Genomic DNA, 72,089 nt, shown 5'->3' with positions numbered 1-72,089 from the left:
AAAGAATCAGAATCTTGAAAACTTTTACTGCATAATCCACATCATATTGATTCTATCTGAAAAGTTTCCAGGTTTGGTATCATATGTTTCATAATTAAATTACTGTGTTGAAACTGAGGGGTCCACAAGCTTTGTATGGAATTTGTATTTTTGTTTCCTGGAGAATGGGCCACACAGCCTACTGTGAGATTTCACCTTGTGCCTACTGTTTTCCCTGGTTTTCTTGGCTTCAGTAGTTTTTTTTGTTAGAATATATAGGTCTATTTGTTAGAATATACTTTTGCATGGTGTGACCATTTAGCTGTGCACTAGAGTCAAGGCTTTTGTGCCCTGCTTCAGTGACATCAGCATGACATGGTTAGTTTTTTATTCTCTCTGGTTCAAATAGCTAACAAAAGGTGGTAATAGATTGCTTTCCTTATTTTAGTACATGGATGTATACCTGTATAACCAGTAGTCTAGCCCAACATAACAGGGAAAACTTCCTGTCGTGGTTTAACCCCAGCCAGCAACTAAGAACCACGCAGCCACTCACTCACTCCCCCCCTGCCCCCCCAGTGGGATGGGAGAGACAATAGGAGAAAAAAAAAAAAAGTAAAATTCATGGGTTGAGATAAGAACAGTTTAATAGAACAGAAAAGAAGAAACTAATAATAATAACACTAATAAAATGACACTAGTAATAATAAAAGGGTCGGAATATAAAAATGATGCACAATACAATTGCTCACCACCCGTTGATCAATGCCCAGTTAGTCCCTGAGTGGCAATCCCCCCCGTCCCCCCACCGCCAGTTTATATACTAGACATGACATCCCATGGTATGGAATACCCCTTTGACCAGTTTGGGTCAGCTGCCCTGGCTGTGTCCCCTCCCGACTTCTTGTGCCCCTCCAGCCTTCTTGCTGGCTGGGCATGAGGAGCTCAAAAATCCTTGACTTTAAACTACACGTTACTTAGCAACAACGGAAACCATCAGTGTTATCAGCATACTTCTCATACGGAACTCAAAAACATAGCACTATACCAGCTACTAGGAAGACAATTAACTCTATTCCAGCTGAAACCAGGACACTTCCCAATATGAGACTGTTAACAGATCTTTACAGTTACATGGTGTTTTGGCTGAGAAAAAGTTAAATTTCTTCATAGTAGCTTGTATGGGGCTATGTTTTGGATTTGTGCTGAAAACAGTGCCTATCATACAGGGATGTTTTCATTATTGCTGAGCAGTGCTTATACAGAGTCGAGGCCTTTTCTGCTTCTCCCACCACCCCACCAGTGAGTAGGCTGGGGGTACACAAGGAGCTGGGAGGGGACACAGCTGGGACAGCTGACCCCAGCTGACCAAAAGGATCATTCAGACCATAGAACATCATGCTCAGTATATAAAGCTGGGGGAAGAAGAAGGAAGGAGGGGACGTTCAGAGTGATGGCGTTTAGTCATCCCAAGACACCATTAGGTGTGATGGAGCCCTGCTTTCCTGGAGATGGCTGAACACCTGCCTGCCCATGAGAAGTGGGGAATGAATCCCTTGTTTTGCTTTGCTTGTTTCTGCGGCTTTTGCTTCACCTATTAAACAGTCTTTATCTCAACCCATGAGTTTTCTCACTTTTACCTTTTCGATTCTCTCCCCCTTCCTGCCGGCAGGGGGTGAGTGAGCTGCCCTGGGGCTCTTAGTTGCTAGCTGGGGTTAAACCACGACATATGTGAAAGAATTTTTATTTTTTTTCAATAGAAAGCTTAGTCTGCATTCCTTTTTAAGATATCTAAGCTCTCCATACCATCTAGATGCAAGTAACCGAAATGGTACAAAATACATGTAGTTGATACAATTCTATAATGTATTTTCACAAACAGACTAATAAAATTATGTTGTTGGGGTAAAGTCTTATTTATGTTTCTCCTTCCTTTCTTGCCCTCCTCTCTCCAAAAAAGAATAAAGAAGAAGTCAGTCTTTATCTTTGATTCCTGATTTTATGAGCAGCATAGGGGACATGCAAATGAAAATCCATTAAAACATCCATGTCTTCAATAAGCCATATACACTGCAGCTATATTTCCAGTGGTCAGCTTTAATTGTTCCTTTTTCATTTCTGCAATATATTTTTACAAGGAAGCTATCATTGTAGTTGAAAATAAAAAAAAAAATCAATACAACATAAATCTACTCTGGGGCCTTATATTCAGGCATTTTTTTCTTGGATTTTTCAGAAGCAGCTTTGCTCTGGTACTCTTCACCTACCTGCATACTCTGGTTAGATATTTTTAAATTCCAGTCATTATACAGTCAGAATTTGCAGGTGGTTCTCAGACAACTTTTTCCCCTCTAGCTAGCTGTGGAAAGGACAATGCAATTAATAACAGATGGTATGGAATGACCACGTCCTTGAGAGAATGCCTTATTGGCACCTCCTGCTAATTGTATCACATATAACGCAAGTAAAAGCATAATAAATCTGAACAGGGGGACATTTTATGCAAGAGCTCTTCTCCCTTTCCAGACGGTAAATTGCTCAGCTCTTGAAATATCTATAACCTTGTGATACCCAACTTGCATTAGCTTAATTGCCTTTTTACTTTTCTTCCTCCCTCCCCTTCCTTGCTCTCCCTCTCTTTTTTTGTTCCCTGGGTCTGTAAGAGCAATTCTGTTTTGTTAGACTACCTGCTTTAGTGGTGTAAGGAAAGGATATATATATTTACTCTCTTGGACAGAATTTTGTTGGGCTTGTTCTGCAGGCTTATTGGTAAATTACCCTTTTTAAAGAGCTTTAAAGCACTTTACTTGATATCAGAACGTGACTAAATGCTGAAGGAATTTAACAATAATCTAGAAGAGCATTCTCATTAAGTGTGAAATGGAGTGAGTTTTAGATGGAGCAACAGATATACCCTATTCTGTTTCTGAATATGACTGCCATGATAAAAAAAAAAGCCCTGATGTACAATGAATTTTTCTTTCACACAGTAATTCAGTAGCAAAGAAGGTCTGTGGAAAAAATAAGAAAAAATTGCTGAAGTCTCAAATCTCCTTGTGCCTTGTCACTACACGGGGATGAAGAAGGGCTGCTTTGGCCGAGTTGCCTCTGATGGCAGTGGGGGAAAGGAAGACTGAGTCTCATGAAAGTTCTGCTGGATTTTTTTGTTTTGTTTTTACTTATATCATTAATTTCAATCCTGGTTTTGGTCCAAGGAGAAAATAGCACATAAGTGAACAGGAACATGTATATAGAACTGCTTGCCTGAGATGCCATTTAAGGCACAGAATCATGCTACAGCTGCACAAAGTGAACAGCATGTACAGTTGCAAGTGCCCTGCCAACATGTAGTTGACTTTTAGAACTAAAATATCTCCCTAGCTCTTCTAGTGCCTGTGTGGAGAAGGCAATTTGACAGAGAATTGGTCTTTGTTGAATATTTCAGTAAGATGGAACTAAGTCTGCAAGTGATTATTTGAATTCCACTTGGGCCTGTATCCAAGGTGGAAAGATATCAAGTCATTATAATCCATTCCCCAAGCACCTATCATGCCCTTTGGGTGTCTTCTGTTGCATGTCATGAGCTGCAGAGCAATCTGGGGAAAGGAGGTCTTTCCTGGACAAGAGTAAGACATAGCACATCAATGCAATGCCCCTCAGGAAGACTGGGAACAAGGACTTCCAAATCTAAGTGCCATTCCTGCTACTGACCTTCTGAATGCTCATAAGCAATTTACTTCACTTTGTGTTTTTGTTCTTGGTCCCTATTCTGATCTGTTTTAAACTGTAAGTTCTTGAATGGTGCCTATCCTGAGGGCTCCTTGGTGCCGTTGGAGTACATAATAACATAATGAACTACTTTGACAAGTACTTTAAAAGCCATGTGTCTGTAACAAGACTGCTTTAGGAAAAACAGAAATGTAAAAGGTATTTTTGGGACGCTGCTGAAATCTGAACTAAAAGTTATTCTTATGTTTTTCATTCTTTGTGCACTGCACCTTGAAATGTGCCCTAATTGAGTTCGTTTTTTTGGCAAGCCTATCTGACACTTTCTTGTTACACAGCTTAGAAGAGTAGTTAACTGATTTCTCTCATATGTCCCTGTGAAGCCATTGTAGTCCTACTCTGCACTCACCTAAGTCAATAACAAGATTCTCATTGGTCTTCTGAGACAAGAAAATGAGCTTGAAAATGCAATTATTTTGGAGTATATGTATGCAAAAAAAAACCCAGAAGAAAAATCATTGTGAATAAAATATATTTTGGTGTCAAGAAAAAGTCCAAGGGTTGAAGTAAAAAAGAGAAAGAGTAGACGGTATGAAAAATAACTAAAGAAATGGACAGAACTAGAATGGCCTAGTTAATAACACTGTAGCATGAATAATAACTGCTTAAGTCACAAACTTTTCCAATGTGACAGGCTTTGGAATTTTCCTATATGCCTTATAGATTTACTATTTTATTTCATCTTGATGGTACTACTACATTCTGCACTAGAACTGTGCAATAAATTGTGATAACCTAGCCATCTTTTCCACATCTGAATATCAACTTTTAAATTCAGAGTCACTCAAGCTTGGAAAAAATACAGGAATTGATGTGTAGCATCAAGGATGCTATTTAGTCCCTTAACCATAAACATGCTAATTCTGTCTTTATATGAAGAGTAAAAATTAAAAGTGACATAATGAACTTTGTAGAAACAGATGGAAAAGTCTTGTGTGTCCAAGTAGGGTAGACCTAGGTAATCACATTACGTTAGTAACCATGACTGTTCACTTGCACATGTAGCATGAAATTGATTTTCAAGTAGTGTTAATTTCCATACAGAGCATCCGACAGATACACGGAGAAGTAAATTCATCCCCTGACTGGCAAAATGTTGATCATAATCAAAGATAATTTTCTAATTAAATCAAAAGACTGAAAACTGTGCTCTCTCTCTCACTGCAAAAGATTCTTCACATGTCACTGTAGAAGGGATTTACTTATCATGCATTGACTTCCCCCTCTCTACTATAAAGTTTATAGTATTTATGTGCTGTTAGACTGGTTTCCTGCAGATCCTAACATGCTTTGTTTTTCTGACTAGAAGACTGTAAGGTTACACATCCATGATTTTACCCGGTCCAATGTTTCACCACTGCTGAAATGAGGAGAACCTGCTCCAGCCTCATGGAAAGAGGTCCTGGCTTCATACTCGAGCCTCTCTTCAGGCTGGCCCTGACAGCTGATAGATCATGATTTCAAACAGTTCAGCTGCTGAACCTGAAGAAAACCAAACTAAAAAAATAAGAACAGCATCTTTTAAGAGTGGGTGTTGGGGATTGAATTTAATAATCTGAGAGAAGACTGGAAGAAAGTCAAAGGCAAATAAGGAAGCAGGAGCATGTAATGAGGAAGGCATGGGTTAGGAGAGAGGAGGGAATCGTACCTCTCTCTTTTGGTCACAACAAGATCCGAGATTGTCTCATCTACAAAGTGTAGTTATCCTAATAGTAGGCATTTGTACACCTGTTAACATGTTGTGTGCTATGTTTGTTGGACAACTACATTTATCATGCCATTGTTTTCCACATATGTTTAAGTTTGAGAGAAATACATACTCATTGTCACAACTAAAAGGCCACCTCTTCCTATACACCAAAGTTATGACATTTCCATAGCTGGAAGTCAGTTTGACCTGTGTAAGAAAGTGTGGAAGAGCATCCTTTGAAGAAGAATACATTCAGTAGGGCTGGATAATCCAACTAGTATTTAGGTATTAAATCTTATATATCAAAGATTAGCATTTCACTCATACTTTAATATTGCTGTAGATATGGCATTATCTTTGACAGTTCTGTCATTTTCTGTCCTTCATGCCTTTATTTTTTCAATTTATGCTCTAGACTTGGAAATGAAAGGTGCTTTCCTTAAAGGTCACATCACTTGCTTTGGTAACTGTATAGTTTGGATAGGTGGATCTGACTGAGATTACTGTGTTCAGATAATGATGGGGGAAAGCTGTCATTTTATTTATTTTGACTGTTAAGAATTTTCTGAGTGGCTTCTCTTTCTTTTTCTCTCAACTGCCATAACCCAAAGATGGGTAAAAAGCAGAAAGAATGCAGGTTTACAGGAGACACTCAACAAACACTGCTTTCTTCTAGAAACTTCCTGTATGTCATTACTCATTATCAACACATAACAGTGCTGTACACTTTCTCTCTACTTTTTTGATTTTTAACTTTTATCTTCATACGTGTACTCAGCCCTTGCAGTAAATACCTATCAAAGTCACGATTTATCTTGGTAGACAGGACTTGTTACCTATTATTGTTCAAATATTCTGAACCTTTCTTCATACCCTCTTTACATTTGCTCATTTTTCAAGGTGAATTCTCTATTTTATGAAAAAGAACAAAGGAAAAGTATTATTTAGACCACATTCACTGTGGGACAATATTTTGTTGCTCTTAAAATCCGTCCAACTACAAGGTAGTGGAATGGAAATGTAAGACATAAATGAGTGCTTCTGTATAGCACAGTGCCCAAAACCTAACATCAAAATAAAACAGGTAACACTTTCTCATTCTTTGATACTGAAAATTATAGTATGGCATAAGAACATAGATGCTATTTCTTTCAGTGAAATTGTGATGGGTTAACCCTGGCTGGACACCAGGTGCACACCAAAGCTGTTCTATCACTCCCCCATCCTCAGCTGGACAGGGGAGAGAAAAATATAACAAGAAGCTTGCGGGTCGAGATAAGGACAGGAGAGATCATTCACCAATTATCGTCACGGGCAAAACAGACTCAGTTTGGGAAAATTAACTCAATTTATTACAAATCAACCAGAGTAAGGTAATGAGAAATAAAACCAAATCTCAGAACACCTTCCCTCCACCCCTCTCTTCTTCCCGGGCACAACTTCACTCCCGGATTCTCTACCAACCCCCTCAGGGGCACAGGGGGATGGGGAATGGGGTTTATGGTCATCACATGATATTTTCTGCCGCTTCATCCTCCTCAGGGTGAGGGCTCATCACACTCTTCCCCTGCTCCAGCGTGGGGTCCCACCCACAGGAGACAGTCCTCCATGAACTTCTCCAACGTGGGTCCTTCCCACGGGCTGCAGTTCTTCACAAACTGCTCCAGCATGGGTCCTTTCCACAGTGTGCAGTCCTTCAGGTACAGACTGCTCCAGCGTGGGTCCCCCACAGGGTCACAAGTCCTGCCAGAAAACCTGCTCCAGCATGGGCTCCTTTCTCCACAGATCCACAGGTCCTGCCAGGAGCCTGCTCCAGCGTAGGGTTCCCATGGGGTCACAGCCTCCTTCAGGCACCCACCTGCTCCAGCGTGGGGTCCTCCTTGGGCTGCAGGTGGAGATCTGCTCCACCGTGGACCTCCCTGGGCTGCAGGGGGACAGCCTGCCTCACCATGGTCTTCCCCACGGGCTGCAGGGGAATCTCTGCTCCAGTGCCTGGAGCATCTCCTCCCCCTCCTTCTGCACTGATGGGGGGTCTGCAGGGTGGTTTCTCTTACATGTTCTCACTCTCTCTCCGGCTGCCATTTCTGTCTGTCCCAGCAACTTTTTTTCCTTCTTAAAAATGTTATCCCAGAGGCGTTACCACTAACACTGATGGGCTTGGCCTTGGCCGGCAGCGGGTCCATCCTAGAGCTGGCTGGTATGGGCTCTCTCGAACACAGGGGAAGCTTCCAGCAGCTTCTTCCAGAAGCCACCCCTGTAATCCCCCCTGCTACCAAAACCTTGCCACACAAAACCAATACAGAAATCTAAGAAGGTGCATAAAAGACCAAGGCAAGGATGAATTCAACACATTGCAAAGTATGCTATTGCAGTAGCAGGCAATCAGTAAATCCTTAGAGGTCTTGGAAGCTACAAGTTGTACTGGCACCATTACATTTGAAGTTCTTTGAAGCACTCTCTTCCATGTATGAATTTGTCTAACCCACTATTTTAATCCAATTTGTATGTCTGCTACCTGAAACATCCTAGGATGACAAGCTCCATGATTTAATCATGAATTTACCCACTTGTTTCTGTTTAATTTAAGCCTCATTGGCACATGCTGCTTCTTGCATTATGAGAAATAGGAAGCAACCATTTCATATTTCTTTTCATTACTTTTAGGTATCTCTATCACATTCTCTGACATGCACCGTTTGAAAGCTGAAGAACACTTGCCTGTTGAATTTCTCCTGTTTAATTCCTCCTCTAATTCAAGCTTTTCCAAATCACCAATCACTCTGTTTACCTGTCTCTGTACCTTTATATTTATATTCTTTCTGAACTAACTGAAAATGCAAGCATGGAGCTGTGCCATGCTGTGGTGACACTAGCCAGAATCACCAAGGGAGACTAATGACAATAGTAAGAATGCACAAAACTATAAAGCTATAGGATCAATGTAGGGGTAGATGTCCAGGGGAAACCCACTGCCACTTTCTGAATTCAACCTCTTGCTAAACACACTGTGTAGTCCAGCTATCTTTCAGGCATGGCAAGTAACCTTACAAAGACTATGAAAAGTTATTCAACTATATAAGTACAAAATATTTACTTGTAAATATGTTATTAATATCAAGAGACAATATTGATAATATCAAACACAATATTAATATCAGTGGGAAGCTGCACATGGGGTAGACTCAAAAAAACATCTGGTAGGATTGTAGCTGAAAATTTGTGTAAAATAGGTTTTATGTGCATTACTCCTGTGACTCTTACTAATTTATGATCACCCTTCTTTCCCTTCCAAGATATTAATCTAGCAAATCAATAACAGTGATACATCTTTGAGCCAAGATTTGTCATGTGTTTAGCAACAATACTTCTCAATAGGATACCTATGAATTGATTTGAAACAGAGAACACATCACAAGATAAGATGACTCTTTATCTGTCTGCAGTTTACCAAGTAAACATGGACAGGAGGAAGAACTAGCATACACCCTGATTCTTTCTGATGCAAAATTAATCAACAGAAAGAAAATGTTAATGAAGAATAAAACCTCTTCTTTCTTATCCCCCTTTCCTTTCTTTGCATTCTGCTGTTTCTGAACAGTTTACTCACGTGATTGAGTGTGTAAGTGCATATTAATTGTAGTTAAAGGTTAGGGATATTTAATCAACAAAAATGGATAGCTATACTGAACGAAAGTTTGATTCACAGAAGGAGGAGAACACAGCTTGTTCCATGTCTAATTACTTTTTTAACCTTGTACCTGTCTTAATAACTTAGCAAAACTTGTCTACCTATCCACAAAACATGATGTGCTCAGAGCTCAAATTTCAGTAACATGGATCTTTGAATATCCAATGTAAAACAATGCATCATTGTAAAAGAGGAAAATTATTTAGGGAACCACTTATTATTTTATTTGCTTTCACTTCTTTTCTTTGTTAGTAATATAATGTCCAACATCCAATTTTGAAATCATCCTATCTGACCCCCTATATCATGCACATTATTTTTGCCTATGCCAAGTATTAAGAACCTTTTTTAGATAACATACATATATAAAACAATTTAAACAAAATAACATCAATATTAAGTCTGAAAGAAGATTTAACCATGAAAAGATAATTCTGAAAAGCTTTATAAATATGAAACATGAGCAATGAATTTACAACAGCATCATATAATGGGCTTAAGTAATACATTACTAACATATCATATGAAGGAAAGTGAAAACAAAGAGCAGAGGAAGTGATCCAGCACTTAGCAACTGTCACGTATGCACCATGATGGAAATGGGTATACCAGGCCTAGTATCGTCAAGCTTTATGGCAGCAGTAAATTTGGATATTTTGCATGAAATGGAAGGAAGAGCTTGGTGCTTATACTGAGTCTTAAATATATTCTGACAGAGCAGTGTGTATGTTTTTGGGGATTTTTCTAATTTAACATCCACTGCATATTCTCCTGGTATGGTAGCACAGGGCATGCATTGATTCTTACTTAATTGTACTGTTAAACATTTGTTGATAAAGCGGAGAAAGAAGTGTGCTGATGGTCCTTCAACATTTCCCAATTAAATAAGAAAGAGGCATAGGAATAAGATGGTGTGTGAAATTACAAAAATGCTCCTTTTTAAATATATGTAGGAGTCCAGGACAGAGTCACAGCTACAATGAGTTCTCTTTCAGTTCATTTCTCGGTACTAGATTTGTCCCATTATATCCAGATAATTTTGGTTTTCTGGAAGTCCTCACAATTATTATTGTCATTTTTGGTGTTATTAATATAGAACTATTTGAAGATATGGATCCATTCAGGATGTTTTTTCATATATATTTGAGGGAGGATTATATCTGAGTTTAATTTTTAATGCTAATCTATGCAACAACAAGTGATCAATGCATTTTATCCTGCAGCATTCAACATCTGTTTTGGAAATGGTGTCAGAGTTGAAACCTATCTGTGCAGTTATAAATAGTGCAAGTAACAGTACAATAGAATGATATTGATAGCTTGTGTTTGCATGTGCAGTAGGAATATTTTCTGACCTATTCCATCAGAAAGCTGAAGCGTGGATAAAAATCTCAATAAATAGGAATAATTCAGGTATACACTTTCTTAATTTTTAGCTTATTGTTTTATATGGGCCTAATCAATAGTCAGTTACTTTGGTTTAATAGATTTTAAATAAATTAAATGACTGGAGTCTTCTGTTGTGATTATTTAAAAAACAAAACCAAACCCAAAACTAAAACCACAAAACGCAACATTCAGAACAAGAAAGAAGCTAAGAGATAAAAGTATGTTCTTCCTATTGAAGGAAAAAGGGAATTTTTGTATTTTTTTCATCACTGTAGTGAAAAAGTTTAACTGAATTCTTCGTTAGTGCCTGCGAGTGAATTTGCTACACGCTGATCCAGTGGCTTTGATCTGTATTGCTTAACGTGTTGCCATCTCATGATGTCTTTGAAACCACTTTTGTAGGAGTAGCACAACCACTAACAGTGAGTCTCACTTAGTTTCCAACTTTATTTGCAAAGTATCGTCTCATCTCTGTTGTTATGGCAATTTGATGTTATACTGTAGATTTCAATAACTGTCTATTAGTGCCAGCATCTTTAGACCTGGAGAATAAAAGTCTGAGGAAGCAATTATTCATGTATGGTTTTCTGCTTTTTACTATGCATCAAGCAGGTATCTTCTGGAATCATACATAGATTGTCAATACAGTATTTCTAAATAAAAATCCCAGGTTATGCTATACTGGTGGGAAAATTCAAACTACTCGAGTTCTTTTAAACTAAAAACCTGTGACTAGTGAGAACACAATTGAAAGTGTGGATTACCATGAAGGAACTGTGTGAAAGTTCAACAAGAAAAGCATTCCCGTTTTATTTAAAAGATTAAAGTCTCTTGTTCCATGATTACTAGATTACATGTGACTCATTGTCACTATATGTATTGTGCATATGAAGGAGTATTTGTCCATGTGGTCTCACATGCTTACTATAAAGATACATATATGTTGTAGTTTGCAATGGTTCTTCACTTACATGTGCTTACATTTGTATCTATAGGAGCCAAATTGTCACAGAAATATTCTATTTGCAGAAAGAAAGATAGAGGAAATTCCTCACATTTGCACTGTTCAAAATTTATGTAAATTCTCTAAAATCCTCCTTTTACTTCCCATGCCCTGCCCATGTCTCACATACCAAGTTCGCAAGGGGAGAAGACCCTCCCTTCCGAAGAAAACCCTGGATCTGAATCCCAGATCAAAGAGAAAGATTCAAAATTCAGGATGCAATGACTCAGGAAAATTTGTGCTGGAAACATGAATCACAGAATCATAAATCATTTAGGTTGGAAAAGACCTTCAAGATCATCGAGTCCAGCCTTCAACTATGTCCACTAAACCATGTTCTGGAGTGCCTGTCTACATGCTTTTTGAATACCTCCAGGGACGGTGACACCACCAATTCCCTGGACAGCCTGTTCCAATGCCTGACAACCCTTTCAGTAAAGAAATTTTTCCTAATATCTAATCTAAACCTCTTCTGGTGCAACTTGGGGCCATTTGCTCTCATCCTACCACCAGCCGCATCACAGAAGGGACCAGCACCCACCTTGTTACAACCTCCTTTCAGGTAGTTGTAGAGACCTTATTGCTGGTACCGGTCTCTTCTATCAAGTAACTAGTAATAGGACGAGAGGAAATGGCTGAATCTGTGTTGTTAACACTCAAATGAGTTAGCCAGTACTGCTGATGTTGTGTCCAATATGCCTCCAAATGATTTAAATGGAAACGTCTTTGATATCTCTGACATTTCTTCTGTCTTTTCTTTGAATGCAGCCCTTTATGCACGACTTGATTTACTGTCCCTACCTATGAATATCTGCCACTGTCATAGAAGTACAGAATCATCTCCACACTTAAAACTCAGCTTAGGCACTACTTCTACTAACCCGAATTGTGTCATTCTACCTTGTTTAAAGGCATTACTACTGCTAATTTTTTGATGTTATGTTAATGTCCAGCTCTATCACATCATAAGATGCGTTGTTGTAAATCTCAAAACAAACATCTTGTAAAAAGTTAATCACCAAAGATTCCTAAGTTCTCTTTCACGTAAGATTTCTAAAATATGCTTTTGCTGGCCTTGCTGTCCCTTGATGTAGAATTCATTTCACAACACCCTGGTCTGTTCTTGGGAGCAGCCATTGCCACATCTGTGTCAGGGCTAGGAGAGCCCTGGGATCCTGCTGGCCTGGCTGGAGAGTGCCCTGCGGGATACAGCACTGAGCTTTCAAGTGTGGAGAGGCTCTGCTGACAGCTCAGGAAGACGCAGTAGGTACTGAGCAAACCAGTAAGTGATGCCATCTGTCTCCTTGTTCATGCACATTCTTTTGCTGAGGCTGATGAATTTATGATGAGAGGCAACATTCTACATTTCAGACTGACTCTGCCTAGAAGGAGACTCAGAGAGAGCTTTTCAAACTTAGGCACTTCGTAAGATCCAAATGAAATAAAAATTAAAGCAGTATGTTGTATATTTATATAAAGGGTCTAAGAATTGAAAAAAAAAAGTGATAAAGCAATCTATAATGTGAAAAGGTGGGCTAGTTCCTTACACTGGCAATTAAATCTCATTTTGACTACAAATCTCAAAATGTACAACCTTTTTACTTTATCTTCTTTTGTAAACTTTTTAAAAAATATATTACGTACTTTACTGTTGACCCTCCCATCAGATTCCCTGTCTTACATATCTCTTGACACTTTTGAGAAGGTAAGCTTACCCAAATGTTTTACTAATGCTATCATGCTTTCTTATTTTTTTTTTCTGTCCTCCTATGCTTGTCTAGCATATATTTGGGTTACTAAATGTCCATGTCTTTCACCATTTTCAGAGATTCACAAGCACAGAAAATATTTAAAGTCAAGAATAGGCCTATTGAAAATGTGGGACTGAACGGTAATGTTCTGTCTTGTTATACATTTTTTTGGCCAAGTGCCTCATTAAGGATGTGTTCTTGTCAGAAGAAAACTCCATTACAAGGGGTAGTACTGTTGATGCTACTAATAGCAATTGAGACCATTTACTGTGTGATGCTCTTGTTCTTGTCAACAGCTCCAAATGCACAACTAAATGCTTCATACCTGCAAAACTTGTTGACAGATGTGCTAAAGAGGCAAAGCCCCAAGGAGACAAGGCAACCACACTTCTTCTGGATTGGTAAGGACTGAGGCATATTGGCATGCCAGAATGGAGGTATGTAATGGGGTGAATGAACTACACCTGCTCTGTGGACAACTAGGAGACTCCATTCTATAGATCCAACCCTCTGCTTAGTCATAAAAACAAGCATTCAGGCCCAATAAACCTGGACACTGATTGGAAATTCACATTTTCACTAAACGTTGTTTCTTCTCCTTCCTGCTCCCTGTTCTAGTAACATTTAAATAGCTTCTTTTAAAACTTTTGTCATGGTTTAAACCCAGCCAGCAACTAAGCACCATGCAGCCGCTCACTCACTTCCCCCCCACCCAGTGGGATGGGGGAGACAATCGGGAAAAAAATGTGGATTGAGATAAGAATGGTTTAATAGGACAGAAAAGAAAAGAAAAAACTAATATTGATAATGATAACACTAATAAAATGACAATAGTAATAGTAAAAGGATTGAAATATAAAAATGATGCACAATACAATTGCTCACCACCCGCCGATTGATGCCCAGTTAGTCCCTGAGCAGCGGTGTGAGTCCCGTCCCGTCCCCCCCACCCCCGTTTATACACTAGAAGTGACATCACATAGTATGGAATATCCTTTTGGCCAGTTTGGGTCAGCTGCCCTGGCTGTGTCCCCTCCTGACTTCTTGTGCCCCTCCAGCCTTCTTGCTGTCTGGGCATGAGGAGCTCAAAAATCCTTGACTTTAAACTACACATTACTTAGCAACAATGGAAAACGTCAGAGTTATCAACATTCTTTTCATACCAAACTCAAAAACATAGCACTATACCAGCTACTAGGAAGACAATTAACTCTATCCCAGCTGAAATCAGGACAACTTTCCATTTTTTCATATTATGAGTGGCTTTTTTTTTTTTTTTTTAACAAGCACAACAGAAGACATTTTTTCATTAAACTGAAAAATGTCAGCTTAAACATCAGCTTTGGATGATGAGAGCTCTACAACTACCCTGCCAGTCTGTTTCAGTACTTCATCATCCTTATGACTGAAGAGTACTTCCTAATGTCATCTTGACTTTTCCTAGTTGTAGTCTGAGCTCATTAGATTATTTGTCCTTGTTTTAGGCATGTTCAAGTTAGTGGAAATTAAAGAATGTGCTCAAAGTTAGTAAAATCTTCCTGGAATCACTATGTTAATGTCATGAATCATACTTTCTTGAAAAAGTACTTTGTGTTGCAGTTAGCAATGGCAACGACATGCTGAATTAATCAAACACATTGCTTTCTAAGCCCATACTGTTATTTCATTGTCTAAAATTTTTGCCTGCTGATGATTTAAAAAAAAAAAAAAAAAAAAAATCTATTTATACTTTGGGACACCCACAAATGTTCTTTTTGCATAGTTGACAAAATACATTTGAATATAATGTCTGAACACAAGCTTTTGCACTGATTTCTTCAAGCTTGCTATAAAACCTCATTCCTTGAATGAGAGGTTTAGGATCAGGACTGGTTTAGAGGAAGTGACCCTATTGGAAGTTTCCTTCATTTCCTGTTCAATTGTAACAAAGCGTTTCCATCTTTTTTGCCTGTCTCCTAAACACGAATTCACCTAGAAAAGATACCACTCTCTTCATCTGTTATAGGGAAAAGTCTTTACTGAACCTATATTCTAGTACAGGCAAAACCCCCTATTTTGGTCCATTTCCACTCCTTCTTTCACACTTACTATTCTGAGTTGAAAACAGACACTTAGAAACAAAAAAAACCAACCAATACTCTCAATTTCCTTTTTTTTAAAGTTTACTTCAGTTCCTGAGATTTATGCCTGCATTTTTATCCATTCATGTTCTTGTACATGATTAAGGCAAGGCAGTTGCCTTAAAATTGCAGTTTTATTTACAATAAAGACAACGTGTAGTCTCTGGTATAAATGAAAATTCAGGCCTCAAGCTGCTGGAGTTTAGACCTGCTTTGGGAAACCACATAATGTAGAGTTATGGCTTACACTCTTTACATTTAATTGACTGACCATATTCAGTTTTATTTCTATTGACAAAAAAACACATAGGTGGGAGAAGAAAGTATCAGAATCAAATATTTTAGCTATACAATAACATGTGAATAATGTACAAGGCCATAACTGGGATTTTAACATTTCTTTATTTTAGATATTTTATTATTTGCAACTGTGTTTACTTTGCAGATAAACTAGCACATGATTTGCTTTGATTTCTCCTCAGTTTTCATTTAATCAGCCTTACTATGCTAAAAAATACTGACTTGCATTTTGGTTAAATTATGGTGAAGGCTGTGCTAATGAGATTTATTTCATGTCACTTGAATGATATAGTTTCCTTATGTTATATAGCTTTTCAGTTTAAAAGAGAGAATACCTTTCTAGCTCAGAAAATATACAGTCTGTAGGCTTTAAAGTGTATCAGAAGGTTTTCAAATACCAACAGAGCTGTCCCTTTCCAGATTTATTAATAGAATTCAGGCAACATTTCACAGAAAGGGAGGTGGGGAAGAACAGGTTCCTGTTTAATATTATTTATAGACTAGCCTTGGCATATACTTCAAGCTCTGTAAACCTTGCCAATATGCCCCTTGTCAAGTACATCAGACCTTGTGCATCAACAGTAGGCCAAAATGCTTTACACAGTTCAGATATTCTGCTGTAAAAAAAGGGAAAAACAAAAAAGGAAAAAAAATTGTGAAAAGCCAGTCTCAATTATTTTCTCTTTATGAGATAATTTTGTTATTTCTCTGTTAGTATCTCTTAAGTCCCATCAGTGATGAGTGAGATGTTTTCTTTTGCAAATATAGATGAAAGAGAGCTAAATGTTGTGAGGTACCCTGCAGGTTTACATAGTGCATATTTCTCTCTGAAAATCTATCTTTTAACTATGTAATATCATCCCATTAATACTTGACAGCAGGATGAATAGATAAAATGTAACAGGTTTATGAATTTTTGTAAGAAGCCCCCTGCTAGACACATTTCACCTAGTCATCTCAGTATTTTGGGGGGCGCTTTTTAATTAATATTTTATTAATATTTTAATTAATATTTTATTGGTTTTGGTTCATGAGAACAAGGCAAAATCTGTAATGTGTTTATTCCTAGAACTCACCATATGATAAAAAAGCAAAAGGTGAAGTGTAGCTTAAATGTCTGTAAAGATAGTTGCACGAAGGTGTATAGATGAACTTCTGTTGTGTTAGGTTAACTTCTAATTTTGACTCCAAATCTCTTTTTACAGCACCTAGGATGTGAAGAACAGCACAATTAAATAATCTTTTCTGCCCTGATAAAGCATGATATGCTTACTGGTGAAGAGACAAGTGAAGAGATTTTTAATATTAAGATATAAAATAAATAAAACCAATTAAAAACTTTGGAAGCTAGTGTTCTGCAGTATGAACTCTATCCCACAGGAAATCATTTGCTTTCAGAAGTGAATAAAGAAGCTTTGTGGTGAGTTTACTAGAAAGATAGTTGAAGCTCATGGGCTATGATCAAGCTATGAACTGCTAACTATAGCTGGAGAATGCCAGGAAAAAAACTCCTGAGTTTTCCTCTAAAACTGCCGTTTTGGGTTTTAGACAAGCCATTAAATTTTAGAGATCTCTGAGCTGAATTTAAATACATAGGAGAGGAATTTTCAGGAGAGAAGGTGTGATTCTGCAAAGTACGTTTATTAAATCACATATGTCAGTTTCAAATTTAATATTTATAGTAAGTCCTTTTTCTATATTGCACTGACAGCTGTAAATGCCTCTTATTGTGTGAATAAATTCATTAAATACCCTTCTTTTCATACTTACAGAGTGCTATAAGATGGTTTTACCATAAATGAAAGTAATTTGGGGGGAAGGCTGATGCTGATGCAATGTCCGTCATCCATAATATGTCCTACACTTTGACAGGCTAAATTATTTATACACCTGCTTTCATTCAGGTCTTCCTTCTAGTTCCCCACTCATATAGCATTTCTGCAATGAATAGTGTCACTATTTGAAATTCAGCTCATTATACTAATGTCTTGCATTTATGGCTTGTTTCATGCAAGTAGCTGTAATAACACCGTTTTTGGTAGTAGATCTAAACCCCATTTTTCAGTGTTTTCAAAGCAGGTAAAAAAGGTTAAAGAACGTAAGTTACCATCATTCTTGTAAAATGCATATATATCTGCAATTTTCCAAATATGTTTGAAAGAAAAATATCTCTGTGGTAATTTAGAAAACTCAAAGCATTTGGATTTTAGAAAGTTGCAGGAAAACATCATGGCCTTTCTTCATTTCCTTCACAGAATCTCCATGGCTGTGCTGGTTTATCTGGAACATCTTTCTTATGGAAGCTAGAAGAATTTGTGCTTTATTCCCCTCAACTTAAATAATAGTTCAGCATTTTTATTTATTTCTTGTCTGTAAATTAACTGTTCCCTTACCTTTTCCCTTTGGTTTATCCAACTCCCTTATCTAACTCCTTTATCTATTATTGCAGCTTGCAAATCCTAGTCACCTATTCCCCTGTTCTTTGATCTTGACAAATATTCCTTTTTGAACTACTGAAGAAGATAAAATCTCCAATGCCATGTGTATGCTGCAGTGCCCAGAAGTACTTCCCCACTCATTCTTCAGGTGCATGCTTCGGCCACATTCGATTTCTGTGCCGAGAGTGAGGTAAGGACTGGGGTCCAGGTCTCGTTTGCACCCCACCATCCTCACACCTTCTTTTCGATGGGAAGGAGACCAGTGGCCAGTGGCCAGAATACAACTCCCCACACCATGTTAAGTGCTCTGGTTTAGCCTGAAAGTTCTAGTCTACCCCCAAAAACCCCTGGGCTCCTGGGGCTTCTGCCTGAAGCAGTTCTGTGCTATTCTGCCACAGATGGAGTCATTATTTCTTTTACCACTCTCGGGTTTGGTTTTACCACATCTGCTGCTCTGTCAGTATCTACTGTAGGTGAAATATTTAGAATTAACTGTGTACCTGCACATAAGACAACATCATACTGTGCCTTAATTCTAACAGTGTTGTTACCTTAGCAATCCTGGAAAACAAAACAAAACAGGACTCTGGCTATCTGTGTATTTAAGATAACTGGGAGAAGTTTAAAACAACAGTCTAGCAACTAATCTCCTACAGAGAATGTCTTCCTCCACAGAAACATTCCTACCATAGCTCCTTCTTCCCTGAACACATGTATAAAATGACAGTCTCATAACCTGTCCTGTTTGTTAATAACTTGGCTTAGGAAATATTAACTGTGCTGTAACAGCTTTTGAGTATTTCTATATATGTGAATTTGCACTGACCTTTAATTAAATTTGCGTGCATGCAGATTCCCAAATGGGCCATTTATATAGGTATTTATAGGGCTTGAATGTACATTAATGTAAGCATACAATTGACTGTGTTTAGTTTCCATAGGCCACTCCTAGGTCCTGGTACAAAAATTTTTTTTTCTTAGCATAATTAGCAAGTATAGAGGATCAAGATCTCCCTTCTATCAATCCTGAAAGCAGTAGGTATAGTCCAATGTGGACTTCTTCCAGATATGGTGATAGGAAAGAATATACTTATTAGTGCTGTGCTAAACCAATAATTGCTAACAATGCTATATGTACCTGCATTGCATAAAAATACATTATTAAAAGCATACGTTTTCTGGAAATTTTGTCAGTCTTACTGGACACAAGTATTAAAGGTTAAATTCAACTCAATTTCAACATACATCCCTCCTCTTTATGCTTTTCTAGCTTATAAAATGATAGATCTCCAATATTATCAGATATTTGAAGAATAATTACACATTTCAACTTATGTTTCAGTTGACAGCTGGGAGAAAAGTGCACACATGGTCACCATTAAAAAGTGTTAAAATGAAATTATAATAAGTCAAGGAAAGCATATTTTAAGAGGAGGTGTACAGCAAGTTTTCATGTTCATTAAAAAAAAAAAAAGGATTTAAAAAAGAATCTGTATCCAGTTACTGTACCGGACAGTTAGAAAATCTGAAAGTCTTCTTCAGAACCATTGCCTCTATAGCTCTATCCTGACTTTGGTAAGTTTTAATTCCAATCATGCTTGGTAGCTCAACAGAGACAGTTGTCACTGTGATAATTCTTCCATCTGCGGTTAGGTTAATATGGTCAAATCCCTTTTCCTTGGTGATACCATCCTATCTTGGAATCCATTCTATAGAGCTGAAACTCTGAAGTTTAACATCAGGCTTCATCTGCATTACAATAACCAAACAGGAAATGGGAGTTTGCCTTGTACTTAGCTTCAACATGTGTGGGTTTATTTATTTCAACATTTTTTTCTGATTAGAAAAAAATAGAGGCACTGACATTAGACACAATATTAAAAACATTTTGAAAGACAGACAATCAGTGAGATTACAAATTGTGAAGATTATTTTATCCCTCATCATAGACTGTCCTTTCTTATGGTGAATTATGTAATTCTGATACAATTAAGACAGATGGAAGAGGAGAATAGAATGAGTTTAAAAACTGGAGCTTATCAACAAGATATGTGCTTAAAGACATTTTCTTAGTCAGGTCTCCTCAAATTTATTTTTCCTTTTTTTTCTTTCTGAAAGAACAAAACTTTGACAAAAATTAATCAAATATTACTTGTGTACTTCAGTTCTGACTCTTGTAAGCAGTTTTAGGATAGGATGAGAAATTCACTGTGAAGGTGTCAGGAGGGGTCATTATGCATTGATCAGCAAAACATATGAGAATGTGGATAAATTCTTTATTGAATAGGAGTAACGTATTTCATACCTTGCAGAAGCGAATTCAAACACACATAGTGTCAATACATACAGCACGTGTCCACTGCCAAGCCTACCCAGAACCTAGAAAAAGAAAATAATGGTGTAAGCTAGACCCTGTCTGGAGAAAAGGAAAAAAAAAACAACAAAAAAACCCAACCAAAAACCAGAAGGACAAACTGTATTAGTTCAATTGCAGAGTTAAATAAAAAAGTTTACAACAGTTCATAATCTTTCATCTACACACAAGAAAAGGAATAAATACTAAGAAAGAAAACATTTAGGCAGATGCAAAAAGTTGTCAGTGATGAACAGAAGTCAATTTATTCCAATGACTCTGAGTCTCATGACTCAGTCTCAATGGTGTAATTGCCAGGTTAATTTATTCAGGTCTATCATGCCCCACTTCTATCTTCCTGTTCATGCTAGCACCTTCTTCATATATTCCTCCAGACATATATTTACTTATTACAAGTATCACACCATTGTGTGTGGAAGATTTCTGTTCAGTGTTCCTGACAAAAGGAACAACTATGAATAAAAATTTCCAGAACTGAATTCTAAGAATTATTTTATATATTTTTCTCTCAGTCTTAGGAGGTTTTTGCATTGGTTGAAGACATTATTCTGGTATTGTTAGTAATAAAGAGTTAACAATATTAAAAACACTGAATGGAAGGATATTTTTTATGATTGTTCATATCCTTATTCACATAAGTGATAGGTAGTTCCTCTGTTTAGATTGTTAAATTTAAAGCAGCTAAACTTGAGAGATAATAAAAATCTCTGTGAAAACAGAAATAACTAGTGTATATATGTAGTAACGTGTATGTATGTGTATATCTTTGAATATGGAAAACTTCACTGATGTAAGATTTTAATTTCTGATGCTAATCAGTCTACAGGGTACAGAATCTGAGATACAGATGGACATTTTTATGATAATGTAGATAGTTTCTGGCCAATTCAATAGTGTCTTCTGTCCCTCTTCCTGACTGTTTCCAGAAAGCTATGCACCACCCCAAAGTGTACATGAGCTCCCATTTGCTGCAGATTGATGTCTGATGAAGATTTTTCCCCTCTACCTCTCCATGCTCTGTGTATTGGCTTTGTGTGGCAAGGTTTTGGTAGCGGGGGGGATTACAGGGGTGGCTTCTGTAAGAAGCTGCTGGAAGCTTCCCCCGTGTTCGAGAGAGCCCATACCAGCTGGCTCTAAGACGGACCCGCTGCCAGCCAAGGCCAAGCCAATCAGCGATAGTGGTAACGCCTCTGGGATAACATTTTTAAGAAGGAAAAAATGTTGCTGGGACAGACAGAAATGGCAGCTGGAGAGAGAGTGAGAACATGTAAGAGAAACAACACTGCAGACCCCCAGGTCAGTGCAGAAGGAGGGGGAGGCGATGCTCCAGGCACCAGAGCGGAGATTCCCCTGCAGCCTGTGGGGAAGACCATGGTGAGGCAGGCTGTCCCCCTGCAGCCCAGGGAGGACCCCACACTGGAGCAGGTGGGTACCCGAAGGAGGCTGTGACCCTGTGGGAAGCCTGCGCTGGAGCAGGCTCCTGGCAGAACCTGTGGATCTGTGGAGAGAGGAGCCCATGGAGCAGGTTTTGTGGCAGGACTTGTGACCCTGTGGGGGACCCATGCTGGAGCAGTGTGTGCCTGAAGGACTGCATGCTGTGGAAAGGACCCATGCTGGAGCAGTTTGTGAAGAACTGCAGCCCGTGGGAAGGACCCACATTGGAGAAGTTCATGGAGGACTGTCTCCTGTGGGTGGGACCCCACGCTGGAGCAGGGGAAGAGTGTGATGAGTCCTGCCCTGAGGAGGATGAAGTGGCAGAAAATAACGTGTGATGAAATGACCGTAAACCCCATTCCCCATTCCCCTGCGCCACTGGAGGGGTTTGGTAGAGAATCCAGGAGTGAAGTTGTGCCCGGGAAGGAGGGAGGGGTGGAGGAAAGGTGTTCTGAGATTTGGTTTTATTTCTCATTACCCTACTCTGGTTGATCTGTAGTAAATTGAGTTAATTTTCCCCAAGCTGAGTCAGTTTTGCCTGTGACAGTAATTGGTGAGTGATCTCTCCTGTCCTTATCTTGACCCACAAGCTCTTTGTTACATTTTCTCCCCCCTGTCCAGCTGAGGAGGGGGAGTGATAGAATGGCTTTGGTGGGCACCTGGCATCCAGCCAGGGTCAACCCACCACACTCTGCAACTTTGACCTTTCCCAAAATGGCATGAGAGAGCTGAATGTGTATTTTAAGGCAAAAATATTTATTATATACAAAGACAAATTCACTAAGGAGAGACTCCTGTACAAATATAAATCTGTGCTATTCTATATGGAGGGAAAAAAAAAAAGAAAAATCAGTTATTAATTTCAGATCATTAGAACACATAATGCTGCAAATTTCAAACTCCAGCTGTAAATGTTGCATGGATGTAGCCTAACTAACACCAGTGCAAGAAAGTAAAATTTTAGTTAAAACTTTCAGTTAAAACTTTCACAGAAAATAAATTGAAAACCTGGACAGGATTTTACTCAGTATGCCTGCACCCTCCATCACCTCAAAAATCTGGAATGTTGGAGATAAGGGATGAAAAATTGTTCCATTGAAAAAACAGGGTGAGGTAAAAACTGCAAAGTAATGGGGATGAGGAAGAGTGGAGATCCGGTCAAGCTGCCAGTTTTGGAGCTGCATAACAAACAAGAGTATGTTAATCCTCTATGGGCCTCCCACACTTCATCTCTGCAATTCCTCATACAGTTTTTGCCAGCGCTTTCAAGTGTGGAGTTTCTTCTGTATCTCCGAGTAGGAAGGCACAGATAAGTACTGAAGTGTAGACTTCCTTCTTGAGGATCTAGGTTTTAAGCTTCTAATCAGGTCATCCCTCATGTGCTGCAGGGAATTTTTTCCAATGTTCTTAAACCAGTCTATTTCCTGCCCCCCTTTTTTTTTTTTTTTTTTGGTTGGGCGGGGGTGGTTATTTCATTAGGAGACTCACTACTTCAGAGAAGCATCCATTTGCTTTTGGATTTCTAATGACTGATTGGGAAGTTATGGGACAAAGCAGAAGATACCATTACATGGTATTGATCATCTTATATGAAGAGCAGCTTGAGCTGCTCAGGACCTTCCAAGAAACAAACATGGGAAAAATGCCTTTCCTTTGGAAAGGTCTATATCAAACATATTTCTTTCTATACCTCACTAGCTCAACATAACACCAGCCTTTGCCTCAGAGGAAGTCTGTATTTTAATACATATTGTAGAACAGTTGCTCGAAAAGATTGTTTGCAATCAGTAATAGCAGGAATCATATTGCTAGCTAAAACAAATTAATGTTAGATAATTAGAAAAATCAATAAGCACAAGGTTATGTGCTTAGATTGTAATTAATACAATAATGGAAACACAAGAGAAGTCATTAAATAATAAGATATCATATCTACCCAAAGATACAACATCCTAGCTGTCATGAGTAGTCCTCAGCAAACAGTAAAGCCCCCAAAAAAGATTTTTTCAGGGAAACCTTTTACTAGACGTAGCTGGAGAAGAAAAGATTAACTGTGCAAATGAGTGGTGGAGGTAAGGATAGTTCTATAAAAGTTGTTTGTATGTGAGTGAGAAGCAAGTCAGTTTCATCCTGTATGAAAGCAATTCACAATGTAAGATGACCCATTCCATCAGATGAGTTGAACAGACTTTCTGAGGAACACTTTGCATTTTTTCTTCCTTCTTATCAGTTGAAGAAATGCATTTCAATCATGACAGCAATTTGTGGTGCACTTTCAACTTTTAGTTTAAATGGTTTAAATGGCAAAATACACTAATTTGCCACTCTGGGCCTCTGCCTCCTGGGGTCAGGAGGGCTAGTGGTGTCTGCATTGCTATCTTTCTTAAAGCTTCTTTTCCTTTTGTGGAACAGGTCATTGCCAAGAAGAATTCAAGACCTAAAATGTATTTCCAAGAAAAGTAGCATCATGCTCCTATTCTACACCCCTCCTATCCTAAGTGCTGCAGAGGGCAGCACTCGCATAGTGTCAGACAGTAAGGAGAATGGGCATTGGGAGGAGTTATACAGGATGTGTCCAGAAACAAGGGTTGAAAGCAGTGCAAAGACCCACGGGCATGTGGGTTTGAATGTGGGGAATCAGCAGGAGGCATTAGTGTTACAAAATGGTCGCAGAGAGTAGCTAATGGTCTTCAGGCTCACGGCATAAAGGACTCAACAGATCTCTCAGCTATGGGCAGGCTGCTGTGTTCGATGAGCTCTTACATAGAGGACTCTCTGTTTTCTCCCTTGGAGCTCCATGCTGCAACTGATGGCTGTTAGGATTGGTTTTATTTATGCTACTTGGTTGTCTGAAATAAACCTATTGTTGATCATAACTTCTCCAAGTAAGTGGATTTTAAAATCTAGCATCACAGCAAGGCATATGGACAAAAAGGAAGAAGAGTTCTGTAGGAAAACACTGCACAGTGAAGCAGAATTTTTGCATCCATTTTAAGGGAGAAAAAAAAAAGATAATTTTGACCTTCTTTCTGCATGGATGGAAGAATTTTTGCCTGCAAATAAAACACAAATTTCAATTAAAAATGAAAGGTCAAAAACTTCAATATGGGCAGGTCTTTTGGTATCCCATGGTTGTACAAGTTCCTAATAAATTCTGCTAAAAAACAAATGCTATTGAAGAGTATTAACTATGTCGAGTTTACAACATACTGTAGAAATCATGCTGGCTTGGAAAGGTTCATCCAAAGCAGTTTCTCTGGAAGGATGATTGGGTATTCATGTAGTTTTCAGATGAACTCAGTGTTAGCTGTTTGTTTCAAGTAAAGGCCTGAAGTAATGAATATATTCATCAACAAGTCAAAAGTGGAAGAGGTTATATAGACAGTGGAATTTATTGTGAAAATGAAGAATGATACAGAAGACTTCAAAAAATGGAATAATGAATTTCAGTAGAGGCTAAAACACTAATGGCACTAGAATAACACCATGAAGAATTATAAGACAGACGGCAAAAAAGATGCAAATGCAAATGTCAGGAAACAAACTAACCATGAATATATATAAATTCATTAGTATAATGGGTTGTTCTAAAATTACATTTTAAGCCAGAAAGATGTTAATACCCAATTATAAAACAATCATAATGCCAATTGTAAATTATAAGTTACATAGAACTGAAAAGAAATTGTTGAAATAGTGGGAATAATAAGGTCTGGAGCAATAATAGAATTGCTGGATAATTTTTTAACTGGATTTACAACTTTAGGGAGATTTGATGAGGAATAAAATTTAAAATAGTATGTAAATTTGAAAAATAGTCTATTTTAAGAGGGTTTTTTTTAAAGGACAGTAGGGACAAATGATGAGAAGAACAGATGATGAAACTAAAACTAAAGAAAATATCACAGATAGTTTGCAAATTTAAGTTTGATCTGACAAGTTCTTTAGACTTTTTTTAGTCCATTAGACATTTTTTCACTGAAGAAGAAATAGGGCCTAAAATGGCAAAAATTCACACTAGCTAGCTGTTTGATTCAATCTGGTGACAAAAAATACTTTTCCTGCGTACAGTATATAACAGGAAAACATTTTTGTAAACTGATAAAATTATATAGCAACTTAACTGGACACTGTATTGTAATGGATTATTAAGAATAAAACTCAGATTCTCTGTTGATTGAGTCAAGGTGTGTTTCTTTTCATGCTGTGTGAGTAGCAAGCTGAAGTTTATATATCATACAGTGATACATATTAAATATGTATAATATATATGATATCAGATGTATGAGGTACGATATGTGAAATAGATATATTAGATATGTGTATCTGTGTATTTATTTATATATTATATAAATGTACATATATCTATACAAGAATCAACATTAAATAGTCTATTCAATGGCTGCCAGGATCAAGGTTTTACTGTGTGTGCTGCCAGTCCCTGTCAATACATGCAATCTCAGCTTCAAATCTGAACAGGTAAGGCAGAAAAAAGTATGAACCGAAACAGTAACACAAAGAGATGATGACTGATATTTGATATGCAGTCCCACCATAAAGTTAATGGTAGATCTTCCTAGCTCAGTGAGTGTCCTATCCAGTAATCCACACTGCTTCTCTTGTAACTGATATATAAAACCATATTCCATCCAGTAGGTGTACGATCTTACCTCAGAAGCTAAAATCTACTTAAAAAGTGATGGCTTAGCTGTTGCAAAATACCAAACCAAGATTTGTTTCAGGTCTTGATTCATTATCCTAATTCCAGTCCTTGTACAGGTGACCTCAACAAAACCACAGATCTATATAGTTCAATATTTTTAGCTTAAACTGCATTTATTTTATGAACCTGTCATAATTTTGGTCACCAAACTTCACTCACCATAAGCAAGGGAGTAATTACTTTAAAGATTAAATTTTCATTTATCTTGGAGCAGCTTTAAGTGTCTTTAAAATTTATTTTGTTATCTACAATAAATTAAATTCTTTGTTACATACTGGACATAATTCCTTGCTTAGCTTAATAAATAAACATAATTTCTGTTCATCTTGTCTTCCAGTAGTAGTTCATTTTAGAAAAGTGTAGTTAGATAGCCTGCATATAGCATATTAACACATACATTTTGATGGAATCAGTTTAAGCATTGTGGATTCCTATAATGAGAAAAGAGAATTTAAGCTTCCTCTGAAAGAAGAATGCGGAGGTCATTTATTGAGATTACTGTGAGTTGTGTTAAAAGTTAAAAATACTTCCACTCAGTTAAAAAATATCATCTTTTATTTCCTTTCTCTTGTTTCAATGCCTGAGAATAGTTTCACTGATGCCTGTTTTTCCTGCTGGCAGGACTGCATCAGGATCCTGTTGCTTTTTCTTGTGATTGAAAAAGTTTGACATAGCCTTTTTATCTTTTTGATCCACCTGGGTCAGAATAGAATGTCTACATAGAGTATTCTGTTCCCAAATTAAAGAAAAGGCAGCTCAGCTTAACAGCTAAATACATGATCTACTTTTTCTCCTTTAAACTTGTTGGACAGTAATTCTCACTTTGAAGTTTGGTAAAATTTGAGACAAAATAATGGTGCCTCCATAATAAGAAGAATAGTCAGAGCACACCTGAAGTAAAAGGATGCTTAATCATTATTTAATCAATATTTCCACAAACCTGAGCTCTGCTCTCTTGATTGCTTTTGGGCTCATTCCCTCACTGGTCTCTCCAGTCTCACTTTTTGCTTTAAATAAACAAAAAAATTCCTTGATTTTTTAATTTGTGAAGATCTAAAAGAGCTATAAAGCTTCACTGAGGTAAAAATACTGAAGCCTCAAATTCTGAAGAAATACATCTGTATCATTCCAGGATAACCCAGGTTAAAACAGCCAAACATAGTCATTCAGTAACAGAGAAACAGAAAAGGGAGGAACCTTTATTATTGTAAGAGCTACACAACGTGTTGTAATGAATGTGTTTGGTGAGCACAATGCAAAATTGAGTGGTGTTTCTAATAGTTTTTGTTTTCTGATAAGGACTTAGTTTTCAGTAATTGGGGAAAAGCTGCACCAAGGAATTCAGGAGTATGAGGTGGCAAAATTTCCAAGTGCTGGCTGAGGTTGTTCTTTCCACTAGGAGCTGCAGAGGGAAGTGAGAAGACCCAAGGCACACTTATTAGCACTGTAGTGGGACTTTAATTTTTCATTTCCCTCTCCCTTAACTAGGTGCAGCATGTGTTCTTTTTTCTAGCTATAAATTCTGTGGTTCTGAAACAAAAAGAACTGTCTATGCTGTCTGCAATTTCTGGAGGTTTAGCAGCTTGCCTGTGGTAATACCAGCAGTTATGATGAACGTGTCCTGATGGGCTTCAGGATATGCAGTAGATCTAACACTGAATGTAAATCCCAAGTAGAAACATGGCCATCCTGTTCCTAAGAGATTAATCCAGCATGTGGAAAACATTGTCCAGAATCTGCAATCTTGGATCATATCCACTGCAGCTCCACTTACTTACTTAGGTTGTACGAGGTGTTTGGATCAACGTGTTCATAGACTGCACACAGCACCAGCACACTAATTTTCTTTCACAGCAGCCTAAATGAACATTTGCATTGAAACCAGTATACAATTAACATAGGTCTTCAGGCTTCACAGCCTCATTTAAAGCCAGAGAATTGTAATGCAGACTTTCTATTGGGACTTTAATTTAATGGCCTATTATTGGTTTGACCATTAAACAGTGGACTGGAAGAGGTACTAAATACTTAGATCTGATGCTATTTTCTTGTGGTTTATACAACTATTTACTTTGTAAAGATTCAAGACTTGACCATGAATTCTGTGTGCTTTAATCAAAACAACTTCCCAAACAAGCATTGTCTCCTCTCTTCCACTTCCATTGCCTCTGTATCCGGTACTGAGAAGAGGTCAGGCAAAGGTACAGAGACTGCTGAATTTGTGTGAGTTTATAGTCCTGAACTCTCGGAAGGCTGTTGGAGAATTCCTGTTTCTCACAATCTTCTCTTCTCTATGCAAAGCCCAGTTTTTCCCCTAAATGTAATTGTATACACTAAAAGCTCTCAGACATTCAGAGGCTTAGGATGAGACAATGACACGTAATTCCTAAAGAGCCTGATGCTCCATATCTATGTACCTAAATCATTTTATCATTCACTTAATAGCAGAAGAAATTAGTAACAATCTCAGATTTTGGTGCACATTATGCTGAGACTTGCCCACACTATTATGCTTTCTGATAAAGCAAATGCTTACTCTGTCAGAGCACAAATCTTATTTTGTCTCTAGCAAAGTCATGGGAGAGAAAGCTGAGTCTGCAGTAGGACTGCTTAGTCAAGGAGATTTGGAAATTTATTAGCAGCTTTCATTAAATATGTGAAGGGACCCCAGCATTCAAGGTTGGAAAATCAGAATGCAAGAGAGAAGCAATATGTGCAAAGCAAAACAGGAGAAGCAAGCATTATCATGGACATATAATAGTACCACACAGATACATACATATGAAAACTAGAGATCTGTGTTATTTATAAGCATGCAGTTATTCTAGAATCATGACTTCATCCATTTGTTTCATGTGGTCGGCTCTTTCCTATTGGCACTTTCTGCTTGACATTGACCAGCAGCACAGTGGTGTGATCAGTGACACAGAGGGCTCATGTTGCACTGGATGTGGCAAGCACTTTGCTTTGATTATAACTGGTGACTGTGTTAATGTGAAGGAAATAATTACACTTCACTTTCACTTCTGGGCCATGATCTGTCACTCTAAATCTACTGTCAGAGAAAAATACAGATTTCCTTGTCTCAACATTTGATCAGATATTGGAACAGGTAGAAGTATTAGCTGACCAAAGGTGACAAATGCCCTCAGGATTTATTAAAAGAGGGTGGGAGAGAAGGCTGTGAATGTTCCCTGCATACTAGGTGTTTGTTAAGTATTTATTGAGTATTTTAAATAAATAATCTTCCAATGCTAGATTCATTCTGACAAATGTTTTAATTGTGTTCTGGAAACTGTTCTTTTATTCACTGCTACTGTTTCACCTATTACAGATACTATAATTACAAACACCTTAAATTTTTGCATCTTTATGTTTGCCTGAAAAATTAACTAAGCATAAGTAAGGATTGTGAAGGAAATCAGCAAGATTTTTGATAATGAGATCCCACTCGTGATTTACAATGGCAGATGATGTATAAACTATTAATGAAGATAATAATGAACTATAATGCCACTACAAACAACTGCCAGGTAGTACAGCTGTTAAACCAGAAATGCATGTTTGTCTCTAGCTTGCCAGAGAAAATTTAAAAAAAATGTTACAGAGTACCACTGAATATGAAGAAAAAATGACAAAAGTATCCAGCAATAACAATAAACACACACAAGTCATGAGGTTACCTTATGTTAAATCCCAGCACCAGTTTCTTAGAGGTGCAGTGGTAATGAATATTTTAAGTTCAGCACTACGTTAATACAATTCAGTGTCTTTTCTTAATATGAGGAAGATAAAATAGTAAATGACAATATTCCCAAAAGCAATGGTGGTTTGCTCTCCCTAACTTCACAACATACAGTGTGGTCTTCTGACCAAAAGAGAGGGTACCATCTAGTTCATTCTCCTGACATCAGGAAAGAACAATGGCAATGTTTTGGAGAGCTGTCTAGCCTGCACATAGCATTTCCAGGGATGAGACTCCACAGCTTTGCCTGATAGATTGTGAAATCTCCTGTACTTAACTCCGCCTAACATGATAAATTTTTATTTATAAACCTACTCTAACCTCATCTGGTGCAATTTAAACCTATTGCCTATTGTTGCACACACCCTGCAGTCACAGGGAACAGGTGATTCTTCCTATTTTTGATGTAGCTCACCTTCTGAGCTGATGACTGTAATCATACCTTCCCTTGGTTTTCTCTGGTATGAGATTAGACAATGGTGACTTTTTCAGTCTTTTGCCCTAAACCTTGTTATCATGGTATCCAGTCATCCTCTTTGTTCTCTTCTGTCATATCTCCATTTGTCTATGCCCCTCACGCATCAGATATGACATGGCTAGGAAAGAAAAATCTTTTATGTGAAAACATCTACTAATTTGAATAAAATAACTAGTTATGTTATCTGTTCTGGTGATACAGTTCTACTGCCTGAGAATGTTTTAATTTTTTTAGAAACTGTTTCTCATCACTGTTACATCCAACACTCACTTCTTTCAAACAGGATGGAAAACTGTTCATAGCAAAAGTGAACTTGAGTGCTAGAGGAGAAAGATAGGCACTTAAAAAAAATCCATGTGAAGTATTATTTTCTTCTGAAAAATATATTTTGTCGCATAGTCCATAGTTAATTAGCTACTCATTAGAAAAACTAAACTGAAATGAAAATGGTGAAGATTCTTTCCATTTTAGTAATGTCTGTATTTCTCTCACAGTATCTATAAACATTCGCTTCAACTTACCCCGAAGATTATTAGCTGATTATTAGTGCAGGACAGAGATCAAAAGACTAAAAAGTCCAACAAAAACGAGCACCAAAAAAGATCGCACTTTTAACCAAAGTTTAATGATAAGCTTGCAGAAGTGATCAAGAAAATAATAAGCATTATGAATACAATCTTGGATTAAAAAATAGAGTACTACTGCATTTTCAGACAAGTTGAAAACATACTGTCCATTCTTACAGATCAGAAATTTAAGATCTTCAGGTAAAGAAGGTATTCTAAAAGATGAAACAAAGCTTATAAAAAGTGATTTTTATTACGTCCCTGCATCTCTGATATTGTCTTCTGACTTCAATTTGGTGAAATTCATATGCATGTTAAATACCTGTATGTAATTACAACATATAAAACACCCATCAGTACATGAGTTCAATAATTTCTTTCTCTTTAAAAACATCACTGACCATTACTCAGAAATGAGAAGCAAACAGGTGAATTAAGTATGCAGTGTCATGAATAGGAAGGATACTTTATCAAAAATCCACTAAGCATCAGATTTTATGAGGAATCAAGAGGACAAGGTCATATAAAATTTTGTACAGTAGAATAAATTCTGCATTTTCTAACAAATGGAATTTTCCAAAACCCATGATAGAAGATGCCATACAGATAGCTGAATGCACTGAAGTGTCTTCACTGTATTAGTTTGGGTAATCTCTAATAAACAGCATGTTTTACAAAGATCTGAATCCACTCTGATAAGCAGTGAGGAAAAGCAGTCTTTGCCTTTGTCCTATCACGATGAGACACACAAACAAACAAACAAACCCCCTAATGAAGACAACAATTAGATTTAGTGCTTTTAGACATTTTCTTAAACATGAAAAAGAATGTGAGGTTTGGCTTTTTTCTTTATTTAATGGTGTTAGGAGTGAGGGGATGGAGGTTTTACATGTTTGTTAGAACAGCTAGTCACTGTACAGTTGAAGATAGGTAATTTCATGAACTAATTCCTGAGTAACCCTTTGAAAAATATATAATTTGATGTAAAGAGCAAAGGTAATATGGCAATCCCTTGGCAGTTGTAATGTGCCCTTTTTATGAAGAAGGATTCAGATCTAAGGATTAAGCCTGTCTATAGTTACTTCCTTGATCAAGTTAGCTAGAACTATAACAAAACCACCAAGACTTGCCAATGTCATAGCCTTAGCCAGCAGAGAAATTCTCTGGAAGATATAACCAAGGGGTTTGTTACTTTTATGTTTTACGTGGTTTGGACATAAGCCAAATAGTCAACAATTACTGACTATTATGGAATGTTGAAGTGGTATGGACTGCACTGATGTAATCCAAGTGTGGTAAACTGTGCCACTGTTATTCAAAGTATGTAATTCAAATAAAAAAAGTTGACTATTTTTAAGAAAATGTATGGCTACGGTTAAGAAAAGTTGCTCTGACATTCCTTTAAAGTTATTTTGCTATGAACACTGAAGTAAAATTGTGCTATTACTTTGTTTACCCTATAAGAAACCTCTGTCCTTTTAAGTGAATTATTCTTATGTTCCTCACATTTATTCTTTAAATATAAGAAATCTGTCTGTAGTTCACCTACTGTAAACTTGCAACAACTTTCAATGTTCATTATAGAGTGCAAATACTTTCTCATATTTCTAATTTAATGTTGTGTTTTTTATAAATTCCTCTACCTAGTAGAAAGCTGAACAAGTAAAATTGTGTAAATGCGAAATTTCTGTTAGTCAGAATCTGGCAAACTAATGCTCAGATTAGTATTCCTGTTTCCTATTCTGCTCTGGAAGCTCCTATTTGAATGTCAACACCAAAACTTTTATGATTATATTATTTTTCAAGCACCCAACTGTAAGAGACTGAATTGTTATCTCGAGCCGTTTGTCTCAAAGGTTGTTAGGTGTGAGGGACTGGACTGTCATCTCAAGCCATTCATCTCAAGGAACTGTGAACTGTTTATCTCGAGCCCTTTGTCTCTGAGATGGCCTGTTTAAGCAGGACACTCCTCTGTCCATAAGGACAATTACCAGGCCACTGAGGCATCCCGGGAAGGAAAGGGGGCTGGAGCCTACGAAGCATGCAAGAATGTGGAGACTACCATGGAAGCTGTAGTCTTCGAGATAAGACACTGGTTTCTGGTGTTGATCACCCGAAGGTCGTGTGATAGACAAAACCTGCAGTGCGTGAACAGTGCATGAACAATTTGTATGTGCATACATCATCGAGATATGCCCTATAAAGAAAAGGTGGAGACAAGCTGTGGTGTGCACTCACCACGGAAGAACTGAAGACTGAGGACCAACAGGACGCCGCTGGATCCGTGGTGGTGACTATCCTTGCAACTCTATCCTGACTGCTTGCTTGATTTCTGCCTTTTCTTCCATTCTATCCTATCACTACTATTTTCTACTTTTGTTACTTTTGGAAATAAAAACTCTTTTGGGTATATGGCATTTGACCTCATTTGTGACTTAATCTCGTTCTTGGGATCATATAGAAACATTCCCTGACACTGGATCAGGATACCATCAAGTTAAGATCAATGCTATACCTTGCAAAAAAGCAATAAGGCTTTTTCTCATCTTGTTTTAGGGTTGGATATTACTTGATGTTGTCTTAGCAATGTCATCTTTACACTTGCATCCAATGTAGGGTAACTTGAGTTTCAGTGTTCTTCGTGTGTTTAACCTCTGGGTAGGAAAAAAAATATAATTCAAATCCTCAGCAGAGTTATTGCATGCAATCCCATTTTTGATGAAGTTTTCCGTCAAAATCTTGATCAGTCTATATGTTTCAGATGGCTTTCTTATGCATCCTTCTCTTTCTCATTACTCCTGAAATTAAATTTTTTTTCTCATTGTCATCATCATGTAATTCATTGCCTTGCAAGAATAGAACCACTACCTTTGAATCATGGCCTAGGTACTTTATAGATAGCTACACTCTGCCTACCAAAATTATTGCCTTGAATTTTTGAACTGTGTATAGCAGTTTTTTTCTGTTAGCCTGGGCATTATGCTGATGTTTGCTAAACAGTTATTCTGTTTCATTCCAAGAGGTTTCCAATGTTGTGCTGGCACTTTCCTTGTACAGATATCCGTACATTTTTTTTCAGTGATATGGAGTCAGACATACATTGTAAACAGAGGTGTTGATCAAGAGAATATCAGAACTGCAGCAGACTAGAAATACTGGCAAGTTCAAGGTAATGGAGAAAATAACAAGACACACACACTGGTCTCACCACATAGGATTGGGAGAAATTTGTACCACACTGTATTCAAAACAGCTAATTCCACTTCCAACCCTAAAGTGAAAATAACTCTTTGTAACTTGCAAGCTCAGTTCATTGAGAAAAACAAGTGAATACAACAGCAAAGAATATTTCTAGGTTTGCCTTCGTCTTGGTCCTTAAGTTTCCTACTTCACCTCTTGGGAAAAGAAGAGATACAGAAGTACTGTGCTTGTTGCTGAGTATTTGACAACTTGACAAATGAAAAATAAAAGAACCCACTTATCAGCTTTGAGAGATGACTATACTGTGTTGCTCTGTCTTTTGACAGATGACCTGACCATTGCCATGGGAAACAGCAAGAAGCAAAGTGCCACATGATAGAAAGCTGCTACAGAAAGGTAAGGCCTAATAACATGAAATAAATGAAAGGGTTAAAAGGTTAGGAAAATTCTGATAGTTCCCGGATGTAGTTTGTCTATGAAAATATGTTTCAGTCTTCCAACAAGCTGTGGCAAAAAGAGCATGGAGATTAAAGGATGAAAAATAATATTTAGAGCTCTCCACCCTTAAAACTTCCAGGCTTCTCCTTCATGCATTTGCTTAGCATTTAGCAGTAGAATGGAGACTTAAGAATTGACATGAAATGCTTTAAAAATGCAATAGAAAAAGTAGAGTAAAATCAATAGTGGTGTGAGGAATGACTTGAGCAGTTTGTGTTTTCACAGTGGTAATCAAAAAGTAATGTTATATCCAATAATTTGTATTGATTGTTTGTGAAACTGTAATGCATTATACTATACAACTCGTTGTCTGGTTATAAATATGTGTACCATTTTCCTGGGTTTTTTCTTTTCTTATCGAGTTTCATTTTCTCCTAGACAATTTTTATTTTATGTCTTTAATACATAGGAGCAAAGTAGCAGGCTATGAATATTATTTGAGCTAACAGTTGTAGCTTGCTATCTGCTCTCAGCTCTGGAAGGGAACAAAGGCGTGCATGGCATAACAGAGCCCTTGAACTACCACCATTTACAGGTGATTCACCCAGCAGTTGTCAAGTGTTTTCTGCTTTCAGTTGCCCAGCAATTGCTCAAATAATTGGTTCAAACAGAATTGTATTTACTTTTGAATGCAAAAACGTCCCATTATGATATGATATCAGAAGAATGCAGGACATAAATAAATTCTGTTAAATACATAAAAAAGCATTGTAAAGACACTGCAAAAAAAAAAGAGCAGACTTCTTTTTTATCAGTCTCTTCCTTTTAAGTCAGTTCCTGAGTCTCATGAAACCAAAAGATGTGTCAGACACTAAGAGGGTAAGTGGGTAGGTGTTGTCTGTTTAAATACATCATAGAAGAACATGAAAGTTTCAGGCAGAACTCCCATTTTACTTTTTAAAAAGTTTATTGTAAGTAAATTGCAATATCATAATCTGCCATGTTTACTATTTTTCTTTCAAAATATATTCAGAAAACTAAAACGCTTTGATTCAATTTGTGCACACAAAGAGTGAAATATTTTGGTATGATTCTCCTGGCAGGATGGGGGATGGAAAAAAGCTTTTTTGTACATGCAGATATTTCATTACCCTATCTTCATATTTTGAGACTTGAAATTGGTGTTTTCTGATTTATGCCTCATACAGAAACAAAGATTGTGGACTTTGGCACTGTAAACTAAAGGTCAATCATAGAATTCATATTGATATGTACACATTCAACCTATATATTTATTGTTACTTAACAATTCTGAATACAGTATATGAAGTAGAAGAGAATTCTTTCCATCCTTTCTTATTATATTGGATTTGCTGGTTTAAGAAAGGCAAAAAAAATCCCAATATAAACATGTTTTTTTCATTAACTACATCACTGCCATCCTCAGCATTTCTATTGTACTCAGCTAGTTAGTACAGTGCAATTTTATTTTTATTTTTAATTAAAATAACTATAGATTTTGTCTTTGGTTAACATCTCATATGTAGTTATGTTGTACTCATAAACTGTTTATAATTAATACTGATAGATGATTATATGTAAATAATCAGAAATATTCACAAGTTTGTTGGACTGATGGGAAAAAAGAGAGAATGAAGGAATCTGATGTATCTTGCTTCTGGTCAGATGGAAAACTAAACTAAGATAACAGTCTTGCCACTGTTATTTCCTTCCAGCAAATTTAAGAATTATCTTTGTTCCTTTTGGAATTTGAAGATTCAGATGAAGGATGAAAATACAAATTACTCTGTATGTCCACTAACAGGCAGAGTTTGAGCTTTGTTTTCTGACAGTGGTTGGTTTATGTTTCATCCGTGCTGTTTCATCTCTATGGTAAAAAAAAGCAGCAACTCTTCGTTTCAAAGTCCAGTGCTAGAGAGAAGATGGGCGCCTCAAGTACTACCCATCTACCATTCAACTTGAACTTATCATTCAAGTCTTGTCTTTTTTCCAAGTATGCCTAACATGTTCAAGATTTGAAGACTTTTCAGAATATGCTTGCATGTATTAGAAGATTCAGGTTAATATGGGTGTGATATATGCTGATGAAAATGACTTCTGCAAAATCTTGTTCCTTGTTGGAGAAATATGCAATAATTTTTCAATTTTTGTTCGTGTTTTTTGTACTGAAAGGAACTCCTGTTAAAAAAAACAGTACAGATCAGAATAGTAGTATAACTTTGTGCAGTACTAATAAAACAGTTTAAGGAACATAATGGAATTGCTTTGCAAATAAATTTTTGAAACACTGAAATTGGGTGAACCAATGCATTCATTCAGTCCTGCAGAATGAGCTTCACCTGTATCGCATTTACGTACATAAATGTATGATATATAACATTATATCATTCAAAGGTTTTAAAGTCAGAAGAGATTCTTATAAGTAATTTGTTTGAACTCATGTTTAATATAGGTCATACAATTGCCTCTTATGCTCTGTGTATCATGGCAATCTTGTGTAATTGGGCTGCAGAATAATTTTTAGAAAGTTATCATAGTTTGAGACACTTCAGGTAGTTAAAACTCCATTCACCACAGCCTTATACATGTTGTTTGAATGGTTAATTGCCATCTCTCTCTTTTTTAAGCTCTTGATCACATTTTGTTAGACAAACTATCTTTGAAGCTACCTTTGATATACATAGAAAAATAAAAATGCTGCTTGTGATTACATTTCAAAATCACGAAATAATTTGCAAGTATGTGTCAAAACGATCTTTTTCATACCCAGAACCATTTCAGAACAAAACACCTCCACTGGCATAAATGACAACTGAAGGCTATGCAAAAAAAGCCCACTGTAAATTCTGAGATAAGTGCTTGAAAAATGCTAGGTCTGTTACTTCTCAGTGCTTAGATAGCTTTATTTACTGCTAGCCCAATTAGTCATGAGCAGCATTTGAATTAACATGGTGTCCTCCACAGTGCTACAGGGTGATTTATGGAGTAAGGTTCAGAAGGCAGAATTGCAAGTGCAGGAATATCAGCATCTGTGCCCAAACTTTGCTTCTGCTTAGCAGATAAAGCTGCCGTAAATGCTCTTAAACTTCCATTTAGTCCATACAATGTTTTAAGGCCAGGTAACAGTATTTTCTCTGTTAAAAAGGTTATATAGCCACATGGTAAGCTGCTGCTATCAAACATAAACTGTTTGGTTTGATACAATTTAGGTACCTTGATTTTTTTTCTTGGACTAAAAATGTCTGGGCAGTGTGGGTTTTTCACTTTTTGGGGGTTTTTTTTGGTTGGTTGGTTTTTGGGGTGTTTTTTTTTTTTTTAGTTTACTTAGGGACTTAGATGCTAAATGTTAATTGATTTCTCAAAACCATATATAAAATATCTCTAGGTATAATAAAGAGCAATTGGAATTCAAGTGACATCTAAACTTACTTTACACTGAAATTAATGCTGTTTGGCCTCAGTGCTCAAGTTATTATAAATTCTGGGGCACAAATGGGTACTCCTGTGTTGGATTTTACCCTTTGCTAGCTCTTAATCAGACCACAAGATGATATTCCAAAAGATACAATACTATATTGTTCACTCAAGAACTTTAGGCATGCGTAAATACAATGTTCCAGAAAGATCAATGTTTTCACTGCTCATGTGCAATGTATGTAAAGAATGTCTTTTGCCTGACATTGACAAATTCAGGCTTCAAATTCTTTTTGTGGCATTTTGAGCTGCCTGTTCCAACAACAATTGACACAGGTATCTCCAGTAACAGGTTTAGGAGAGACTAAAACATCGCTGAAGCTAGACTTAAAAGTGCGATCTGTATTTTCAGCACTCTTGTGCTAAATTGAATAAAAATGTTGCTGAAGACTAAGATGATGGAAAACAACTCACTTTTTGTTACCTCTGACCATTCATTAAAACATATACATATTGTGAATTCAGATAGACTATGTGTAATGGTTGACTCAATTCTTTGGAATGGTCTTGTTTATGTTTAAATCTTTGGTCCTGTTGCAAAAGGGACCTCTATTGATAAGTCTCCAAATAGCACCTGAGGTTGAGTAAGTTAGTTAAGGAGAAAGGTAACTAGGAAATGTGTCTAAGGCATGACTAATAGAACTCTTCAGGAGTAGGCCCGTTTGAACCTCATGAGATTCAACAAGGTGAAGTGCATTGATATTTCACTTATCTCTTCAGAAACAATTGTTGCTGGCAACTTTCAATGATTTGTAAGTAGTCAGTTACAATTCATTCTTCTTTCTTCTCATGACTGTGTACACAGTCTTCCCAGAAATGAAATAAACAAATTGATTCCTTCTCTCTTACATTTAGGGAACAAGGTTAGAATAAACTGTTTAATGTATATATTACATTGGTAATTGTATTTATACCTGAGTTACAGCTAATAAAAGATGTGAAGCCTAGTAAATGTGACACAACATAAACAATGCCAATGACCTTCAAGATCAATGGTTCCATCACTCTTTTAGATATTTGCTTTTTTTTCAAGGGGCTTTGATTTCTTCTCTTTTCTGAACATTTCTGGAGAAAAGAATAATATTCTTTTGTAAAACCAAGATTCAGCACAAAGACGGACATACAATAATCAGCCTTTACTTTATTGCTAGAATCCTTTGTTATTTTTGTGTATTTATATCACGTGTATTACTAATATTGGTTTTCACATACTGACAAATCTTTTCTTTCATGGAATTTTTTATTTTATATACATTAAACATTTAGATTTTTTTACGTCATAATATTCTAATTTCACAATAACTTTGAAAATAGTAAGAAAGTTGCTGTAAGAAACAGAGATAAAACCAAGATCACAAAAATTAATATATCCTTGGAAATAGAAAATACACAGCAAATTGTTCTCAAGCCATTTTAGTTTCATTTATTTGGTAATACACAACATGTTGAATATTGAAAAAATTATCTTTCTGTTTACAGTACTGAAATACCCTCCACTTTTTTTGCATGAGGATCAAAAGGACAGTATTTTGAAAAATTCCCATACTTTGAAGTTTACTAGTTGAAAACAATGCAGATATAAACCACCAACTGTAGTCCATACATCTTTGAAAAACCTAAACTCTTCTTTTTATTCCCATTAATTTTGCTTATGCTGTTGTCTGAACAGAATGGACAATGCCTGTATTTAATAGTTCAGAAAAGTAAAGAAAAGTAAAGGGCCAGCACTAGGATGAAAAGATAAATCATACAAACATAGGATGGCTTGGGTTGAAAGGAACCTTTAAAGATCATCTCATCTAACCCTCCTGCCGTGGGCAGGGACATCTTCAACTAGATCAGGTTGCTAAAGCCCTGTCCAACCTGACCTTGAACACTTCCAGGGATGGGGAATCCACAGCTTCTCTGGGCAACTTGTTCCACTGTCTCAACACTCTCCTAGTAAACAATTTCTTCCTTATATCTAATCTGAATCTACCCTCTTTTAGTTTAAAACCGTTGCTCCTTCTATCACTACAGGCCCTGGTTAAAAGTCTTCCTGCATCTTATAAGCCTGCTTTAAGTATTAAAAGGCCACAATGAGGTGTCTCCAGAGCTTTCTTTTCTCCAGGCTGAACAACCACAACTCTCTCAGCCTTTCTTCACAGGAGAGGTGTTCCAGCCCTCTGATCATTTTTGTGGCCCTCATCTGGACTCACTCTAACAGGTCCATGTCTTTCCTATGCTGGGGACCCCAGAACTGGATGCAGTACTCCAGGTGGGTTCTCATGAGAGTGGAGTAGAGCAGTAGAATCTCCTTCTTCAACCTGCTGGCCATGCTTCTTTTTATGCAGCCCAGGATATGGTTGGCTTTCTGGGCTACAAGCACACATTGCCAGATTGTATCCAAATTTTCATCCAACTCCTCCTCTGCAGGGCTGCTCTCAATGCATTCATTGCCCAGTCTGTACTGATGCTGGGATTGCCCCACCAGGTGCAGGACCTTGCACTTCGCCTTGTTGAATCTCATGAGGTTCAAATGGGCCTACTCCTCAAGCCTGTCAAGGTCCTTCTGGATAGCATCCCTTCCCTCAAGCATGGCAGCTGCACCACTCAGCTTGATGCACTTAATCCCCCTCTCTACGTCATTAATAAAAATATTGAATAGTATCGGTCCAATGTGGATGACTAAGGTACAACACTTGTTACTGGTTTCCACTTGGACATTGAGCCATTGACTGCAACTCTTTGGATGCGGTCACCCAGCCAATTCCTTACCCATTGAATAGTGCATCCGTCCAACCCATCCCTTTCCAATTTAGCAACACGGATGGTGTGTGTGACCATGCCAAAGGCCTTACAGAAGGCAAGGTATATGACATCAGTTACTCTTCCCTTATCCATCAACACAGTCCATCGTAGAAGGCCACCAGATTAGTCAGGCATCATGTGCCCTTTATGAAGCCATGCTGGCTGTCTCTAATCACTTCCCTGTCCTCCATGTGCCTTAGCAGATCTTCTAGGAGGATGTGTTCCATGACCTTACCCGGCAGAGAGGTGAGACTGAATGACCGGTCGTTCATAGGGTTCTCCTTCTTACCTTTTAAAAAAAAAAAAAGGGTGTGATGTTTCCCTTATTTCAGTCACTGGGGACTTCACCTAACTGCTGTCACTTTTTGAATATGATGGAAAGCAAATTAGCAACTACCTCTGCCCATTCCCTCAGGACCCTGGGATGCATCTCATTGGGTCCACAGACTTGTCTGGACAGGTTGCAGCGTTGCATGACCAAGACAGACGAAGAATGAAAAGCTCTTTTTTTTAGGTATAGTCTCCACTCATCACTGCTGCAAACAATGGAAAGAAAACAGGGACATCATATTCTACATGTCACTCCCATTCGCAGAGTAATTACTGGAGAATGAATGGGTACAGTCACCAAGTCAATCGCCTGGCATAGCTGAGCAGCACTGTGGTAATGACGAGGCAAGCATCATGTGAGAAAACAAGGCACTGACATGCCCTTGTGCACCTCTTTTTCAAAGGTCCATAGCATGCAGAGAAATATTCCATGCTCTTCATAACGCTTAGCAGGGTTCCTGCATGAGGTCCATAGAGTTTTACTATATGTAATATTTGATACACTGAAGAAGTTTTTAGCATATACACTTCATTTATTTCATGGATTTTTCCTGTTTTGTTTTGGTTAGTTTCACTTCCACATGTATTACAACATTTGGGATTTAATTTATATTGAAAAGTCCACAAAATCTAAATTACAATGTTTGGATTCGTTTCTCCAGTCTTGATTAATTTCCAAATATTTTTCTTCTTCTTTTCATCTTTTTTTTTTTTTAAGTAAGTTTTCTTTTAGACAGAAATCTCAGAAAGTCTACCTCTTTTATCCAATTCCCTATGTAATACAGATCTATTAATAAGAAATTATATCCTGGCTCTAATGGAGGAAGTGAGAATTTTGTTACTGATTTCAATAGGATCAAGACTGCACCAACATACCCAAATCTGTACCTGGCTAATCACAGTATTTTATCTATGTTTTTAATTAAGTGGAAGGCTCTTTATGATTCTTTTTTTCAATGTATGATTAAACATCAGCTGGAAGGAATTCTTATGTTGTTTACTCTTTCTGTTCAAAGGCTTTTCCTAGTCTTTTTTGTTGGAAGGAATGTAACCCTGCATACTAATGGCAATCAGCTGTCAAATTATTTGGAATTGAAATTGAATTCAGGAAGCTTAAAGCATGGAGACAAGAAGTTCACAACAGTGGTGCTTCCTGCACTTTTTTGTGTATTGCTACTGGCAGGTTTTCCATTATGCCTTTCCTCTTTTGGTTTCTAAATCTTTTCTCGCTGTTTATCATGCATAGTTTTCAGGCTATAGCTAAACTGCAGCAATGGATATTGTAAAAATGTTCTAAGAAAGATCAGTTAATCCTTCTCATGCCATTTCTTCTCTTCTCAGACCGCTACCTGGAGATTTCTAGAGTTTTTCAGCTCAGATTTGTTTGAGGAAGATTGAAACATGCATGATCCTCTATCTTATTTTCCTTCTATTCTAAAACAGGGAGAATTATATCATTAGGGAAGGAAGAGTGTTAAAATCCTACATCTAAAAGGTTTCTAAAATACATTACTTCAGATTTTTTCCTTTCCTCTTGAAACCTATACCATTCATTTTGTGGTACATTAAACATTTAAGAATGTACTGAAGAATATGTCTTATTGAGGCATTGTTCCAGAATAGCTTGATAGGGCTAGAAAAGACTCAGATCAGCTTTTCTGTTCTTCTAACCCAGAGCAGAAACAACTACACTTTTATTACTCCTGACAGGGGTGGTCTAGGCTGCTTTTAAAGACCTCCAGTGCTGGAGGCCTCAATAAGTCTGTTCCAGTGCTTCACTCACTGTGGGAAAGTTTTTCTAATTTCTGACCTGAATCTACAACTTTCAATGGCTGAACCACTTTTTAAAAATGCAGGAGAAAACAAAAAATTACAGTGTTGTATAGAAGATACAATATAGTTCTAAATTAATGTCACTGTTTTTGTGTCACAGTAAAGGCTATTAAATACCTTCTTCATAAATAATACCTTACCACTACGAAATGAAAGAAATAAAACTTTTCCAGAACCCTAGTTTTTATGCATTTTGACCTAAGGAAGTAGAGTGTAAGTGGACATCTTGACATTCTCTTAGATCTTTTTGACAAATTACATCATGGGGTTGGAGATGACTTGAAAATGAATCATACATTGGAAATTTGTAGGTTTGCATTAATAATTTAAGGCCTGTGCTGATATAGTGTTTCTACCAGAAATCAGTAAACCTTTTTTTTACAATATCTACAAAATCCCAAATTTCTTAATATCTGCCTAGGTAGGATAATCCCTTCTCCCTCTTTTACTATTCACTTCATTTATTTATAGGATAACTTACTAATTTAATACAGTTTCTCTGTTCTTTTTATTTAATTAACATTTGAATGCAGTTTCTGGGATGTGCAGAGAAAAGCTGGAGTAACATCTCTGACTTTGTAAAATCCAAAGCTGCAGTTAAACAGACATCTCCATATTCCTTTAACAATTGAACAAAAAGGCTATTCTTCATGAAAATTAGAACCACACATCATGCTTTAAAAAAGGCCCACAAAACACCAACCTTGACAAAACAAACTCTGGGAGCTTCTGATTATATGGGAAGATAAAGAAGACACGATAATGCATTTCCTAGAATGGCAGCTAGTGATATCTTCAAATGGCCTTCACTAGAAGAAAGCAAGCTCACTGTTCTAATCAATATCCTGATTGTAATGTAAAGATTAAGATCAGAATATTTAAAAATTTAATACTTTGCCTCTCCATATAACACTTTGGAAGTCAATATCTTTAGAAAGCTGGTCCATTTCCCTGCTTTGAAAGCATTATATATTTAAGGTTTCTAAATAATTAATCCAGTCCATGTGGTTAAAAATGTAAAAAGTAAGTCCATCCATTATCTCCTGCAGCTGCTGCCTGGATATGAGGGGGGTTTTGTTTTTTTGGTTTTTTGGGGGTTTTTGTTTGTTTGTTTGTTTTTTGTGGGTTTTTTGGTGGTTTTGGGTTTTTTTGGGGGGGGTGGTTTTTTGTTTTTTTTTTTTGTGTGTGTGGTTTTGTTTGTTTGTTTGGGGTTTTTTTTTTAACTGCTCAGCATTTTTTTCCTTCTTGCTGAATTGAGGCTTCAGTGGCTACATTAAAGGAAAGGATTATTAGCCTCACACAGCTACTAGAATAAAGTCTGCTTTTCTTCAGATAGCAAACATGCAAATACATGGGTGTTCATGCACACATGTATCCTTCTCTGATACTTACGTTTAAAATGTTCTATGAAATAAGGTTATCTCATTACCAAAAGTTAAGTTGATTTGATCAGAAGAAGGGAAGGATGGTGAAAGCAGATGACACTATTATGACATGTTGCATAATTCATCATTATCATCTCTGGAATAACGGAAGAATTGCTACACAAGTAGGGTAAAGTCTTGCTTAGCTTAAGAAGGGGAAGGGGAGGGGGAGGGGGAAGGGGAAGGGGAAGAGGAAGGGGAAGATCACTCTCATGGTAAGTAAATAAATTTAGTTTAAAAAATAAAGATGCTTATTTTTATGTAATGGGTTTGCACATATAAGAGTTGCAATGGTTAAAAAAAGAAGTATTGCAATGGTATTTATGAAATACTTAATTTTCTGTGCTTGTTTGCTATTTGCTGTATTTTTAATGAGCCCTTTACAATTTAGTTGCAAAGCTGCTAAAGAGATTTAAATATTTCATGGATTTATGGATTGCAATTCTGTATTTGAACTTAACTTTACATTAAAAATAAGACAAATTTTCCCCTTCTTAATTTTCCCACCAAATCCACAGCTCCACTGTTGCTTTTTATAAATGAAGAAATTCCTCCTGTTATTAAAAAATATAGTGAAGAAAAAATGGGAGTATTTCCTAACTCTGCACATGATAGCTGTTATTTATCTAACTTAGAGAAGGTACGTGGAATTAGATGTCACTTCAGTTTAGGCTACTAGTGCTAAAGTACAAAATGTAGAATTGGATGAAAATAATTGCATCTGAAGGGAGCTTTTAAATTAAAGCCATACTTTTTATTTGGGGAAGTATACACAACATTGCTTATTTTCAACAAGTTTGATAGTAAATACATAGTAATTTTAATTTATGATGTGGATGTATTACTTCTATACATCACAGCCCTCATATATCAGTCTTAATACTCTTTGGGGCAAAAATCTCACAATGACACTGAAGTCCACTAACTAAGCATGTTCTTCTACTTCAGCAACATTTCCTTCAATGAATGTGCCAGTCCATACATTCTTTGCAATATTTTTGATCAATTTCAGAAGCTGCTTAAAATTTTATTTAAGGCTTTGCAACAGCCCAGTGAAAAAGAAGGAAGGTCCATATTCTCAAAATTTTGTAGGTTTCTAAGATTCCTTTCCCACTATGTCCTGGAGTTTGAATGTTTTATAACTAGCTACTTAAGAAAACTGTCCTTTTTCTGTATAGCCCTCCAGCATTTTAACTCACTTGACATAAACTGAGCTCAGAGTTCATTTGGATGAAAGAAAGCTGGCAGGAGGTGTAAAGGCTTCTTGGCTTTGTAATTCTTTTCTCTCCGTCCATAAGCCCGTACAGGCCATTGGTTTCAGAAGAAGAAAACTGGAACATTTAGGCATTACATCATAAGTGTAAATGTTAAAAAAGGTATAGTATGTACTATATCACCAAATATCAAGAAACAGGTAAGCATCCTATGGGCTGTAAGGAAAAGCACACCCCATTTTTTATTGTCCCAGGTAAAATTAAAAATGTTTATTTGAGTGATTTCTTTTCTTACTTTTAAGAATTTTTTCAATTTTACCTGGAAAGTTTTTTGTTGTGTGTTTCTTATATACTGTGCTGGGTGCTGGAGAGGTGAATGAACTATCTTTAAACAAACTAGCTATGGAAACCGTGACGTGGTTAGGATTAGTTCACTACGAAAAAAAAAAGCAACATGCTTCAAATCAACAGAAGTTGTCAAGGAAATGTTTGGTTCAGTAATTCCAGAGGTGTAAAATCTATTGAGCAGAGAGTATTTGCTGTGAATTACTTACTCCATTCTAATAAATAATATAGTAACCACCCTTTGCTCTAGGCATAATTCATTTGTTGGTTTTGTTGTCTTCTCTACATACTCTAAATGATGTGATCTAAGGAGTCTGCCCTTTGGGAGCTGAGTTAAGGCTACAAACCCATGAATGTTTTGCCAAACGGCTTGAAAATTTCATTCTTCCTATTACTGCAGTTGGCACAAATGCCTCTCCCTCTTTGTACTGGCTAAATACATTTGACTGTAAAATTAACTTGTACAGTAATGAGATGAAAATGCTAGTTCTACTGGTAGAGAATATTATATGAATATATCTGATTTGCCCTTCAAAATCATGATGAAATAGAATCTGACTCATTCTGCAGCTAAGGCATGTATTTTAAATCAATTAGTCTCTGTAAAATAAGATCAAAACTCTGAACTGTCTCAAGGATCTCTTACCTTTAGCTTGCCTGGACTTGATGTGTGCAGTCACTGAGCTAAATCAAACAGTATATATTCTTTTAACATCTTCAGCTTTGTCCTCTGGAGAAATGTGTTCATTTTTGGTATTTCCTGGTTCACATTTGATAGGGGAGAAAATCAGTTGTTCTTTCAATCTCTCCAAGCCCCTGATGTTAAACTATCAACATCAGGGAACTACCTTAAAAAAATCTGCCTTAGCACTTTGTGTTTTTCCGTTAAAACATAATCAGTCACCCTTCTGCTCCACTAAGGCAGCTTTTCTTTTCTGTGCATGCCTGAATGCATGAATAGTTTTGAAGATTTTGACTTATATGAATCCATGCTTCAGTTTCTCTGTTTATACATTCATACATCTCAGAGCCAAACAGAACTATTGAATCATGTAGTCTGTTCCCCTGCTTAGCTCAGGCCAGCTACTTTCATCCAGTTATTTCACCCTACAGGGAGTCCAATAACTAGTCTGTCTGCATAAAGGTGATAATAATGCACAGGTTTTTCACTGAATTTTAGAACATTAATCCTTTTAAGGCATTTTGAAATTTGCTGCCAAAATTTCATCCAATAATTTTTTGCCATACCAAAGACCAATACTTGGTGACTCTGAGTAGTATCTAATGTTGTAATCATATTGGATAATCATTACTTGTCTGTTTTCAAAATTAGTAATGTGAAATGTTAATTGCCTTTGATTAGATGCAGCAAAGGCACTTGAAAAAAGATTATCACACCAATTAAAAGCATAGTAATAATTTTACCATCTTCTCTCTGAACTGAGTTTAATTCACACTCATCCTAGTTTTGTTAGATCTGCAGGTCTCAATAAACCCACATACAGATTAATTCTGGGTGAATCCTCCTTTGATTAAGAAAGTTTTATCAAGCTCCAAAACGGTTGAGCTCTGTCAGTAGGTGCTGCAGGCACAGGCCCACCGCTGTTTGCTGTAATGGCACAGGGATAAGGGTAGACTAAGAAAATTAGAAAACTTGTTGAAAGAAAGATGAAAATGTTGAACTAAAACCAGAATTTGAACAGTATTGAAGTATTTTCTTCCCACACACTGTCCGCTACTGGTCTTTGTTGTTTTCAACTTTATCTGATATAGCAGTAGATGGTGTCATTTCCCATGTAACTGGCCTAATCCAGTCTGAAGTACTATTAGGTGCTGGTCTAATATGCTGTAGCAGTATGTTGTAAATATCATAGTGATTTGGCGAAACGTATGTCAGTATTAATTTAAAATATTTGTCCTTTCAGAGGATACACACTTTCTTTTAACTAACTATTCAAAGAACCCAGTTTACTTTCACTGTATGTAGGTATGGTATGCTACCCTCTGTGAGAATGTTTTTATGGGGCTTACAAAACTTCCTGCTGTAGTCTTTCTATTAATTTCTTCCACATTTTGAGATGGCAAACAGGTTTTATGGTTATTAATGAAAACTTCATATTTTTCTAAAATGATAAAACAGTATTTTGCTCATGGAAGATAGAAGGTGTTTAAAATATATGCCTCCTTTTAAAAAGTGCTTGTCAAAGATAAATTATGTGTTAAGCTAGTCTTTAGACATTGTTCAACTTGTATTCATGGCTTCTTCACTCTTTCCAATTCACAGAGTTTCAATGGTCCCTGAAGTAGTGATGGTTACTTCCCAAGAAGATGACTGTGCTTCTTTTCAGGAGAAGAATATCATAATTTCTGAGATGATTTCCAAATAAGTAGGGTTTTTTCCTGAGATTTGGTGCACCTTCACAGAAATCTGTGATACCTTGGAAGTCTGAGAACACAGCTGAGCAGTTAGAGCACACGTTCTACTTCACTTTTAACCAAAAGAAATCCATTTTGTGCCTCTGAAAGAAGTTGCTCTGTGCTGAGAACTAAAGCACAAGACATAGTAACAAGTGGGGGATTCATTTCAAAAGCACATGCCGGAACTGAACTGAAGCAGTAGCACAGATAACCTTATAGGCTCATCTCTTTCCATGATTGTGTATTCTGAATGGACCCATTTACAACAAATAGTAAACTGCCTCTGCCTTGTGGAAGAAAAAAGAGAGACATTTAGAGAGACCTTCACCTTGCAGGTGAACAAGGAAGGACCAGAATAAGAGAAAGGATGACTCCCCTTCTCATAATTGTGTTGTGGGTTTTTTTTAAACAAATAAAAATTAACAGTCACTAAAGTGAAAATCTTTTGGGAAAAAAAAAGGTGAGAGCTCACTGCTTCAGCTGGTACGCTGGAAGAAATTTCTCTGACTGGTCCTTTTCTGTACTGGAACATGATTTTCTGGTGATCCTGCTGAGCCTCTCATATAAAAATTCTAGGCTCTCAAATAAGTGAAGAGAAATTCTTAAACATTGTTAACTTCATTTTACAGCAATCTGAGAGCGCACAGTAATACTTCCTTTGTGCGTGAAGAGCAAATGGTGGTAATAGAACCTTCTTCCTGAACTTGGTTCCATGTCTGTCCCATGACTATCTAGGGAACAAAAGGCGAAACTACTTTCTCCATGATCATGATAATCAGCAAGAGAGTTTTCCTTAGCCTTCTCCTAAGTTAAAATTCTTCCCTTTAGCATCATTAAACAAAGTCTTGTCTTTCACTTTCTGCCATTAGTTCCAGAAGCACAGAACAGAGAGAATAAAAATTTTTGGATCCATTTCATGTTTCTTTCAAATCTAGTTCAGGGTCAAAATTCAGCATAATGAAAAGCAAAAGCTTATGAGTTGTTAATCTGTTAAATGCCTCACTCCCTTATTCGTCACTGATGCCTCCCCTGCTCAATACTCCTAAGGTCAAGGCATTTAAAAGAAGTTCTGTTTTCAGCAGCTTGACTACAAGGACTTGTAGCACTTATTCTTAGAGGCTTAAGGATGTTTTCCTGTTGCACTTAATACTGTTTATGCTGGGATACCTTTTGTGTTTTTTTTTAACATAGCATAGTCATACTACCTCTTCTTCTTCCTTCTAAGGGAAGAATAGGCCATATAATTTCTACTGTTAAAATAATTTGATGCTGTCATTACCATGCAGATCTCAAAGTTTATGTTAGTTTTCATTGCTGCCTACAATATTATTGAATAGTTGCTGTAAAAAATGGTGCTTTTCTGAAACGTTTGATAGATTTTTTTCATGCACCTATGATTTTAACAAATTATTGTAAGGAAAAAAAATGAATTAGTCATGTAATATATTGGAAAAAAAAAACAAAACAAGCCCTATGCTGAAAATCTGACATACATAATATCCAGAGTTCAAGTGTATGGAAGATGCAGTGTAGGAGACAATTATATTTCCAAGGTGAAGGCTAGAGTAGTTTTGAGAGTACATACACTGTCCTTCCTTTGCAGGACCTTCTCAATAACAAAAAGTGACTGGACATGTAATATCTAGTGTTAGCCTGAGAGTATGTTTTAGCAATACAGTCTGATTTTTTTTTTCTTTCATGTTTACCTCATACAAACTTGGCAGATCTCTGTCGGCAGCTTGAAAGTGGATTGACAGGAAGAATTTGCTCACTTTTTTTTTTAATCTCCAGGCATATATATTTTTCCTGCTCATCTCTTTTAATTTTCATCCAAAATTGTTCATCTCTGAGCTTGTTCATTTTCTCCTCATGCTGTTGCTGAATAGGGTGTGAATTTTTGGGAGCCTGATGCTAGTGTAGTAAGTGGAAAGCAAATTATAAAATGACCTGATGCAATGGAAGGTGCATCTCAGAATTACTTTTTTTAACAATTCTGTCTTGGCCTTTCTCCCTCCAGGTAGGGGGACTGGAAGGAGAGAAAAAAAATCTAAATTAAGAAATACTGATTTTTAGAAGAATGTTATTAAAATAATTATGCCTTATATTTGCAGAAACAGGTAGGCAAGGTCCATAACTTAGGCTGAAGAGCACTGAAGAGCAACAGAAGAGCAGTGAGGAGGTGCAACCTGCTATTGGTATGACTAATGCACGAAATATTTCATCATGTGCAGCTCATTCCTGCCCATGAAGCAAAGGAATTTGTTGGCTACCTATGTGCAGAGCTTTCTAGGTGATGAAGGGCAATCTTAGCAACTCCCCACTTTACCTGTCTTCCTTAGCTGTAATACAGTAAGCAAGAAAGAGACATGCAGTAGCAACAATCACCCTCCCAAAATGCAAAGAAAATAGATTTATTTCAAAAAGGAAAAGAAAAATAGCAAACAAACAGGCAAGAAGTGCTGTTAATATTAGAGATAAGATATAACTCACATTTTTGGGAAGTAAATACTGTGAAAAACTTAATTTCCAGTATTTTTCCAGCAAGACACAATTGCTTTCTTTTCTTTTTTCTTTTCCTTTTTTTTTTTTTAAAGAATAATTTTTGGTGCAAAATAACTATCTCAGGAATAAAAAAACCCAGGGTTTCCCTAAGTCTGAAAGAGCAAGAACAAACTTATTGGGATATTTCAGCCTCTTCAAAAATCCAGTACCCTAGGCTAGAAGTTTTAATTAAAGGACATGGGTATTTATATTGCAGTCCAACTAGTCATAGCCACCTAGACCTCACTTTGTAAGGATCTTATTAACGTAGAAGAAAAGTGTGAGTCTGTGATAAGAAGTGGAGACAGTCCAAGTAGCACAAAGAAATCATCTGTTTATTCTGGTGGAGCAGCTAAGCCTGGAAACCATTTTCAGGCCCATTAAGGACAAGAAAATCATCAGAAGCAGTGAGTGTGGCTTCACCCAGGGGAAGTCATGCTTGACCAACTTAAAATTCAGTGATGAACTGACTGGTCTAGTAGATGAGGGGAGAGCGGTGGGTTTTATGTACCTAGACTTCAGTAAGGCCTTTGACTGTTTCTCATAAGATCCTCATAGTGTATCTGTTGAAGTAACAGGCTAGATGAGCAGACAGTAAGATGGATTAAAAACTGGCTGGATGGCCGGGCCTCAGAGGGTGGTGACCGGTGCCATGAAGTCTAGCTGAAGCCTAGTAATTAAGCATTGTAATCCAGGGGGCAATACTGGCTCCAGTCCTTTTCAACATCTTCATTAATGATCTGGATGGTGGGCAAAGTGTACACTAAGCATGTTTGCTAATGACAGAAAGCTGAGAGGAGTAACTGATAAGTCAGAGGGCTGTGCTGCCATCCAGAGAGACCTCAACACACTGGAGAAATGGGCTGACAGGAACCTCATGAGGTTCAACAGGTGGAAGCCCAAAGTCCTGCGCCTGGGGAGGAAAAAAAAACAGTCACCAATATATTCTGGGGATCATCCACCTGGAAAGCAGTTTGGCAAAAAAAGGACCTGGGGGTCCTGGTCCAAGGTGAACATGAGCCAGCAAAGTACACTTGCAGCAAAGAAGCCTAAAGGTATTCTGGGCAGTGTTTGACAAAGTGTTGACAGCAGGTTGAGGGAAGTGTTCTTTCCCCTCTACTCATCACTGTTTACACCACATCAGGAGTACGGTGTCCAATTCTGGGCTCCTCAGTATGAGAGACATGGACATAGTGGAGAAAGTCCAACAAAAGGCCAGGAAATTATTAAGGCACTGGAAAATCTGCCATATGAGGAAGGGCTGTAAGAGCCAGAACTGTTCAGCCTGGAGAAGAGAAGGCTGTATATATATATATATATGCATATAAATACCTGCAAGGAGACTACAAAGCAGACAGACCCACACTCTTTTCAGAGATGCCTAGTGACAGGAACAGAGACAATGGGCACAAATTGAAACACAGAAGGTTCCCTTTGAACATCAGGTAATACTTTTTTACTATAAGGGTGGCTGAGCACTAGAATAGGTTGCCCAGGGAGGTTGTGGAGTCTCCACCCTTGGAGTTATCCAAAAGTCATCTGGACACAGTCCTGGGGACCTGACTTTAGGTGGCCTTGCTTGAGCTGGGGAGTTGGACCAGATGACCTCCAGAGGTCCCTTCCAGCCTCAACAATTTTGTGATTCTGTCATTCTGTCATTCCATGGTTCTGTTTTGAAAAGCAAAGTGTTGACATCCTTTATCCTCTACTCTGTGAGTCCTCCTGAGGCGAGTGACCTGAAAAACTCTAAAAATCGATGGTTTGCCAGGAATCCAATGGTTTGTATGACTTCTCCACACTGCATGGAAAGCACACAGGAAGTGGGCATCCCTGTGTTTTGTCTATGCTCTGTCAAACTCTTTTTACTCTTTTCCATATACTGTAAAGATTAAAAATAAAACAGAGAACTGATTGTTTAAATTCATCTTTGTATTAGATACCAAGGGAATTTTCAAGTAGCTGGTAAGTTCCTGTATGTAGAGCTATATCTCTTTACTTTATAAATCTGTTAGCAAGATGATATCATACTGACAGAACAGCAATACTTGTTAATTAAGCACTTGTAAAATTACTACCCTTACCAATGAAAAAATAACACTTGAGTCTTTTATAGCCTTTTTAATTCTATACTATGAATTTTATTATTGGGAGAATGTGAAATGAGAAGCAATGAAATAACTTGTCCAAGCTTATATAAAAGTTCAACAGCAGACCTTAAATAAAAAGTAGGCATCCGTAGTCCTAGCCCAATGGTTCTGCTATTAATAGCTACCTGCTATGCAGCAAGATACGAAATATCTGTGAGACATTTTTAAGACAAGAGCTGAAATAATTGGTTGCTCCCTTGTAATTCTACTGTTAGTTTATTTCTCCACAATAATATAAAATGCATAACATGAACTACCAATACAGTAGGGATTTGGCAGTTATTCCATTGGAATTGTAGCTATATTAATGAACTTAACAAAAACTGACTTCAGTGCAGCCTACTTAGTCACCAGCAAGAATTCCCTTGGTGAAAGGGACTTTCTGAAAACCACCCATTTTCCAAATGCACTATTCTGTTTCCTGATTACTCCAGTACAAAATACTTGGAAAATCTGTGGATGCCAAAATATTTACAGCTATTCTGGTGCTGAAACAAGTGTTCATGGTTTACAGCTCAGAATTTGACCCAAAGCTTAGAGGGCACAAATGATTTGTGACAGTCTATAGCTGTCCTGTCATACAGTAAGTAACTTACCTGTGCTGATCAACTCTGCCAAGAAAAGGAAAACTTACAGCTAGAAAAAAGATTTTCAATAGACCACAAACATCCCTAGACAACCACCCCCCCAAGAAGTCATGTTGTCTATATATGTTTCCTACCTTGTAGGTCATATTGCCCATTCTGGTAGGTCATTATTTAGAAGAGTGGAATAAAATAGTTTGTGTTATAAATGTATGTACACATTCATTATTTGTATCTGCAGTTCTGCCCTGCTTCTGAGATAATCTTCAACTTTTCTCAGTTTTCCTTTTTATTTCCCAAAAGATGTTCTTTTATATTCTATATTTCCTTGTGCCATCTTCCTATTTGTATCACCTCAGGATATTGTTGCTCCATATTGATTGGATTTGTCTATTATGTAGGTTCAGGGAGAAACATTTATTATACAGGGCATTTTTAAATCTTTGGGTTGGGCTGCAGGGAAGATTCATATCAACAAACTACAAATGTGCCAGAACCAACTTTTCTTATGTAGAAAAAGGTTTTCTCTTAGGCAAATGAAGGTATGGTGTCTGAGATATGCTGCTGTATCTAAATGTAAGAGAGGGGAAGGAATGAATGAAAGAACTCTTTGATAAATCAAGAAAATATTTACTGAACTTGCGACAGTGCTGCATACCAAGAATATGAGTAATTTTGTGACACAATGTTATAACATTAACTTAAAAACCTTGAGGAGATAAATTCTTCTCTAACTAGGACCTGGGCATGGAATTTCACAAATTCTGCCCCAGGTACATTACATATTGCTTTCCCAATGATTAAGATAAAAGCTTCCTTTATTATACATTCAGTTCATTGCAGAAAACCAAAAAAATTATAAGAGCACAGTTCATTGACATTCTTTCCCCCCATCCCTCTGAAACTGAACCTAATAAAAGGTCTTGGGGCTAGCTGGAGAAGAAAGTGGTCCATTAGAACCTAATTTTCATAGTAGGAGCAGATGTGATAGCAATAATGGTAAAGGCATTATCATTTTTATTTGAAATAGAAATAGTATTTTTCATGTATTGAAGAAATTCTGGAAGAAATAAATGTCTTATTCCAAGTAATGAAAACCAAAGATAAATGGAAAGACATCTCTGGTTCAATAAGTGGACATTTCCAGATTAAATACTGCCCAGACCTTGATATACCTCTCTTTATGAATTTACTCAGCAGATGCAGGCCTCAGGAAGAAGCAAAATATTTACTATGGGTGTGATTTTTTGAAACTTATGTCTGAGTATCCGACAAAATAACAACCAGTTGAATTTCCTGATTCAAGTCAAAATACTTTCAGTTTTCTCTAAGATGAAAAAAAAAATAATAATCTGAGACACCAATTATCCAGGAAACAAGATTATTCAGTAATGTGACATTTCTGTACATACTTTATCATGTAATGGTACATGGTCATAGAAACAATGCCCATTAATTTCTGAGAACTAAATTGTAAATGTCGTTCACTATAAATAGTTTCATAAATGACCCTTTATGTTACATGGAACATTTATTTACTGAAGGGTTTATATCAGCATGAAGAGGGTTCATTCTTGATTTGAACTGTAAAATGTTAAAGTAGAAGATAACACTACAGAAGACACTGACCAAATACAGTAAATACCCTTGCTGGTATAAATATAATTTACTGAGTGCAAATTTTAGTGTTATCAACAAGAACTTCATGAGGTTTTAGGTTCAATAATTAGTTATAACTGCTTCCATTGTTACATTGGAAAATACTAACTCTAAGGGAAACAAGTGTAGATTTAGATATACTTTTATAAATAAAAGATTTGGGTATACACATAGATAAGTTAGATCTCAGAAAGATTTTGGTAGTCTTCACAGACAAAGGTTTCATATCACATACATCATGATACTATGAAGGATACATTTTGTTCTTTACTAAATGAAAATGCTGGTTTTCTTCAGCCCATTTTGAAAGAATAAATTTTCACTTGTTTTGCTTGTCATAGAATGACAGAATGGTTTGGGTTGGAAGGGATCTTAAAGATCATCTAGTTCCAACCTCCCTGCCATGGGCAGGTATGTATTTCTTCATTAAAGATATTTATGAATACTGATCTTTTGTAGAGCCAAATTGTAAACATGGCTCAGTTCAGCAAAATTCTTAAACCTGTGCCTAGTTTTCAGTATTTTGGCTAAAAGACCTTAATTCTGAAACTGGAAACAGGCAGTTTTTCCCTTGTAAGGTAGTAAATTGTAGTCTCTGCAGCTAGTATTGCATTATCCCTTAACACAGAATTGCAGAAGTGCGGCAGCCCAGGGGATTTCTGGAGAGCAGGGCTATGACAAGCCTAGAAATCAAGAGAATACACTAACATAATAAAATATTTTGTGTTACTCAGTAGATAACTCACTGTGTTTTCTATCTGTTTCAGATTTTAGAAGCAGGGATAAACAGACCTGATATGACTGAGGGATGTTTTCTGGATTTGAAGGTTGTATAAGTAAGTGGTTTTGAATTAAGTAAGAAACTTACCTAAAGTGTTAATCTTGCAGTAGTTGTGTTTCTCCTCGCCAAAGCAGGGAAAAGAACTGGTAGAGTGAGACTGAGATAATGCACTTTAAAAGCCTATGATGATATCAGTCCCTGGTGATCCTTTCCTGACCTTTAAAGCAAGTTCTTCGAAGGTTGTATTTATCCCAAAGGATGCAAGCACTCCTTTTTTTCTTTTTTTTTGGTCTTTTAGATAGTGCATTTTTATTCCGTCAGTTATTACTTATCTGACCTCTTTACATATAAATGTGTGGAGATTTTTGTTGTTTTTATGAATTAAACCACTTTACTCTTTGGTGTTTTGGGTTTGATTAGGGGGGTTGGTAGTGGGGGAGGGGGCTACAGGGGTGGCTCCTGTAAGAAGCTGTTGGAAGCTTCCCCTGTGTTCGAGAGAGAGCGAGCCCATACCAGCTGGCTCTAAGATGGACCCGCCGCCGGCCAAGGCCGAGCCAATCAGTGATAGTGGTAACGCCTCTGTGATAACATTTTTAAGAAGGAAAAAAAAAAGTTGGGACGCGGAAAACAGCCACCGGAGAGAGAGTGAGAACATGTAAGAGAAACAAGCCTGCGGACACCAAGGTCAGTGCAGAAGGAGGGGGAGGAGATGCTCCAGGCGCCGGAGCGAAGATTCCCCTGCAGCCCGTGGTGAAGACCCTGGTGAGGCAGGCTGTCCCCCTGCAGTCCAGGGAGGTCCACGGTGGGGCAGATCTCCACCTGCAGCCCGTGGAGGACCCCACGCCGGAGCAGGTGGGTTCCCAAAGGAGGCTGTGACCCCGTGGGAACCCTGCGCTGAGGCAGGTTCCTGGCAGGACCTGCGGATCTGTGGAGAGAGGAGCCCACGGAGCAGGTTTTCTGGCAGGACTTGCAGGACTTGTGACCCCATGGGGGACCCACGCTGGAGCAATGTGCTCCTGAAGGACTGCACACCGTGGAAAGGACCCATGCTGGAGCAGTTCGTGAAGAACTGCAGCCCGTGGGAATGGCCCACGTTGGAGAAAGTTCGTGGAGGACTGTCTCCCGTGGGTGGGACCCCACGTTGGAGCAGGGGAAGAGTGTGACGAGCCCTCGCCCTGAGGAGGTGAAGCGGCAGAAAATAACATGTGATGACCGTAAACCCCATCCCTGTCCCCCTTGTGCCGCTGGGGGGGCTTGGTGAAATCCGGGAGTGAAGTTGTGCCCGGGAAGAAGGGAGGGGTGGAGGGAAGGTGTTCTGAGATTTCGTTTTATTTCACATTTACCTTACTCTGGCTGATTTGTAATAAAAAGCGAGCTAACTTTCCCTAAGCTGAGTCTGTTTTGCCCGTGATGGTAATTAGTGAATGATCTCTCCTGTCCTTATCTCGACCCGCAAGTTTTTTGTTATATTTTTCTCTCCCCTGTCCAGCTGAGGATGGGGGAGTGATAGAACGGCTTTGGTGGGCGCCTGGCGTCCAGCCAGGGTCAACCCATCACATCAGTGAATAAGGAGGGGGAGGAGGTGTGCCGGAGGAGGGGATGCCCCTCCAGCCCATGGTGAGGTGGCAGGCTGTCCCCCCCCAGCCCAAGGAGGGGAGCGGGGCAGCAGATGTCCACCTGCAGCCCAGGGAGGAACCCATGCTGGAGCAGGTGGACATCCCTGAAGATGGCCGTGACTCCATGGGAAAGCCCGCGCTGGAGCAGTCTTTGCCTGAAGGACTGCCACCAGTGGGAAGGACTCACGTTGGAGAAGTTCATGGAGAACTGTCTCCCATGGAGGGACCCCATGCCAGAGCAGAAGAGTGAGGAGTCCTCCTCCTGAGGAGGAAGGAGCGGCAGAGACAACATGTGACAAACTGACCTCAACCCCCATTCCGCATCCCCCTGTGCAGCTCAGGGGGAGGACGTAGAGAAAACCAGGAGTGGAGTTGAGCCAGGAAGGAGGGAGGGGTGAGGGAAGGTGCTTTTAAGATTCTCATTATCCTTGTTTTGATTTGGTTGGTAGTAAATTAAATTGATTTTGTTTTTCCCCAAGTTGAGCCTGTATTGCACCTGTGACCATAAGTGGTGACTGTCCTTGTCTCGACCCATGAGCTTTATATTTTCTCCTCCTCATCCCACTGGGACCAGAGGGAGGGAGGAGTGAGCAAGCGGCTTCATCTTGCTTTGTTGCTGGCTGGGCTCAAACCACAACATCTGGTTATTCTTGCTAGCTCATAAAGATAACGGAATTGTTGATAAGTTATTGTGTATTTTTTCCATGTTTTCACTGGAACATAACACAAAAAATGCATAAAAAGATATGCGATAACTGGACATAGTAAGCTTGCAAGTGAATCAAGATTTTTTTTTTTTTTTCCTTGGAGAGGAGAAATCTTAATCACAATCACATTCAGTTGTCTAATAACCACTAAGTTCCTGATTTCTCAGAAATCATGGAAGGCAGACAAAAAAAGCTGTGTGTAGGATTTCTTCTTTCTGAACATAAGAATAGCTGTAATTTTAACCTGAGAGCTTTCTCTTTACAGAGCATTAAAGTACATTTATAATCATCCAATGTCTTGCAAAAAAGGTATGGCTAATAGAATTGTCTGATGATGTTCAATGCAATTAATTTGGGCAAGCTGAAATAGCCAGTATTACAACAAAGAAAATATTTCAGTGCTGTTCCAACAACAGAGTTCCGACAGCTTGTGTAAGATTTGAATTAATAAAGTCTTCCTGTTTAAAAGTTAAAAAGCTTTGGCATATTCTTGAGGAATGTGACAATCATTATGTTACTATGTAAAATTTCTGGCTATGAGTTGTAGTTTGCGGGTTATACTAATGGATTCATAGATTTTAATGGCAGAAGAATGCGATTATTAGGAGATTTAATCTGCTTAACATAGGACATAAAATTTTGACATATATTCCACCATCAGAACCATATCTTTTCATGACATAGAGTTTATCTTTCTGAAGTGTATTAAAAAAAAAGAGTATCCTTTCTATTTATATATACACTATATTCAAAAGAGTATTCTGGAGAATATTCAAAATTTTTCAGATATTTCAAATTATGTATAATTCTTAATTCACCTCAGTAAGTTGTTTCTGCAGGCAAGCATTCTGATGAGAAAAACTTTGAACAATGTATCAATCGCAACAATTTTGAACAATTTTACAGAGGAATTGATCTCCTCTATTAATATGGATTATATGGAGACAATTTTGGTTTGGGATTTTTTGGCAGTAGACCAAGAAGATAGGTCTGTCATTTCTCATAGATGGGTCTTTGAAATATTCTTACAATTCTCTGAGTCCTTCATAACTTTCAGTATATTTTTGTATGTAGATCCCTGAAGGTCACTTTGTACACAAACAGTTATCTTGTCAATCATGTATTTAAAGAACACAGAATTCCCCCAATCTCTGTTTATATATTCAAGAATGTTACAAATTCCTGTCACCTATAGTGACACTGTAAGCCCTTTTATGTGTTGTTTAGAACTAATTGAAACTTGCATTGGGCTAGTTTGCCACAGTACAAAATAAGGGCAAATTGTTCACGCTGTTTCTTTGACATAAACATTCTTTTAAAATTGTCCTTAAAGTCCTGGAATTCAAACAAAAAATGTTTATGCACACTGTCATAATTTGTACAAACAGTCATGAAAGGCAAGCTTATTTCAGCAGGTGAGATTTATGATATCAGTGATAAACCTTAGATGTCTGTACTGAACGTTAATTCATTGATCATAAAAAAAACAATCTCATGACAGAGACATTAAAAATTCTAGTTATTTCTGTCCATGAAGCTCCCAGTAAAAGTCATGTACAAAAACTACATGTGGATATGTTGTGTGTTCTGTAGTCTCGGAAATACCAGCAAGATAGCAGAATCTTGCCTCTGTCTACTTCGTCAGGTAATATCTGTAACATTCATGAGGATTGGCTAGTTATGTAGTATATCTATGTTGCTCTTACAAGACTCAAAGAAAGTAGAAATAACTAGATTATTTTCCAAAACGCCTCTTCACAACATGGTCCTCCTAAAACTACTTTTCATTATGCCAGTGTTTGCTGTTTTATTTTTTTATTTTTAGACTACCTTGAAAATGAAAATAAACCAAGTGGATTTGGCACAGACTTAAAAGAGAGAAAAAATGAAGGTTGTGATTAACATATGTTATGAGTTTAATATTTTAATGAACTTTAAAGGTTGCCATACAAAGTCATCTTTGCACACAGTTCATATATGACTTCCCCCAAAAATATGAATTTTGTGAATAATCAATAATTTCTCTACTTATAACAACTTTCTTAAGCAGACATAGTTTGTTGTTTTCTTTCAAAAAACACAAGAATTTACAATTAAGGAAAAAAGAGAGCAGAAAATTTCTGCATTCAAATCACCAGTGTGACAAAACTCTAGAGCATTACCTCTGAACAATAGACATGACAGAATTCAGACAAAAAAAATACAATGAAATTAATTGTAATAAATACCTTTTACCAGATAGAAAATGAAACATGAATGAAACATGAAAATTATATTCATAGAAGTAAAAAGCTTCTACAGAGGAAGTAAAATCCCAAACTGCCGATGTTCACTCTGTAAAATTAAATGAAACTGGACATAAATACAGAAAGACTTAAGAAAAAAGTGACAAAAAGACATGAAAGCCATCTAATCATATGCAAACATTTAGTCAGTTCAAACTAAACAATAAACAGGACCATGGGTCTGAGCTAGACTATACATTTTCTAGAATATATAGTTATAAATAAAATTTAATTTCATATTAATTTCTATAGACCCTTTTGTGCTTCCATCTGTTTTATAAAGTACTCAACCATTTCCAATTTCAGGTTTATTCAGAGCTCTTCACGGTTACATATTGCCCAAATAACAAAAACTCTGTTCCAGATTATTTACTAAGGAAGCAAAATGGGTGGCCTGACCCGCAGTCCTTTGAATCTCTATCTCCTGTTTGGTGTTTTGCTGTGAACATTTGAATAAGCAAGTTTATTTCTGTAGGTGCCTAATGCTGGTCTTCAAATTAAAGCTGATCTAATTTCAAAATTTCATCATGTAAAATTCACTCTGAATTCTGCAGAGTACAAAATTGAAATATTATAGACTATTATTCACTTTTAAAAACCTAACAGAGCAAACCCATTCTTACAAAATTATAGAACTGACAGAATTGTAAAGTTTTCATTTAGCAGTGTTTGGAAAGAAATATTTTTTCTCTCGTTGTAACTCAACACTACTTGTACTATATGATAGTGCCAGGCATTACCTGTATCCAGGGTAATGGATGTGAGGTACTACTTTTATACTGAAGCATAATGTCTTTGCATAGGTTGGTAGAAGGTGGGTTTATATCTTCTTGTTCTCATTTCCCGTAATTTCATTGTACCCTGTCCTATTAATTGCTTACTCTTTACCTCACAGATATAATGAAGTTCAGCAAATTACAGAATTCAAGTAAGAATAGACAACAAATAATTGATTATCACTTTTTTTACTGAGCAAATTGGCTGTAAGCATCTCTCAAAATTCTCAAGCATTTAATTATTCTAAATTAGTCCTGATTTTCAACCGTTCTTCAAATCATTTAAGCTATAAGTATACATTCTACAATTACAATTTTGGCTTATACAGCTAACTGGTTTAATTAGTAATGCTTGCAAATTCCTTCTGTTACTGGCTGACAACAAATTTACCCTTGCATATTTATCTGTAATATAAAGTACCAATGCTGCTAATGACTTTGATATATCATCTCTTCAAGAGGAAAAATCAGTAGTGTTGCACACATTAGTTTCATATCTAAAGAACACTAATTATCACATTCCCGGGGAAAAAATATACATTAAGAAATAGTAATTTCCCTAAATTTGCATGATTTTTCATGGTTCCCTGTTAAGTTAAAAGCTGAAGTAAAGTAAACTGGCATCAAAGGATTTCAGAATATGGTAGATTCTCTTTGCAAATGCAAATGGTTTTCACGTTTTTTTTCTAACATTTGCTCGGGTCTAATTTCTAACCTGTTTTAAAGAAGTAACTTTTTCTGCCAAGATCTTTCTGTCTAGCAAACAGTAGATGATACACATGCAGCTGTAGTGTATGTGAATATGAGATGGTAAAGTTAAATAAAAAATTTTTATTTTACTGTAGACAAATACTTAGCTTTTGTACAAGAAACTAAAAATATCTGTAACATGCTTTCTGGTTTTTGATGTTGTGAATACATCCTTAGTTCAATAGACACAGAAATAAATTCTACCCCTTTGTGGAGGAAAATGTTTTGGAAAGTACTTAATATTCTGGAGAGCAGAATGGAGGAAGAAAGGTATTTCATTATGTAGGACAAATTTTTTTTTTTACAATTTATTAGTGAAACAGTAGAAATGACACCAGTCTGGAAGTCTGTTCAGTCAGTTGTGTGAAAACTTACATATATGTTTATCATTAAATACTGAGTAGTCTTTTGACACTTTCACTACTTGAACTGTATAAAGTTAATCATGGGAAATTATTCCTGACTCCAATATTCATGTTTCATTTTCATAATATTTGTAGCAAAATTTTCAAAAGTGGCCAAGTAAATGACGTTTAAGTTCTGCTGACTCTTAAAAGACTAAGGAACTAATAAAGCCTACAGGTTTAGGAGAGCTTTGGTCAAATAAAGAGTTTTCAAAGGCTGGCCTTTGTACCTTAGTCACTTTGAAAATCAACTCAGAATCTTAAATTCCTCAGAAAAATGTAAATGTCATTCAACTGACATTTGAACCTTCCTTTTGAAAACCTTGCACTTGCTCCTCACCATGCTGAAGCTGATGGTCCTATTCTTATAGCACAAGATGAGTGATCTGAAAAAGCTTGTTCATGTTTGTAGAATAATTATGTTAGATCCATGGCAAATGAGCTGTATAAATGCTATTATTTTTTTATATCTTTGTGATGACAGTGCACTGTACTAATGTCTTTGAAATTTAGAAAAGGGAGAAAAGATTGAAAAATGAAATCCAATTTAATTTTTTAATTTAAAATATCTCTAGTAAAACAACACAAGTAAAGGCTGTACCTCTTGACTTGCTACTTCAAGACAAATTTACTTCCATCCAGTGTGAAAACTCTGTAATTAATTAGCCATGGGAAGAATAATTATTGCTGATCTTGAGTCAGCTTTCAACCAACCACAGATGACTACCACAGCATTCTGAGGTCAATGAAGCTTTTTTGGGACCACACAGCAAAATTTTTGTGTGGTGGACTGATTTGCCTGAGGGTAGTCAGGATAATACCTTTTATTCTCATTTCAAGATTTTTATGTGTTCTAACTTCCCAATCTTTCTTATATGAAAAAACCTCATCTCCCTTGTTATTTTTCTTGAACATGTGCCTTTCACAAAAACCTTTGCTGATGATGTATTCCTAAAATCTTTTCAGTGTTTTGGTGATTGGACTTAAAAGGACAGGAACAAAGTTAGGTTATGTGTAGTTAAGCATAGCAAAGGGCTTGGAAAATAAGATTTAGAACTCTTTTTCATTGAGAAAGTTATATGATTATTTTTTCAGTTTTTTTTCTGAAAGCTTTTGAATTCCTTTCTTGAGATTACACATTCTTATTTCTTGTTACAATTTGAAATATTGCATGTGTAAACCAAGTGTTTGTGTATAAAGTAGTGAAGTTGTGTCTCACTTCTTTTTTTTTCAGATAGCAAATACTGTGTACATCCATTTGCAATATACTTTTAATAATGCACTTCACTGAAGAAATTTCAGATTCATTCATATGTTATGCATTCTGAAGAGCTGAACTATGTCACACGCTTACATGCACTCCCCTTCAGGTTCCCTAATTAATTTTAAATCCTCTTAGACTTAAACGATCTTTTGATGTAGAAAACCACGCTGTGGAAGATGGGGTTTCCCACTGAGGTGCCTGCAACACGTGATAAAAAGGAATGAATGGAATGCTCTGTTCCAAAGAGGATTACAAGAAAGGTGCATTCACTAAGTCACAGAGTTTACTCAAATCGGGAAATGCCCTTGTTTCATCCAAGGATCACCTCTTCATTCACAGGAGTTAGAGAAACATGCATGACCAAATGCAATTTCACTGGCATACTTTAGGTCTGAATAGATATTTTGTGAAATATTCCCCCACAACTCTCCTTCGGTGACCCTTATTGAGTGTAGTATTTGGAATAATTTTTTCCTTTTCAAATATCCTACAAAAAATATTGGATTTCTGCAGTCTGTTTATTCAGGCTGGACTTCTTTTTTATTTAACTGAAACAAGAAACTGAAGAAGGAAATTATCTATTGCAGTGTTTTGTCCTTTTTCCATCTCTCTTTTTCTTTCCTAGTGTCAAACAGATGGTTCCCAATGTATTTCTGGCTTATTTTTCTGCTGGAAAAAAAAGACCAACATAATCTGTAGATTGAGAAGTTTTGCAGAAGTTCTTACTTATGCATATTGAACATGTGAACTTTTGATCTTGTTTGATTTAGTATAAAAATATCCTAATCTGTTGAGTACATTTTGGTTGCTTAAGGTAACTCTTTATAATACCATAGGTACAACTGTGTATGTTTGCAAGGTTGAAATTCTGGGGTGCCTTTTTGTGGATATTTCCTTAAAACACATTGTTACAGCTAGGATTTTTGTTGGTCTGTTCATAAAAGAATACAAAAAAGAATGCAACCTACACAGTAAAATTAGATTTTTTTTTTTTTCCAAATATATGTTTCTAACAAGAGACAGATACAGAAAATAAAGTGGTGAGTAATACTGGAGCAACTCTAGTACCAGGCCTGGGAACTAATAATTATGCTTGTTTTGTACATTTTCTTTAATTTTCCTTAGTGAGAAAACAGCGCTAACAAAAAGAATCTTACAGAAAGTTCTGTCCTTTGGAATTGACTAGCAATTCTTCATACTTACAGTAAATAAATAAATAAATAAATAAATAGGCAGAGACAGATGCAAAGTTATGTGCATATATAAAGTATAATATTGGATATATCTATATAATATAATTTTATTGTTATGTAATAAAATGTTATACTTAATATGGTGTGTGTTGCACACATATATATATTTGTTTTTTCCCCCAAAGAGGAAACAGATTATATTTATTGAATAGCAAAGAAGGGCTGTGAGTTTTCTCAGACATTTTAGACCACCCATTGCTAAGTCTGTGCAAGGCATTTACAAAGAAGATGACTTTCCTCAGGAAATCTGTTTAGAGACTTCTCTTTCCAACTGCATTGTGCTGGATACTTTTTGTACCATCAGAGGAAGGAGGCTATACAGGCTGAGACTATATAATCTCTTAACAGGTCTCTAGGTTCAGCTGGCCACATACCTATATATATATATATATATATGTACATACTCTTGGAAACATAATCTTTCTCCTTTCTTCTTTTTGGGAGATATTTTTGTTGGCTGCCCTGGGGGAGCCTGGGGCTGCCTGGTAGACTGGGGACAGAATATCTTTAAGCGTGTCTACTGAAGTGTATTTCACTTCAGAGAATTTTTTAAAGTGCTGTTATCCCTGACTTTAGAAAGGCTTGCAGGCCATCTAATTTTTAGCCTAGTCCAACAGGTTGGCTGAGGAAAGCAGAACCACCCACACTGGCAGAGTGGGTTAGGACAGTGATTACATGAGTTATTAAGCCCATTCCTCTGCAATTCAATGTGATGAAATAATAGACCTGTAGATGTACAGAGCACCCATCCCACCACCTCTAAATATCACATCCTAACCTTCCAAAAAGTATGGTAAAAGACTAAAAGCTACAATTATGAAATACCAGTAAAAAACCTGAGGAGAAATCAGAGACTCTTCCAGCATCTGAGATTTCAGAGCAAGAGAGAAATCATTTGGTAACATCTGTACACAACCTGGAAAGGTAAAACTCCAGTCTAAAACTCCTTCCTGACATCAGACCTGTCAGCTAATTTGATTTTGTGGAATTACAAAATATTATTTGCCAGATGTCTGAGAGATTTCCGAGTAGTAGGAGCACTGGCTTATCACACCTTATTCCAAGGTCTACTTCTAACCAACATGTAATGCTTCAAAAGAAGGAGATTTCCAGAAGCTAAGTTGTGAACCCAGGAACAGAAGTTCCTTCCTGGCCACCTCAGGCATGGGACTAATGCAGTGTAAGTACAGTACAAGCAGTGAGACAATCATCTCCTTTAAAACCTGTTAAGAGATACCAGCTCATGCATACTTAGGTGACATAAAGCCCCAGCTCAATTTTATACCTAAAAGAATTTTCCTATCTACCACACAGTATTTCATAAAATTCTCAGGTGCTACCTTTAAATAGTTTCCTTGAAGTACTGGAGTCTTTGATACTTACCTGTTACCTAGAAACAGAATAAGGACTGACTTTTAGATCCCCATGGAGAACTTATAATATCATTACTTCCAAAAACTGTGTATCTGTAGGCGTCTCTAACTGTATATATTGCTGATATTTGAATGGTGATCCTTGCTCCCATAGCATTATTTTGTCTCTTAAATTCTAGTGAGACTCTAAACTTTAATGTCATTGCCAATTGCATTTCTTGTCCTTGCCTCACTGCTTGTACTGTACTTACACCAGGATCTTGTTCCTTCTTCGTCTTTCTCAATACAGAGGCAGTCAGTAATAGGCCAACTTGGGACTCACACAGTGCATTGTAAGATTAGACATTTGTACTTTAGGAACAACACCATGGATGCATAATTCATAACATACAACTGATTATTTTTTCTTATGTCTAGTTGAAATAAACATTTTGTAACAGGTCAAAATAATGTACTCAATGTACAGGCACCTCTGATTGTCCTGAAATTAAACTCTGCATCTCCATGTTAAAATCTCTTGATGAAATTTATTCTTTCAAAATATGTATTGGAGATTGGACTTTTTTCCCATGTTGTTCTATAAAACCTTTCTCAGATTTCCATTCCATTCCCATAACTGTATGAAGTAGACTGTTTTATGGTTTTCCAGGATTTTATTTGAGTGCTACATTATTTATATTATTACTAACTCTTCACTCAGGTCTGAGTTGTCTTTACACTAAAGACTTCTAGAAAAACACTGTGTAAAATTTAAATAGGGAAAAGTATGTTTTGATATTTTAGGTTCAAGGTTCTTTTTCCAATGTGAGTCAAGGCAGAGTGGAGCAACAAAAGGAGCAAAAAGGGTCTTTCATTTGTAGAGAAGAGATAATGGGCTGTGAGGTAATGGGAGGCACTACTTGAATCAATGCAGTCCAGAGAAGCTGCGATGAGAAACAGGAAGCAGAAACACTGTGAAAATTTCTTCGTATATCTATCACCTTATCACACATGGCAGGCTTACACGTGCAGATATTACCCCAAGAGCTTTCTGTGCTGTATAGCAATTCAGAAGTGGCTTTTGGGTAAGTTTGGGTTGGTCACATGAACTAAAAGGTAACAGGAGTAGGTAGTAATATAGAAGAGCAGTGCAGGCTTTGGAGAGGAGCTCTCTGTCCCTTCTGCACCTCCACCTACTACAGCCCAAGATAAAAATCTCTAGACAGAAAAACTGCTACAGCCTAAAGCTGAAGAGAATTATGCATTTTTCTTTTCAAGTAAGATGCCACAGATGCCTAGCTGGTTGTCTTTTATGGGGTACTAGGAGCCCTTGAGATGTAAGTAAAGATCAGGAACCAACTCTATGGATGTCAAATAAACACCAAAAAAATGAAGAAAGAAAGTCTAGAAAATCAACTTAGAGATATCGGTTTTTTTTTTAATGTTGTTCTAAGACCCTTTTGTCTGTCTATGTGTTTGTATCTGTACACCAAGAGAGAAAGAAGACATTATTTCATGTCTAGTGAAAGGAGGCAAGCTGTGTCTTATTTCCCATCATGTCAAAGACTTGGTGTCTTCATACTGGATATTATAGTATTATGTTTTACTGTAGTTACTATACAGTTCAATATCCTAAAAAAAAGCTTTTATTAAAAATATTGAGATATGAAAATACAAAAAGAAATTCAGAGAATAACAGAGATATAGAATCAAATGTTCATTTGCCCATGTCTCTAATCTCACCACCTTGAATATTGTAGTTAAGTTAGTCTGCTAATTTTGAGGGACATTCAAGGCGACAGTCTTCAAGCTGCTAAATTATTTTTTGTCTTCAAAGTTCAAAGTATGGTCCTGATTGTCAATCTTAAATGGCTAACTAGTCTTGTTAGGTTTAACCATAAGTATATACAGAGGGTCTTCATATAAGAACTTGTATACACATAGTAGGGCTAGCTGTTCAGCTTGGCTCATGTTCTTGTGAGGTTTGCAGTGGCAAGGATTGTGAGGAACAGAAAAAACATATGAGAAAATGCAAACGAATGCAAGTATTTGAGAGAAATGATGAAAGCACATGGCTGTGAGCTGGCAGGTGTGGCCGAAAGAATGCAGTAACAGGGATTGAAGGTATGTGGCAAAAACTGGATGCTGGAGAAGGGACTTGAGTCATATGTTGTCTAGGTAGGCAGTAAAACTGAGACATTCAAAGTTGGTCCCTGCTTATTAGGAGGTAAAGAGCATAAGGGAAGTCTCCTTGCAAACAGTGTCTGGGGAAGCCAGCATTTTGTTTGTGCCATTCAGAATGAAAGGAATAGAATGGAATAGAATAGAACAGAACAGAATAGAATAGAATATTTCAGTTGGAAGGAACCTACAACAATCATCTAGTCCAACTGTCTGACCACTTCAGGGATGACCAAAAGTTATAGCAAATTATTAAGGGCATTGTCAAATGCCTTTTAAACATTGACAGGCATGGGGCATCTACCACCTCTCTAGTAAGCCCCTTCCAGTGTTTGTAGACAGTACAAAAGATGCTTCTTGCATCTGTTGTACTGTCTTCCAAGATATTTTTCTTTTATTTTGTACATGTGAGTAAAAGATACTTAGTACCCACCGGGGGAGACCCATAGTTAAATACTTTATATCTGGAGAAGCAGAGAAAAAAGTTTCCTTTAAGCCATCTTTAAGCTATTGACATTTTGGTGAATAGCAAACAGTTGAAATACACCCTAGAATTTTCTTCTGGAACATTCAAATTTTCATTACCTGGCAGAACTAAGTGACATCCATGAGGACTCATGTCCCTGAAGAACAGTGCCACAGGTGGAGGGTGCCTTCCTTCGCTACCCATGTGAGGTGCTTGCCCAAGCCTGTGATGTGCTCTTCTGAGTATGGGTGCATCTACAGGAGAAAAATGAAAAATAAAATAAGAGCTTTTCTGATACTGTTGCTGGGATGTGTCTCATGAATTAACTGCTGTCCATCATTGAATAAATTCATAGCTGAAAGTTTCTTATCTTAGAAGCAGAAATTTAAGAGTAACAAAAGACAGGTGTTTGCTTGTATTGGGACCATAACAGTAGTTTGTAAGATAGAAGTCAGAAGGATGAGTACATACAGAGAGCAATTTTTTTCGGTTTGTACTTTAAATTCTCCATTCTTGTCTTGAACCATTATTAATGACAAGTTTTTAGCCACGTCTACTTAGTTAATCAAAAATAAAATTTCAGAAGTTGAAACAAGCGTGGTATCTTGACCAGACTAGAATTACTGAGCTTTCAAAATATACATATGTACATATGTTCAGCCTGAAATAGAGGAAAAGGTTAGAAGAAATAAGAGAAACATGCAAAGAAACTTCAGTGTTGGTATTTTAAAGAACTAAGGTTAGGGGTTGCACAAGTTCACAGAAATCAAGAAGCATGGTGTGCTTCTCCTTTACAGCTAGAATTTTAATTCTCGTGCATCTAAGCTACTCGCATGGTTTGTTGTGGGTTACTTGTATGGTTTATTGTGGTTGTGATGCAAATGCCTTACCTTACAGGCCCATTATGAGAGTTAAAGACTCTCAGATTTGCAGACAGATATGTAGGAGAAGGGAATTCATACAGTCTGAACAGAGTTAAAGCAAGCGAGATCCTTAACCAGGGTCAGTAGTCATCATTTCACTAGTGTTTCTTCATTTCAAAGTCTCTGATATTATTGAATAATATTTAGCTGGCAGGACAACACAACGAGTGAATTGTGAGGCAGGAAGACTGGAAGTGAGGTGATGCAATCTAGTGAACAAGAAAGGTGAAATAAGAAATATATGTAAAGAAAGATTGACCAGAAAATCTTTAATACAATTCTTCTATATCACCTGAGAGTAGAGTACCAAAGAGAAGATATCAAACTGGCAGTAGAACTGGAAGACCAAAAGGTGTAGGAGAAATGAGATCTACAGAAAACTGGAGGTCATCAGCATATGGCCATGGGTGACCTTGCTGAGACAGTATAATTTCTTCTTTTGTAATTGTAAATGCTTTTCATAACAGTATCACTAACTCCAAAAGCTGAAAGTTATTTATAAGACTCAATGAATTTTTATTGTCCTTACTGCTTCATATATAATCCATAATTTCATATATAATTCATTCCTCTGTAGTTGTTGAAAAATTGTAATTTTGCTACATACAACTTACTGAAAACTCAACGTTAGGAATATTAACTACACAAGGCAGTTACCAAGTAATTCCAGCCTCATGTTGCTGTTATGCATCAAGGGTCAACAGCAACATTGTTGACTCAGTTTTGGTCACATCTCTTACTGAAGATGGTGTGAGGAGAAGGAGCCTAGCTGAAATCTAATGCCTCAGACTGGTTTCTACCTGTAGAATTTTTTTCCCTATATTCCAGTTAAGGAAGCTGGATATAAAAATCAATGATGGGGATACATCTGGTGTCATTAAATGTCAGCTAAGTGATGCCATGTGTCCTATAAAGATTGAAAGTACATTTTATTAGTCTTGTCACAGCTTTGGTGAAGCTCTGCAGTGGCCTTAAAACTCTCCCAAGACTGCCATGTTCAGACCTTATCATCAGATCCATGTGCTTTACTTTTCTTTGGGGCTGCATAAGATCCCTTTGTCTCCTTTTCAAGTGCCCTCTCTGTCCTGAGAACCACTGGTCACCTTCTTACACTATGGCATTCTTAATAACCTACAAAAATTCCCAGTGCCTTGCACAGCCTGCTTTACAAATTCTTGTGAGGAGGCTAATTTTAATATAAGGTTTCCACTGTTATTTCTGTTTATTCTGAGTTACCCCAATACAAACAATACATGAGATTAGATTGCAATGGGTAAGGTTCATCACTTAAGAAGGCACTGTTTAATTTGTTTTGTCACATTTACTGACATTAAGTTTGAGGCAACTGGAGTACTATTCATACTTGGGATATTGAATTGAAAATACTGCCAGAGAACCAAATACATAGGAACACCACATAATATCACTATTTTCTCATTGTCATTGCT

This window comes from Haliaeetus leucocephalus, unplaced genomic scaffold, assembly GCF_000737465.1.
Source record: "Haliaeetus leucocephalus isolate CR32 unplaced genomic scaffold, Haliaeetus_leucocephalus-4.0 Scaffold605, whole genome shotgun sequence".
NCBI lineage: Eukaryota > Metazoa > Chordata > Aves > Accipitriformes > Accipitridae > Haliaeetus > Haliaeetus leucocephalus.
This window is presented reverse-complemented; position numbering follows the sequence as displayed.